We start from the raw sequence: 72089 nt of genomic DNA on the forward strand, positions 1-72089 counted from the left end.
AACACACTGTTTAAAGTAAGTGCACTCAACCTAATTTTAAAAAGTAGACATTTAACAATAGCACCTGGGTGTATCTGCAGAAGTTTAAAGAGGCTTTAGCTCCTTTCTCTAATATTAATGGAATCTAAAAACAAAATTCCTAAATTAAGTTAAACATTTTTATTAAAAAATGAAAAATACTTTGAAATCATTAAATCAATTTATATGAGGCTGACATCTATGTATCAGTGTTTTCACTCACTGTTGCCTGTCATTACTGAATTCCGGCCCTTCTCTGAAGAGGATGTTGCCTTATACCAAAAAAACAACAGGAACCGGATGATGAAGGTGCTGTACAGACTACATACTCTTATTACACCATCCGCTGATCTAAAATCTTCATGAGGGCAAGAAAAAACTCAAATCCTCAACATGAGGACATTAAGAAACCTTGAGGAGAGGTTGCTAATGAGATAACCCCCCTTCCAGGAGGACCAGGCTGCAGTGGATGTTGCAATAACAAATAATACACAGATCTTGTCAACATAAAATAGAAGTTATTCATATACTATAGAACAGACGTGTGTTTTAAGCTTAGAAGTAAACATTTCCACTGTGGTTGCAGATAAAATTTCTGCGGGCAGAGCATTCCACAGCACCGGGGCCCGAATGGAGAACACTCTCGAACCTGCGGATTTCTTCTTGGCTCTTGGGATCACTAGTAGACTAGCATTTTCTGAGAAAAGGCTCCAAGCAGGAACATAGATGGAAATTAAATCTGAAAGATATGAGAGGCCAAGTCCATGCCTAATTTTGTACGATGCCAACAGAACCATAAAATCACATCTTGTGAAGGTCAGCCAAAATTGGGGTAATGTGATCAAAGTTTCTTGTCTTAGTTAAAGGCCTCACTGCAGCATTTTCTACCAGCGGCAAGCTCTTGATTTTGGACTTCGGGAGACCAGAGAGTAGTACACGAAAGTAATCAAGACGGGAGATAATAAACCTATGAATTATAACCTCTGCAACCTCAGACTGGGACAGCATATGGCAAATTTTTGCAATGTTGCGAAGATGCAAAAAAGCTGTTCTAGGAATATTCTTTATTTCTAACTGGAAGGACAGATTAGGGTCAAATGTGACACTGTCATGATTACTGATGTGACTCAGCTGTGCCCGCTCTTTTGGCACCAACTGCTGCGGGTTCTGATTGGCTCCCAGTCAGTATTTGAACCCAGTCCTGTCAGTCCCCTGTTGTCAGTCCGTCGGCGAACCTCAGTATATACTAGGCAAGCCTTTTTTGACCCTGACTCCCACCTGTCATGTGTTTGCTCCCGTCTGTCTTCGGCTTCGACCTGTTTTGATCCTGACCACGTCTGCCTTCCCGTCCTGGCTTACGACCTCTTTTCGTCCCTGACTACGTCTACTCTCCCATTCTGGCTTACGACTCGTTTCCGATCCCAACCACGTTTTTGCTCTCCTGTCTCGGCCATTGACCAGTTTTTCCATCCCTGACACCGCCATCACTCGCTATGGAAGATCCACTTCCGTGTTCGGATCACAATCTGAGTACAAGAGCGACTTGCTTCCCACGCCCAGCGAACACCGGATCGTGGGCGCAGCCCTTCCTCTTCCCTTCAATAAAACTTGTGAGAAACGTAACGCAATTCGGTACTGTTTCCGTTCTGGTCCTGACAGACACATAAATTACCTAATACACAGCTACACACTGCAAACGTTCCAGTTAAAAAATACACAAAAAAAAAAACAACGATAAGAAAACATTGTACAGTGGAACCTCGGTTCTCGACCATAATCCATTCCAGAACCCTGTTCGAAAACCGATTTTTTCGATCACCGAAATAATATTTCCCGATAAAAATAATGTAAATCGTTTTAATACGTTCCAGCACCCTGAATGTTTACCTTAAATATTTAACGTAAACATGAAGCCAACCCAGGCTAATCGTACGTTCGCGTTATCGTAATCTTCAGTACGAAAGATTACTGTAACATGAAAGAGTAAAAATAAAAAAATTAGGTCATTTACAAGTCATTTAACACCCGGGTCTCCGCAACAAGCGGTGAGAGGTTCATTGGAAAGGGGGCTGCGTTCCAACACCCTGAATGTTTAACGTAAACATGAAGCTAACCCAGGCTAATCGTACGTTTGCGTTATTGTAATCTTCCGTACGAAATATTACGCTAACATGAACGTGTAAAAATAAAAAATAAAGGAGAAAGAAAATAATTATGCATAGGATTTCTTACCTTTGTGGTGGTCAGCAGAAAGCGCAGGTGGACAGTGGGATATTCCCTAGCAAGATCAGACACTGGCACACCTTCATATTTTGCTATTATTTCTTTCTTAAATGCAATAGTCGTACGCACTACTTTTCTTTTTCACCTGTAGCAACTTTGCTGCATGGTCAGGAACAGAGCAATCTACACCCGTACGCCGCTCAGCATCGCACCCTAGCGTACGCACTCACGCATTACCGGCGTTCAAACTCCGATTTTTGGACTGAACAGCAAAGCAAGAATTTCTCAAAATTTTTGGTCGGACTCCGATTTGTTTGAACTGAGATGCGTTCGAAAACCGAGGTTCCACTGTACTAGGTGTTTACCACGTTTCTTGTTTTCTGTGGCTTTCCCAGTATCAGTTAAATCAGTGTTTCTCATCGCTTTCGCCAGTTGGTGATTTTATTAGCATCCGGTTTATCTATGCGTGCCCCCAGATGTTCAATGGCGTGTAACATATGCTAGCAAACAAGAATTGAGTACATTTAATGAACAGGCCAGCATGATAAACACGTTCTCAACGTTGTTGTCTAACATGAAAATGTGAAGTGTGCACAATGAATACTAATGTGTTTTTTTTGTCAAGTCGAGTTGTATCCGCGTGTTGACGCTTATGGGAAAAATCCTGGTACCATGGTAATGACTTCTCTTTTGTTTTCATACATTTCCTTTTTACTTTTAATGCAGTTTAAATTATTTTTCTTGTTAGTGTGTTTTAAAGACGGTAAGGCACACTGGGATGAAGGGTGCACCATACAAAACAGTATTTTGCTCGATATTCTTGAAATATAAAGCACATTAGACTATAAAATGCATGAAATTAAAACTATTGCAGGAACTAGGGTTGCATTAAAAAAAATTGAAAATGTATTAATTTATAAAACATAATTTTCTTTAGATCTGGTATCACCACTACAATCAATAGATCCATTTATAAATAAAACATCCAAAGAGTATTCATTCAGAAAGAGGGAAATTATAATTTAAGGGGCTGTAGTAAATTCATAACCCCAAAGGTGAGAACAACCAGGAAAGTATGTGTGTGTCTGTGTGTGGAGTCAAACTTTGGAACAATTTAGACGAGATCAAACAATGTCCAATTATTCACTTGTTCAAATTTAAATACAAAAAAACATTACTGGCGGAATACAGAGATGAAGAAAATGGGGTATGAGTGACAAGAGAGATTGGGAATAGTGCGTCTACAACTATGGTTAACTTTGTTGTTATTGTTGCTGTTGTTATATCATAACTGTTATTATTAATATTATTACTATTGTTGTTATTTAATAGGGAACATTAAAGGGTAGAGAAAATAAGCATCTGCCTCTTACAACCCTTTTTCGAGACATGTTATGTAACATTATTTTGTTGTTGAGTTATTGTTTTGGTTCTGTTTTTATTTTAATGTTCGAAATAAAGTTTTCAAGTTTTCATTCATAAATACATACTGTATGTTGTAGCAATTCATTGTATTCATGCATATTCACTTTTATTTATCATAATTTCCTGTGTATAAGGCGCACTGGATTAGAAGGCTCACTTACGAATTTTTGGAAAATTTTGTGGTTTGGGTGCTCCTTGTAGTCATGAAATACGGTATATGGTCTGAAATAAACGTATTTATGCCAGCTGACCAATGTTAATGGGACAGTGTGTATTATTTACTATATGCCCCCCTTTTAACAACCTAAAACGAGAGCTAAAAACTGCAAGGAAGACTACAACGTACGGAGACTCAGATTGACCAAACTGCACCATTTTTCTTCAAATGTTTTTCGCACCAACTTTAGCAAGGTTTTTGTTTATCTGGGTTACCCGCAGAAGCAAGATGACTGACAATTATGTCAGCTACCAATAGGTGAGGCTTATGTTATGTGAAATGAATACATATTTCTCAACGTACGATTTAACCTAGTGTTTTGAAAAGTGTACATTTATATCATAATTCATGTACTTTTGCTCATATTTTATACATATTGCTTTATTTATTTTTTTTAACAAATGAAGGGTTTTTTTTTACCACTAGGAGGCGCTTGATACCCACGGTCTTTGTAATAACTGATTCTCCTCACTTGTTTTTTCTTTCGTTGTTTCTGGACCCACAAGTATTTTAAAATAAAGTGTTTTCAGAAAAAATCATGTATTTTGCCTATTATGTGAATCAATATTTTTTTTTTCTTTAGCCAATGACGTTTTTTTTTTTTACCACTTAGGCGCTGAATTAAACACACTGTCCCTTTAATGGGTGCTTTTCCTCACTTTGTTCCTTTTTCCTGGTTTCTGGACTTATGAGTATTTTGAATAATGCAAAATAATTCAAGTATTTTTGCTTATTAGGTAGAGCAATTTTTTTTTTTTTTTAATCAATTGAGTTTTTTTTCTAACCACTAGGAGGCGCTAAACGATACACACTGTCCCATTAAGGTTTTGAACGTAAAGTCATTATTTTGTTGTTGTTTTTCATGGTTTTTTACTTGTACTAAACTTAATGTAACCTGAGTAATAATATTTTTGGGGAAATATTTACCTTGCGGTACATATTTTAGTATTTTATTTCAGTTTTGTGTAAGTTTAAACAGAAAATGTGACAGAAAATTTCGAATCAGCAAATCTGAGTATCTTGAAAGTTTGCCTTAGGTCTTAAAACATATTGTTTTAAATGGGATTTGTTGTTAAAATCAATACTGTTCTTTTTTAATGAATGCAGTTTTTTTCTACCACTAGGAGGCAAAACACACTGTCCCTTTAACACGTTTCCCAAATTGCCGTCCTAAAATTGTGTGCTCCTTTTTTCGATCATTAAAAGTTGCCAGATCCGAATTATATTTGCATGTAGGCAAATGTCAAAAGCTGTAATAATTTCTGGCAACTCATTTTTCTCCCTTCTAAATTTTAATGACCGATTTCAAAATGTCCCATAAAATTGTTTCGATGACGACGCCTCAAGCGACAGGTTGTATTTAAGCACTTAAGCCTCGCGTCGGGCTTCCCGTTCGACGTAATTACTCAATCTCGAGCGAACGCCGACAACTCAAACTTTGTTTACTCATTCCTTGCGTCGACCTCGCTCCATAAACCGCGCCGGGATTCGAAACAGGCCGACATTAACGATCCTGCTAGCCGCTAACGTTAGCATTCTGTTTCCTAAAAAGGCGCTAAGACATTTGCTGAAAAACTGGATACCGTGCGGATTCTCGTGATGCGGAGCCGATAAGTGATGAGATGATTCGGGGGCCGCTTTGGCCCTCGTGTTGGCCCTCACGTGCCCCTCACCTAGTCGCTTGACAGTAAATCGTTGGCCCCTCATGAATAATGATCTCCGCTGTGGCAGGGGCCATCGCCATTTACAACAATTTAATCAATGTGCTTTTCAACAGCTTGAATGAACAACTGAGGATTTCTCAATAGTCCTCTGTGTTTTTCATTTTATGGCATTTTTTATGAAGCTGAGGAACTTTGGAATCAGGTATGGATGCATTAAGGCTCAACTGATTTGGTGTAACCAGGGAATAGACAAGTACGTATACAAGATTATTGGCACCAATTTTGGGTGTGTTACTGAAAAACAGTTATTAGTTACAGTCAGGGATAGGTGGTAACAAGTTACATTTACTCCATTACTGTCATGAACCGGAACAGGATCAGGACCTAAATGCGTGACGTTCTCACACAAGCTTTTATTCTACGGGAAATGGGGAGTCATGCACGTTAGGCAGCGGTCTGGCGTGGAAAGACAGGAAGCCAGAGACCGACGAGATCGACACCAATTGCCCGAGCAGATATCGAACAGTTGGGGTCGATACTGGACAGGACGGGACAGACAGGATTGATATCCAAATAGGATATCGAAATTAAACAGGACAAACTAGACGGGAACGAAAACTGTAAAGAATAATAAACAGGACAAAAATTGACGGGAACAAAACTGGAAACCGCTATTAAATAGGACAAAATAAACGGGAACAATTACGGGAAATATGAACAGGAAACAGGACCGAGTCAGAACCCCCGTTTTGCGGGGCAGAGGTTCGTTGACGGACTGACCAAGGAAGACTGAGAGCGCTGGGCTTAAATAGACAGAAAGCCAATCTGTCAACGAGCCGCGGGGCCAATCGGGCGCCATGAAAAACTGTGACAGTTACATTTACTTGAGAAAGATTTGGGACATTTTGTACATCTAAGAGTATTTTAAATCACTATACGTTTTACTTCAGCTTGTCCCAAGTAATACTCAGTAGATTTTTAAAGAAGAAAGTGTACTCTTACTCCACTCTATTAGGCATCATTGAAGCCGTTACTTAAATCCCCGCCGCGTAAATATGTGTCTGTCCATCTTTGCGAGCGCGCATGATGTGTTTGTTTTGTTCCTTTTATTTAGATTACTCCAGTGACCCAAACCACCACCAGGTGGCACTTCTGAGCAGGGTTAGCAACAGAGTCGCTAGTTAAGTACCTTTTCATTTCATCTTATTAATCTCGATAAATAATTCTATATGTATTTTGGATGGCATTTTATTGAACTAGGTATTTAAGGAACTTATGTTAAATTGTATGGAACTTATATTGAATAATATATTCCTTTATTTTTGAGGAATTTGTTTTATCAATTTATCCATCTTTTATTTAATTATGAGAGTACATACATACTTGTAATTCATCGTTTATTGGATATACTTTGATGATATGATAATCTGATTGAATGCTTATAAAAAAAAAATCAATAAATATGACGTTGCTATCAGTCTTTGAAACTGGTGGTAGCTGGAGACAGACGGGGAGATCAGGAACACACAGGTGGAAAAACGGTAGCAAAAACGGGGCAGGCGGTGGTCAGGGTCAAAAACTGAGAATATTCTGACATGGGTGTGTGGACTTTTTATGAGCCTCGTGAATGACATTTTATGCTATTGGGAGAAGTCACCCTATTTCCCACAAGTCCTTCAACACAGCAACAAACTGGAAACCTGGTTGGGAATGCTAATATCTCCTAAGATGATTGACGTTGCCATTGTAGAAGCTTTTATTGTGAAAGCATCCAAGTTGCCCCACTGCATTGTGGGTAATGTACTTCATTTGGCTTTATTGGATTACTTGGGACAAGCTGAGATCAATGCAGCGTTTTTGTACAATTTGATGATCGAGGAGGACTGAGGTCTACTGAAGTTCATTTTGCGGAAATCTCATATGGCTGCTATTTTGGAAGGGCTATGCTTTTGTTTGTTTTCCCCCCGGGGAGGATTTTAGCGCTCCCATTTGTCTCGCTGTTGATGTTTGCATGAACTGCCTTCATGTGGAGGACACCATTGATTCCAATCCTTTGGCATCTTTTGTCTGCCTGTCTGTATTTCTCTTCTCCTTTATTTCCTCCTGTTTGTCTTTTCCTCCTCCTTTATTTCCCCCTGTCTCTCTTTCTCTCCTCCTTTAGTTCCTCCCGTCTGTCTTTCCTCCTTTATTTCCCACTGTCTGTCTTTCTCTCCTCCTTTATTTCCTCCCGTCTGTCTTTCTCTCCTCCTTTATTTCATCCTGTCTGTCTTTTTCGCCTCCCTAATTTCTTCCCATCAGACTTTTTCTCCTCCTTTATTTCCTCCCTTCTGTCTTTCTCTCCTTTTATTTCCTCCCGTCTTTCTTTCTCTCCTCCTTTATTTCCTCCCGTCTTTCTTTCTCTCCTCCTTTATTCCTCCTGTCTGTCTTTCTCTTCTCCTTTATTTTCCCCTGTCGGTCTTTCTCTCCTGCCTTTTTCCCTCCTGTCTGTCTTTTTCTCCTCCTTTATTTCCTTCCATCTGTCTTTTTCTCCTCCTTTATTTCCTCCCGTCTATCTTTCTCTCCTCCTTTATTTCATCCTGTCTGTCTTTTTCTCCTCCTTAATTTCCTCCCATCAAACTTTTTCTCCTCCTTTATTTCCTCCCGTCTGTCTTTCTCTCCTTTTATTTCCTCCCGTCTTTCTTTCTCTCCTCCTTCATTTCCTCCCGTCTTTCTCTCTCTCTTTCTTTATTTCCTCCCGTCTGTCTTTTTCTCCTCCTTTATTTTCTCCCGTCTGTCTTTTTCTTCTCCTTTATATCCTCCCGTCTTTCTTTCTCTCCTCCTTTATTTCCTCCTGTCTGTCTTTCTCTTCCCCTTTATTTTATCCTGTCTGTCTTTCTCTCCTCCCTTTTTCCCTCCCGTCTGACTTTTTCTTCTCCTTTATTTCCTCCCGTCTGTCTTTCTCTCCTCCTTTATTTCCTCCTGTCTGTCTTTCTCTTCTCCTTTATTTTCCCCTGTCTGTCTTTCTCTCCTCCCTTTTTCCCTCCTGTCTGTCTTTTTCTCCTCCTTTATTTCCTTCCATCTGTCTTTTTCTCCTCCTTTATTTCCTCCCGTCTGTCTTTCTCTCCTCTTTATTTCATCCTGTCTGTCTTTTTCTCCTCCTTAATTTCCTCCCATCAGACTTTCTCTCCACCTTTATTTCTTCCCGTCTTTCTTTCTCTCCTCCTTCAATACCTCCAGTCTTTTTTGCTCTTTCCCACCTCCTTAATCACCTCCCGTCTTTCTTGCCCCCTTCCACATCTCCTCCAGTGTTTCTTGCCCTCTTTCTTCTTTTATTTCTTCATTCATTCATTTCTTCTTTATATTGTATTACAGGCCTCTTTTTCTCGCGGTGGATGTTTGCATTGACTGCCTGCTCATGAAGGACAGAGTCAATTCGTATCTTTTGGCACCTCGCTGGCTGTTTTTTGGGGGGGAAAAAAGCACATCCAGGACTACCGCTTGTGACCATTTTGCTATGACAGTGAGGAGATTTTTTCAAGACGCTGCCTACTTCATTCTAAATTGAAAGGCGCAAATAGATTATTTCAGTAGTTTTTTGCCACTGACTGCAAAACAGTTAGGCGAGAACACAGATGATCAATTCCCTGCAAATAATATTGTATGCTATTTTTTTAATGTTGCAGCTGGAATAACAATTTTCTATTTGGCCATTGTGTCGTATCAGTCGATACCTTTTATTTAATCCACTGCCTGGTCAATAAACATGGCCTTTTGTAAGGATTGGATGAAAAATGTCAACACATATTTTCTCTTAGTGTCTGTCCCTATACTAGTAATGTGAAAACCAAGGCCTGAGGGCCACGTTCAGCCCATCAGACAGTTTCACCAGGCCCACTGTGTATGGTATGCCTCCTTCCACCAGGGGGCACCAACCAGGTTTGGAACTGGGCACAGTTGTTTCCAATCACCACACACTTGTCCCTAACTATCCTCAGTTTTTATAATGACATTTAGGACAGCACACATGCATGGGTCATTTAGTTTTCAAGGTCATTGCTACATCTGAAATGGTTTCCCGTTTCTCCTTTAGACAAAATTTAATTTATCATCTATGTGAAAAGTAATTTACACATATTGGTTTTATTGGTAAAAAGGAAAAGTCTGCTTTTAAAAACTTGAAAAGTTGATTAGAAAAAATAATATAAAAAAGATGTATGACTGTTAACTGGATTTTGGGGGAGGGGATGATTGTTTTTAGAATTTGCCCAGTTTGCAAAAACAACGTCCTTCTATTATATATAAATTGTATTATTTTACATTGTATATAATTTGTACTATTTTACAATGTCTGACTTTTTTCCTCCTGCATTGAAGTTAAATGGTACAGAAAATACACATTAAATGGTTAAAAAAAAAGAGAATATATATATATATATATATATATATATATATATATATATATATATATATATATATATATATATATATATATATATATATATATATATATATATATATATATATATATATATATATATATATATATATATATATATATATATATATATATATATATATATATATAGGGCAGCACGGCGGCGCAGTGGTTAGCGCTTGTGCGGCACAGTTCATGTCTCGGGAACCTGTCGTGGGTTCAAATCCAGCTCCGGACTTCCTGTGCGGAGTTTGTATGTTCTCCCCGTGCTTGCGTGGGTTTCCTCCGGGCACTCCGGTTTCCTCCCACATTCCAAAAACATGCATTTCAGGTGAATTGGCCGGTCTAAATTGTCCCTAGGTGTGAATGAGCGAATGAGCTGTCTGTCCCTGTGTGCCCTGTGACTGGCTGGCAACCAGTTCAGGGTGTCCCCTGCCCACTGCCTGGAGATGGCTGGGATGGGCTCCAGCCCCCCCGCGACCCTAATGAGGATAAGCGGTATGGCTAATGAGATGAGATGAGATATATATATATATATATATATATATATATATCACTAATAATAATTTTGTTTTTGTGCCATCCTTGTCCCCAGTATACCTTCCTGGGTTATGAACTCAATGTCAAGTTTAAAACCTGAGATTTTATTAGAATAAAGAAAAGAACACACTCTGAGTTGATGATCAGGTTTTTGGCACGTCCCACCTCAGTTTTCTCCTCGATCCTCTTCCAAGATTGGCTCAGGAAGGAATAATGCATCCCCAATGGCTAGAGACTCATTTATTGAAAACGCAGGCGTAAAACAACACTTCTGATTGGCTTGAGTGAAATCACATGAATACATGAAACATCTGATTAGTTTAGACAGAAATTCCATGTTTAAATGAAGCGATTAATGCTGGTCGCTAGATGGCGTTCGAGCATTCTAAATGAGCAGTAAGGACAGTGAAACTTTGTAACACAAAAGGTACAGGGTGTCACTGTAGAGTCAAAAGAATGTAGAAAAGGGAGGCAAGCTCTTGACCAGACTTCCCGGCACGAAAGTGAAGGCCATCTTGATTAATAGTTTGAGGTTCCTAAGAGGATCAAATTGTTGCAAGAATACAAACAGCACCTGGATATAATCTTTGGCTTTGTTAAGGTACTTTTGAGGATAAAATCATACAAAGGCACATTCGAATTTCAGACGCTCTCCTACTTACGAACATTCGAGTTACGAAAAAACTGTAGATACGAACATTTTTTGTCGGGATGCCGAACAATATCTGGACATTGCTAAAAGTTAGATTTTGTCTTGTGTCCACCTTTTTTTCGAGTAGAGGACAGTGCTGTAGTGCTTCTTTCCGCCGCGTGGCGCTGTGAGAGGTCACCCAGCATCCACCCCGAAGACGAAATCTACTTCCTAGTTCTTGAGTAAACACACTGCACTTCATCTCTAACGTGCTAAGAACTTTGAAATGTATTTGTTTAATATTTCGTTTATCCTTTAGATATAGTTAGTGTAAAGTGTAAAGAAGAGGCTAGCCGTTTCTTTTGAATTGAAAGGGAAATAAGAAAGCTTGATGCGGTTGAGAAAATAGTTGCATCGCTTTTTTTTCGTCCACTTTTAACCACGGAGGAAGAAATCACCAAACTCTTGAAGCCCATCTTCCAAAAGTATGTTAAACTCAACTTTATTCATCTTTATAGTCAAGTTGTGTTTATTAGTGACGCCCTTAATCACAACGAGTCTCAAAGGGCTTCACAGACCACAGAATGTCAACGCCTAATGTGTAGCTTTGTTTTTCAGTAAGCTTTATCGTTCAGCCTGCTTTGTAACGTTATAGAGCGTATTATTACATCAAACGTTTATTTTGTTACTTATATGAACCTTAAACATACAAAATATAGCACTTTAGCAACTTACGGACAAATTCAACTATTTTTATTTTATAGCTTCTCTATAATAGAACAATAACTTCCCTTACACTCAAGCCCAACGTGTAAATACTTAGCTATACATTTTGTACTTGCTATTTCTTATCAAGTATTTCTTTTTTTATAAACATTTGTCAAATTTCATGAAAGAAAAAAAAACATTTGAGTTTTTCCATACATATTTTCCCCTTTTGTTTATAATTGATTTGATTTTCGAAAACAGTTTTATTAAATGGCTTATTAATAAACAACATAAAAAGAAATATAACATGAACACATAGATGCCTGGATGTATATTTATTTTTGAATAAATATATTCATGCAACCAGTTCAGGGTATCTCCTGCCCACTGATATATGGAATGGGCTCCAGCACCCCTGCGACCCTACTGAGGATAAGCTGAGCAGATAATAGATCAATAAAAAAATGAATGAATATAAATATGATGGGCAGCACGGCGGCGCAGTGGTTAGCGCGTGTGCGGCACAGTTCTAAGGTCTTGGGAACCTCCTGTTCAAATCAAGCTGCTGGACTTCCTGTGCGGAGTTTGTATGTTCTCCCCGTGCTTGCGTGGGTTTCCCCGGGCACTCCGGTTTCCTCCCCCATTCCAAAGACATGCATTTCAGATGGATTGGCCGGTCCAAATAGTCCCTAGGTGTGAATGAGCGAGCGAGTTGTCTGTCCCTGTGTGCCCTGCGATTGGCTGGCAATCAGTTCAGGGTGTCCCCTGCCCACTGCCCGATGATTGCTGGGATGGGCTCCAGCACCCCCGCGACCCTACTGAAGATAAGCGGTGCAGCTAATGAGATGAGATGAGATGAATATGATTATGATTTGAAATTAGTGCATTTCTTTCGTCATGCATTGTCAAAATACCGGATCTAGGTTCTGTCTCAGCAGATACAAAAAAATCTAATAAATCACTTATTTTGTGGCCCACCCCTAGTCCCAAATACCACACTTCAATTATTGACCGGCTTGAATGCTCACATCCTGTTAATGGCAGGGAAGAAATAAAGATGTACAGATCGCCATGGTAACCTCTTGAATTGCTTGCCTCGGTGGTTTATATTTTTTGATCTTCTAAACCTCTCTGATGCACTTAAGGGACTAATGGCCCCTTGCAGAGGTTGCACACTGTGGTTTGATCATATTTGAAACCGGTGCAGGAATCAATAGTTGTTTCGCATCTTTTCCTACGGATAAAAGAGTTTTAAAAATAATAAAATCAGAATACATACCTCTCCTCATACTATATTTGGTATGACGCGTGATTATATGTGTAAAGCCTTGATCTGTAGCGCTCCCTTGTGTTTAAAAGGGCAAACGCATACAGCCAAAAAAAGGAAATAATCACTGAACGATAATTGGCTTCTAGCAACTCCGTTATTGTCCCTCTTTGAGTGCATACTTTTTAATGTAGAGCAAAATTTGAGCCTTTTTAACTCTACGAAATAATCAAAAGCAACGAACTTATGGCCAAACCTAAGCATCAAATATATTATATTTATGTAGAAAAAACTGATTAGCATAAAAGTCTACAAGTTTTATATTAATTTTTAAAATAAGTTATGTTACTACTATGTTGTTACCAGGGTTGGGTAGGGTTACTTTACCTGGATTACTTTCAATTATCTTTGGATTACTCCAATATCAAATATGCTAATAAAAGACAAAAGAAACAAAATATGAATAAAATTATGACTCACAACACGTGGTAAGCTTTCTCTCCTGGCTTTGATCTCTTTGATCTCCGGCAACACTAACATAAAATGCGACAGAAACAAAATGAAAATAAATCCAAACAGCTTGCCAACATCATTTTTGCCGTATTCCGTTACTCCCCAAGCCTGCACAAAATGTTGTAATTTTATTCATATTTAGTTCCTTTTGTCTTTTATTAGCATATTTGGTATTGGAGTAATCCAAAAGTAATTGAAAGTAATCCAGTTAAAGTAACCCTACCCAACCCTTGTTGTTACTTTGTTACAATAATATTTTTACCGTCATTATTAGAGGTAGCCTTCAAATAGGCTCATTCCACCAATAAAACATCCCAGTTGGAAATCCAATTTCCCAGAAAATCACTATAACCCATCACTGGTGACCTCTTTTTGTCAAGACCAGAGCAGGGGCAGGACCCACTTGCGTACATTTCTCTTAGTTTTATTGGGAAGAAAGAAAAGGATTGCACACACGATCCGGTGATCGCTGGAGCAGGTAGTTCTGAACGTGGGAGTGGTACTTCCGTGGCGAGCGATGGCGGTGTCGGGAGCAGAAAAAACAGGTCAGTAGCCGGAGAGAGCAAAAAATGTGGTCAAGATCAGAAAATGGGTCGAAACAGACGGGAACCAAAACAGGAGTGAGTAAGGGTAGAAAAGCTTGCCTAGCCTAAACTGAGGTTCCCAGACGGACTGACCACAGGTGACAGAAAGACGGGGGTTTAAATAGTGACAGGGAGCCAATCAGAGTCCGAGGCGGTTGGCGCCAAAGGAGTGGGCACAGGTGCCTCGCATCAGTAATCATGACACTTTTCAGAACTGGTTTGTTATAAACTCGATTTAGTCAAAAATAAATAAATAAATAAACGTCTAAAATTAGGTTGTTTTTATTCAAGCACAGCCCCACGGTGCAGAGGTTTAGGGTTAAGGTCCAGGTATCGCAGCGTCCCCGTGTGGAGTTTGCATGTTCTCCCTGTGCTTGCGTGGGCTTCCTCCGGGCACTCCGGTTTCCTCCCACATTCCAAAAACATAAGTATCAGGTTAATTGGCCGGTCCAAATTGTCCCTAAGTGTGAACAAGCGAGTGAGTTGTCCGTCTCTGTGTGCCCTGGCAACCAGTTCAGGGTGTCCCCTGCCCACTGCTCGAGGATAGCTGGGATGGGTTCCAGCACCCCAGGGACCCTACTGAGGATAAGCGGTGCAGAAAATGGATAGATGGATGGATGGATCATAAATATTAGGTCCCTGAAAAATTTAAGTACCAATACCCTTCCTAAATATATGAGGGAAAGCATTCTGTACATCATTCATTTAGATAGATAGATACTTTATTCATCCCCGTAGGGAAATTCACACTTCCAGCAGTATCCTTGTGTTGAAAAATAAAATATTAAAATGAAAATATAGAATACAAAAATACCCAATATAACGTTTTGCTATAGAGTATTTATATAGTGCTATGGAAATACACACTGTAATACAAATAGGGTAACATGCAAATGTGGGGGTGGGGTTTAATGTGGGCTTTTAACCCCCCTGGGTGGAGTTAAAGAGCCTCACGGCATGAGGAATAAATGATGTAACATTAGATGCGCGGTGCATAGTTTGAGGTGTCCTTAAATGTGTATTATTTGCCCTCATGTAGGTTTTAGATGAGGGGATGGTTTTTAATAGCCCATAGTTTGCAATAGTCTTTGATCCGTGCAGCCCTTTGAGACTCTTTGTGATTAAGGGCTATACAAATAAACATGACTTGACTTAAAAAGTTGTAAATTAAATATAAGTATGTGTTAACAATGTGTTGATGATTGAGTTCAAAGAGCTTTTATCTTATTCTTCAAGCGACTCTCCGCTTTTATCTTACTTTTTTTAATCAGTTTTCCGGCTATAGAGTGTATTAGTCTTGAGGATATATTTTTCATATACGAGGCGCACTGGACTATAAGGCGCATGGAATAAAATTACAGTAAAAGCTACCATATTTATTTGTGTATAATTGTTATGCATTTTATACACTTATCCGAGTGCAATGCCTATCATTTGAAAAATGTTACTGACCAAAATCGAAAAAAAATGAATGTAACAGTGAAAATGCTGAAACCTGACCACTAGTCCACTAGCGAAATGAAATTAAATGAAATGATCTGCATTTATATAGCGCTTTTCTAGTCAAGACTTCCCAAAGCGATTTACAGCGTGCTTCACATTTCCCAATAGCGGCCGTGCAGCCATGTGGGGCGCTAACCTGCTTATTGGGGGTATTAGGGGTTCAGTGTCTTACCCAAGGACACTTGGACATGTAACACGGAGGAGCCGGGATTCGAACTGCGATTTCTTGATCCCAAGACGAGCGCTCTACCTCCTGAGACACTTAGTGATACTCGTTATCACACCATCTCTACCCGCGAACACAAAAAACAACGAGGGAACCAACTCTTGGGTGTATCTCATGATGAAAGATTCTTTGAAGGATATTATATTAACAGGGTTGGGTAGGGTTACTTTAACTTGATTACTTTCAATTACTTTTGGATTACTCCAATGCCAAATATGCTAATAAAAGACAAAAGAAACTAAATATGAATACAATTATGACTCACAACACGTGGTAAGCTTTCTCTCCTGGCTTTGATCTCTTTGATCTTCGGCAAAACTAACATAAAATGCGACAGAAACAAAATGAAAATAAATCCAAACAGCTTGCCAACATCATTTTTGCCGTTCCATATATTCCGTTACTCCCCAAGCCTGCACAAAATTTAGTCATTTTATTCATATTTAGTTGTTTAGTTTGTGAATTTCCCTTCGGGGATGAATAAAGTATCTATCTATCTATCCATCTATCATTTGTAATTTATTTTGTAGATCTTGGGCCTGAGCCCAAAACCAACCCAAACACGAACTTCTGGCCCGGTTTGGGCTTAAAATCTCGGCCAGTCGGGCCTCTCTGTCGCTGTTTATTCATTAATTTATTTTTATTTTTGCCTTCGTGGAGGAGGATCTACCCACAGCATGCACGAACTTTTCCTCAAGTAATTATTTAGAAAATGCTTGCCAAAATATCAGTTTAACTCCAAATCACTAAATCCAAAGAATCTTTCCTCGTTGGTGTTAAAGATGCGCGGCTTCCATACCTGTCAAGTTCCAGGGCTCCATGCCCTTACAAACTGTCGGATTTTCCCTTACAAGTTACAAAATAATCCAACACCATATTTTTTTTTCAAACGTGTTTATTTCTGTAGTTTATTGTACATGTGTTTCGTTATATCATATATATTGTTAATTAACATTTTGTTGTGAGATATAATAATAATAATAATAATTTCCTTGTATTGTCATTCTGTGTAACAATGTACACAGAACGAAATGTCGATTGCACCTGACCCGTTGTAGCGAGCCGATGCAGCCGCAGCCAACATAGGGCGCCGCCGACCACTTTTTAAGTCTTAGGAATGACTCGGCCGGGGCGCGAACCACCGACCTCCCAGTCTCAAAGCGGGCGCCTTACCATCTAGGCTACTGAGCTGGTATACTGAGTTGAGGTTTATTATAAAAAAAGTTCAAAAATTAAGTAGCTTGGATGTTCACTGTAGAAGGAAAAAGTACATGCAAAAATAATTAAGTAGAATTTTCTTATTCAAATTATGAATTAATTTCCTGTATTAGATTATTGTTGGTAATATACTGATTAAAGGGATAACCACAAACCTGTCTTTTTTCATTTTCTCCTTTTATACTTCCTTTGTTTCTTAACTTCTTTATACAACATAATCATTCGTAATATAATGCATCAAAGCAAGTGAGCCATTTAAGAGCCGGCTCTCTTTAATGAGTTGAGCCGAAAAAGCCGGTGATCGGGATGATGCATGATGGGAAATCCCCAGGTGGCAGACGCATGCGCACAGTCGCATCAAACTGCTCGCTTCATTTCAACGAAAAAAAACGATACCGAGATAGAGGCTACCGCGGCGAACTCGTTTGACTTGATTGATTAGCGGTTTCGTGATAGTCGGTGTAAACCGGATGGTACCCATAATTGAGTTTTTCCGCACAGATTTTCTTGTACGTCGTACACGTCTTAAAATGCATGATAAACATACTTTGTACGGCAAAAACGTACAGGTTGAAAGGTATGGGCTTCCTCCTTCTACCTCCCTCACATCAGACGTCATGTCTGCTTCTTGCCAATAGCTTACAAGCTTTACAAACTTTCTTTCTGCTTTTTGGTCAAATATTTCACATTTGCAGCTTGTAATCTTCAGTTTGATTTTCTCTTTGGTGCCATTTTGTTCAGTTTCACTTTTGTTTTCTGCACGTCGCTGAGATGCGCAATACGGCACCAGACCATTCATTTAAGCGCTGCACTTGCAGTGCACACTTGATTCGAGGGACTCGGCCCCAAGTAAACCCCAAGCTGCATAGTTTGGCCCTAAAATACGTACGGTAAATCTTTGCGTTTATTTTGGGCTCGTTTATCAGATCAACTTAATCCATCGGGTTTGGGCGGGTTGGGGTTTGTATATTTGGCCCAATCTTACCTCTAGTCTGTGTTACTAGGGTTTTGGAGCCCATCCCAGCCATCTCCGGGCAGTGGGCAGGGGACACCCTGAACTGGTTGCCAGCCAATCGCAGGGCACACAGGGACAGACAACTCATTCGCTCATTCACACCTAGGGACAATTTGGACCGGCCAATTCACCTGAAATGCATGTTTTTGGAACGTGGGAGGAAACCGGAGTGCCCGGAGGAAACCCACGCAAGCACGGGGAGAACATACAAACTCCGCACAGCAAATGTTATGTAAAATTAGGCACGAAATGTCTTAAAGGAAATGGGAATAGAACAAAAAAGAAAAAAATACTAAAATGAAAAAGTAATGAAAAACTGAGAAAAAAAACAAAAGGAAGAGAAAAAAGAAGGAAAAAATCTGAAAAAAGCCAGAAAAAAGAAAAGAAAGAAACAAAGAAAAAAAATTAAATAGAGAACAAAAAGAAAAAAGTAACAGCTAGGAAAAAAATAAACACAATGAGATTTTTTAAAAAGGGATTTAAAAAAATAAATAGAAAAAAACTGGGAAAAAGAAGAAAAGGTTTGTGTTGCATTCAAATAATTTCCAATTACACCAAGTCAATCTTGTTGCCAACATTGTACTTTCACTAAAAAATGTGATTAAATACTGTTGTGTATCGTGCAACCGACAAAATAAGCCCCCCAAAATGTTAGTATTATGCGACAAAAGATACCAGGAAAAAAAAGAAATGGAAATCTTGTGAAAGAATTGTAAAAACAAATGAGGTTTGTACAACCTTTGCAATAGTACATGAGTCAATTCATTCAAAAGTGAAAAATAATTTTGCTTTGCCGGAAAACTCAGCAACATGTAACTTGATGTCAAGTTTTGGACATGTTTGATAATGACTTAGTTGCCACACTTGGGATTGCTGTTGCTCACTGTTGTTTCAAGCGTTGCTCACCGACTTTGTGTGAACGCTCAGACCCGTGGAAAATTACAGGGAACATTGCCCATTACAACAATTTTTCACTTAAAACCACTATTAAACTGCCATCATTGTATCGTCATTTAGTAGAAAAACCCACACACTTCCCTCTTTACCATTGACCACATTGCTTCATGAACGAGAGACCGCAGATCAATTCTACTTCCCGCTTTTGGAGACGTCTTGCACGGCTTCGATCCATTCCTTTCTCTCCTCGGCGGTTGCGGCCTGCAGGAAGTAGTGAGTCTCGTCAGCGGTGATGATCTCAAAGAGGTTGCCGTCAATGTCGTATCGTTTGGCTGTAATTGCACGAGGATAATGAATGAGATGCAAGGGGACGAGACAAAGGGAAGGGAAAGGGGAGCATTCGATCCTCACCCACCGTCAGGCACGAAATCCACAGCTGTGACCACGCAACCCCGCAGATAGATGGACCCGAGGGGGTCGTCACCCTAAATCGGATATTTTTGTGTTTGTCACGTTTGTTCAAACCCAGCACTTAAAAGTTAGTGACACTTGTTTCCAAAGTAGTAACTGTTTGGGTTAGAAACAAGGAAATACAATTCAGAAACAATTAGTTACCATAAAACTCTTATCATTTATACCACAGCCATATCCCCCTAGTGGGAGGTTGCTAGAGTCATTTCTGACTATTTTTAAGAGATTGATTTAGAGGAGGGGATTCCCAGCCCCCTCGCTCAACCCAACTGAGGTGTTGGGAGTCATTAGGTGACCAAACACCCCAATTCCAACCCGTAATGCTGAACGCCAAGCAGGGTGGCAACGGGTACCAATGTTTAAGTCGTAGGTATGACTCGGCCGAGGCTTGAACCACAACCTCCCAGTCTCGGGGCGGGCGCCATACCCCCAAGGCCACCAAGCTCTTAACTAGGTTCAAATACACAAGACAAATTTAAAGGGTAGGGGACACTCGAGTTGAAAAATCACTGAGTTGTATTGAATTGAACTTCAATTTGGAGGAACTTAGTTTAATCAAACTCATGAATGAGTAAAGAATGACAAGAGGAGAAAAAAAAAATCAGTGTTGAATAAAGTGTGGGTTATAGATACCCCGACTTGGGGAAACGATGACACGCAAAAAGACTAAGTTGGGTTTAATACATGAATAAGTAAAGATTTATTGTGGTGGAGAAACTATGAGTTGGAGAAATTATGATTTGGAGAAATGTTAAGTTGGGTTAAATTTACGAATGAATTCACAGGGGTGGGCGAAGTCAGAGTTGGAGAAACTATGAGTAAGAGCAGGGGGCTCCAACCTTTTTTAATTTCTATTTACCGTAAGTGGTACTCAATTTGATTTGCATTTCTAAAATAACTTATTATGATATAACTATGTTGTTACCATGTTATTACTGTGTTATTACCAGGTAATTATTGAAAGTTAGTGTTAAATGGACTCTCTCAACAACTATGATGTTTTCTTTACTTAAAAATCACAATGACCCACCACTGGTCAGCTATTTTCAGCGCAGATCGGCGGGCACCTTAGCTGTCTGTAGGGGGCACCAGGTTGGAGACGCCTGAGTCAGAAAAACTTTGAGTTGTATTCCATTTATGAATAATAAAAATAAAATAAAGAAGTGTGGTGAAACTCAGTGTTTCTCCAAATCAGGGGTACTCCAAGTCTGAAATGGAGAAGCTATGCTTAAGAAAAACTGACTTGTGTTGAATTCACGAATTAGGCAAAAAAATGAAAGGGTAGAGAAACACAGTGTTGAAGAAACCCCAATTTGAAGAAACTCTCATAAATTGAAGAATAAGTAAAAAAAATCATTGGGGTGGAAAAACTCAGGTTGTGAAAACTCCAAGTTAAATAAACTCTCAGTTGAATTAAATTCGAGAATAAATAAAAAATCCTAGGTGTGGAGAAACATGGATTTGGAGGAACTACAAGTTGGAGAAACTGATTCGGAAAAACTTTGAGTTGGAGAAACTCTTATTAGGAAAACTCTGAGTTGTATTCAATTCAGGAATGCGTACAATTTAATAGGGGTTTAAAAAATGGTTTGGAAAAACTCATCCATATTAAAGGGACAGTGTGTAATTTTTAGTGCCTCCTAGTGATACAAAAACGTTCATTCATTAAAAAAACAAAACATTGATCTGGATACTAGGCAAAAGTACATGAACAGGCGTACCAATGTTAATACTTATTAAAAAAAATCATAGGTCAAGAAATGTGTATTTCTTTTACATAGTAGAATCCTTACTTAAGTTGGCGCCATGTTTGTTCATTTGTTGCTTGCCGTGGCACTGTTTTTTTTTTTTGCATTAGCCAACAGTGACATCTACTGGTCATATTACACACTGGGGCTTTGAATGTTTTGAGAAATTACAGAAGGAGATGCATTATTTACCTTGGTGGGATCATAATAATGCAAATAGGCGGGGTCGTTCCTCAAAATGAATTTCCGGACCTTCCAATTTTTTCTCTTGTGGCCCTGTAAACATTGGAGCAAGTAACGATCAAACCTGTTTCTGTTGGGAAAGCTTTTGAGTGTTTTTTTTGTAAAGTTCAACAAAATTGAATTTTATTATTAAATTTATTTGCAGCGAGAGACTACTATAAAAAAATTATATTTTCATCTTTTTGTCTGTAAGTGTCAGAGCCAGGGTTGGGTAGGGATACTTTAAGTTGATTACCTTCAATTACTTTTGGATTACTCCAATACCAAATATGCTAATAAAAGACAAAAGAAACTAAATATGAATAAAATGACTAAATTGTGTGCAGGCTCGGGGAGTAACGGAACACATGGAACGGAAAAATTGATGTTGGCAAGCTGCTTGGATTTATTTTCATTTTGTTTCTGTCGCATTTTACGTTAGTTTTGCCAGAGATCAAAGAGATCAAAGCCAGGAGAGAAAGCTTACCACGTGTTGTGAGTCATAATTTTATTCATATTTAGTTTATTTTGTCTTTTATTAGCATACAGGATACATGGGTAAATACCAGTCGGGATTGATGGGATCGATACCGGAGCAAGATACCGGACAGGAGGAGACAGACTGGATCCATACCATATACTGGAGGCTGGAGCAAAATACCGGACAGGATAAGACAGGCGGGATCAATATCGCATACTGGAGACCCTAGCGAGATACCGGACAGGATGAGACAGACGTGGTCAATACCGGATACTGGAGACTGGTGCAAGATACCGGACAGGACGAGACAGGCGGGACGGATATCAGATACTGGAGTAAGATACCGTACGGGACGAGACAGACACGATCGATATTGGATACTGGAAACTGGAGCAAGATACCGGACAGAACGAGACAGACCGGGTCAATACCGGACACTGGAGCAAGATACCGGACAGGATGAAACAGGGGGGATCGATACCGGACACTGGATACACGAGCAGGACACTAGACAGAGTCAAAACACAAGTCTTGCAAGTGCAGAGGTTCGTTGACGGACTGAGAAGGAGTGAATGAGAGCACTCAGTTTAAATAGGAGGGAAGCCAATCAGGCAACAAGCCGCAGCTGGCGCCAAACGGGCGGGGCCAAGTGAGGGCAATGGGCAACCGTTACAGTAACAATTTCTGCTTCCGGCTTCAACAGTACAGAAACTACAACATGATGCAATTTAAGAAATGCAGAAATGCTTACACAAGGGTTAATGGCCAAAATATTTTAATCGTCAGCAGAATTTTTATAATTATATGAAAGGAATACCCAAAAATGAATTTTTGAGAGAGGACAGAGGGGCAGTTGCTCAACCACCACCTGATGCCGCTCTGTGCACGTTACTATAAGTATGATGACTTATCATACTGTCACGACCGGAACGGAATCAGGACCCAGATGCGTAATGTTAACCACAAGTTTATTGAAATAAAGAGGAAGGGCAGCGCACGCGATTCTGTGCTCGCTGGACGCGGGAAGCAAGCCGCTCTCAGAACCGGAACATGTTCCGAATGCGGAAGTGGATCTTCCGGAGCGGGAGATCGTGGTGTCGAAGACAGGGAAGCAAGTCAATAGCTGGGACAGGAGAGCAAAATGCGGTCGGGATCAAAAACGAGTCGTAAACCGGGACGGGAGACCAAAACGTGGTCGGGGTCAAGAAACAGGTCATATCCGGAGACAAACGGGGAAATCAAGAATGTGCGGGTGGAAAACGGGTGCAAAAAGCGGGACCGACGGGAGTCAGAGTCAAAGTGCTTCCTTTGTAGAAACAGAGGTTCACTGACGGACTGACAACAGGCGAGTGAAAGGACTTAGCTTAAGTAGGACGGGGAACAAATCAGGATGCCAGCAGCGGCTGACGACAAACGAGCGGGCACAGGTGAAATTAATCAGTCATCATGACACATACCTGTTTGAGCAAACAGCCTTGTTTAATGATATTCCCTCTGAATTCTTCCTTGACAAGTGTGTCTTCATCGCTGGAGTAACCTTCGCAAAAAAAGCCGCTATCTGCCTGTTACAATGAAACACATGCATGAGTTAAAAAAATGAATAAGGAATTGATTTCACAAGAAAATAGTAATTATCATGTTTCTGATTTGCAGAAGTGTGCTCCACCCGGAGTCTTCTTTGATTTGTTAAGACAAATATTTTAATCAATGGACTCCACATAAATCAATCTCTGTGCCCATGGGCCATATGAAGCCTGGGGGACAACATTTTGAGACACTTCCCTTTAAATGAAATGTTCAATGTTACTATTGTCACAGTCACGCGGATCTGGAACACCTGTGCTCAGGATTTGGCGCCAACAGCCAGGACAGCTGATTGGCGCACCCTGTCCATTTTAACCCTCAGCTTCCGGAAACAACATGTCTGATCGTACTATGCTACCTGTTGCCATCTGCTCAGAAAGCCCGTACCTCCGACTCTTTGCCTGCCTCCTGTTTTTCTACTTGATCTCCGTTGCCGACCCGTTTCCGAATTTGCCTACGACCTGCCCTGCCCGCCTGACTCCTGATCTCTCTTCCGAACACGACGACGCCCTTCTTCTCCAGCCCCGACCAACAACACGACGAATACGCCTGTCCACGACCATTCCCGCCAAGCCTTCACCCGCCTGTCAAGCTTCGTCAATCCGTCAAACAACGGATCGAAGAATCACGCCTTGTCATTCCTACAACAACAAACGAGTGCAAGTGATCTCAGTTTTCCTTCTGTCCCGCCTGACAACTATAGCTCGTGCGAGTTTGACATGGATGCTACATTCATGCTAATAAATAGGCAGAGCTCGAATTTCGAAAACTTTTACTAGCAGATGCAGCCGCAATTGCAGTGTGTGTTGGATTTGAAATAAGAAAAGCCTCCAAAATGCAGGTTATGTGCTTTAAACGCAGTATTTTAAAGTCAAATATCTGAGCTGGCCACTTCCTTTGAAGGCATCAGATAGAGAGAAACGGTGGTAAGAGCAAGACAGAGAGACTGAGAGAGAAAGACATGGTGAGAGAAAGGAAATAAGAGAGAGAAGGGAAATGGTGAAAATAATGTGACAGAGTGTACATTTTACACTGCAGAACTTAATGCTCAATTCTGATTTTTTGGGTGAAATTTGATGTTTTAACGATCGTTCACACTTCTAGCTAAATGCGATTTGTATGCGACTTAAGTTTCTTCTGTGAACGTGCCACAACTGTCATGCATGTGCAGAAAAGGACACACAGGCAATGCACTCATGTTTGCGGAAGTACTCATGGATCACACCAGCAGAGTGTTGTCCCCCAAACGTTATTTTAATTCAAAATCTTGCGTTCCCCCATTGAGTGCTGTCTGTGTGGTGGGATTTGAATCTAAATATTTTTAACTATCACTCAAGGATATTATCGCTTTATGAGTGAACTCCGCGATGCATTGTTAACTGTTACAAAATCAACAAGTTCATAAACGTGGAATTAATGACACTTTGTGTTTTCGTCCGCCGTGGTTGTTGAATCGTCCACTTCCTCCTGCCTGGTTGAAGACAGAATAGTGACTGCCGTCTATCGATGATGTGCAGGTCGCATGATTGTGCCCTGACCGTTATATAGAAGTCTTATTCGAAAAGCTCGGAGCGGTATCAGATTTAGGACCACATATCGATTTGGCCTGGGTCTAAAAAAAGCGGATGTTTTCCACCCAGAGTGACTTTAAAGGTGGCAGAAATGTCTGATTCCTGGCAGTGTGAACCTAGCCAGAGAGAGCAACAAACAGACAAAGAGACAGAAACAGTGAGAGACAGAACAAGAGAGAGAGAGTGACAGACAGACAGACAGACAGACAGACAGACAGACAGACAGACAGACAGACAGACAGACAGACAGAGCGATAAAGAGAAAAACACAAGAGTCAGAAGGGATTCGACCATGTTCCTCAGCATGTTTGGGTAGGGTTACTTTAACTTGATTACTTTCAATTACTTTTGGATTACTCCAATACCAAATATGCTAATAAAAGACAAAAGAAACTAAATATGAATAAAATTACTAAATTTTGTGCAGGCTTGGGGAGTAACGGAATACATGGAACGGGAAAAATGATGTTGGCAAGCTGTTTGGATTTATTTTCATTTTGTTTCTGTCGCATTTTATGTTAGTTTTGCCGGAGATCAAAGAGATCAAAGCCAGGAGAGAAAGCTTACCACGTGTTGTGAGTCATAATTTTATTTAGTAATAGAAAGTAATCCAGTTAAAGTAACCCTACCCAACCCTGTTCCTCAGGCAGCCCTATGGAGGCTGTTTCGGGACTATGGATAGAAAACCCAATGTGGCCTCAATTTACCGGGACCCTAAATAAATTTTAAATGAGTTTGAGACCCCCCGTCATAAAGGATTGAGCAGGGTCCACTTACAAAGTAGTAAAAAGCATCTGTCTTATCCAAGAAGACGGACTTGTCCCCGCTGACGGCCCCTTCCTTTGAAAGATCGCCGGCGGGCTGTAGGAAGCCTTCGTTCAGGAGTCCCGTGGCTAACATGAGCGCCTCTGGCCTGTTCCGAGCTTTTTCCTTGGAAATTAGCCACTCCAGCACCGTGGTGCCTGGTAATCGGGAGCAAAAACCTTCAAAATGGAAACACGGTCCAAATTAAATATTCAACGCTACCAGTGAAGCAGTGGTTGAAGATTCGGTTCTCGCGCTCCAGTTTCAACTCCTTCACCCCGTCGTCTTGGTCTCTCAGCTCAGTGTACAGCTCCCTGCGGGGACAAAAAAGACTTATTTTAACGAGACTGAAAAAAAAACACCTAACAGATTTTGAAATTTATATTTAGGAATGGTAAGAGAGTTTGCAGAAAAAAATCCCGGTAGGATCAAAGAGGTTGAAAGCAGTTCTTAGACAATGTTATTATTTAAAAACACTACAAAAAAACAAAGTTACAGCCATTGATAACATTATTGTGCAAATTTGGTATAACAAAACTGTTTAATGGGACACTGTGTAATATTTGACCACTACATGTCACTGATTTATGTAATGCAACAGAAAACAAAAGCTACAAAGCAAAGTAAAGAATACAAACCACGGAGACTCAAAGTGATCAAATTGCAGTATTTTTCCTTTCACGAGGTTTTTGTTTTTTTGGGGGTATGCTTTGTAGCAAGATGGAGGACACAAATGTTTTCTCCTTCTAGGTGAATGAGCATTTTATTGTGTTTTTGATAGAGATTGCATAGAATGCCAGTTTTCCAATGTTGACATCATACCTAGCCACTCATTTGCACATCTGTTCTCCTCTGCACTATCGTACTCCAGTGTTATTGTTATTGTATAGTGACTTGTTTACCTGACTGCCCATTTTGCACATCTGGTTAACTGCTCCTCTTGCACTCTTTGCACTACTGTCTAATACTCATAGCTATAATTATTTAGTATATTATTAGTATTTAAATACTCCAACTCAATACAACATTTTATTTATATCTGTACATTCAAGGAAACTATGTGGGTCAGATGTATCGACATTTTGTTCTGTATACACGTGTACAAGAATGACGATAAAGTATATCTGAATCTGAATCTGAATTGTAACTATCAGCCAATAGGGTCAAATCTGCTTTTGTAACCTAAGAAATTTGATACAATAAAGGTTAGATTTGTTTTCTTAGGTTTGGGCCTTCCCCTGTTAACCTTGCAAGTTCAAAATCAATTGATGTCTTCTCTCCTTATTTTGAGTGTCTTCATGTTATGTAAAAATAAATACAATTTTCTCTGATAGTTCATATATTTCTGCTTATTAATCAAATCAATATTTTTTTTCCAATGAATGAAGTATTTTTCATTTAGTTTCAACATCTATGAAGTGCTAGACTACTGGTTTTATAGATAAGCAATATTGATTGACTCTTTGGATGCTGCTGTATTGAACACACCTCTATATTTAAATCCAAAGCAACACCTAGAGGAGAAAAATGAACACTGGTCAATATTTTTTTTAAACCTTTGTAGTTTTTATAGAAAGGAATACAATTTATTATCACTGTAACATGATAAATGGACCATGAAACTATAAGGTGCCACCTTGATAGTGCAAGGGCATTTAGACGATAAAATACCGGTTCAATATAATATTTTAAGGGTAATAGTATACCAATACGTAATACTAAATACAAAAATAATAAAATAATGAAGAACCGAATCATCCTATTTCATTATTGCACATTCACATCGAAGCCCTTTGCAGGCACTTAGGGCCCACTTGAAAAAAATAGAACAGAACAGAGTAGAATAGAACAGAATGTAAAATAAATTTCATATTTTTGTTATTTCCTATGAACTGGCGAAGTAAACTACAAAATATGAGTATTTTCTGGTAGTTTTGAAAGACCCTACGTCAGGTTGACGGTGTCAGGAAGGCGAATGGAGCGTCTGGTGGACTTCCTGGCGAATTTCTTTCCTCCTTGCAGGCACCGAAGGGCCCCCTTGATATCTTTAACCCACAATTCTCGCTCCTCCACGTGCGAGGCTTGGAAGAAATGCTCCGCTTTCTTGTGAGTGGTGATCTTGAACACCAACTGAAGGGAAAAACATACACATATTTTTGTTGTAGACACACGGTGTGAATTGGAACAAGGGCTATTGGGGGGCCCCTTAGCGGTTGCAGGGCTCTAAAAGGTCGCTTATGGCTTGGGCTGGCTCTGTTTCTGAGGGCCCACTGTAATTGTTAAAAATAAAGGTTTCTATTTCACGGATTTCGCTTAAAAAGGTTTGTTTTTGAAATGTAACCCCCGCAATAAACGAGGGTTCGTGGCAATGTTCCCTATAATTTTCCGCGGGTTAAGCGTTCACACAAAGTCTGTGAGCAACGCTTGAAACAACAGTGAGCAACAGCAATCCCAAGTGTGGCAACTAATCCATTATCAAACATATCCAAAACTTGATATCAAGTTACTTTTTGCTGAGTTTCCGGCAATGCAAAATTATTTTTCTCTTTTGAATGAATTGACTCATGTACTATCGCAAAGGTTGTACGGGCTACAAACGTTGTTTGTTCTTACAATTCTTTCACAAGATATCCATTTCTTTTTATTTCCTGATATATTTTGTCGCATAATATTAACATTTTTGGGGGCTTATTTAGTGGGTTGTAAGATACAGAACTGTACTTAATCACATTTTTTAGTGGAAGAACAATGTTGGCAACAAGATTCAGTTGATATAATTGGAAATTATTTGAATGAAACACAAACTTTTTCTTTTTTTTTCCGTGGTTTTTTTCTACTTTTTTTTAAATTCCTTTAAAAAAATCTCATTGTGTTTATTCTTTCCGAGCTGTTACCTTTTCTTCTTTTCTGTTCTCTATTTACTTTTTTTCCTACATTTCTTTCTTTTCTTTTGTCCTGGCTTTTTTTCTAAATTTTTCCTTCATTTTTTTTCTTCGTTTTCACTACTTTTTCATTTTGGTATTTTTTTTCTTTTTTTTTCTATTCCCCCCTTTCTTTGAGTCATTTTGTGCATAATTTTACATAACATTTGGTCATGTTGGGATTAAAGAAGCAAAAACAACCTGACGAGCCGTTTAGGACCCGGAAGAGCTGGTTCCTTTTGGTGAGCCGAGCAGAAGAAGCCCGTTCTTGACAAACTCTACTAACTTTACTCAACTTCGTTCTACTTCGACTCGACTTTAAAATACCGTATTTAGGACACAACGTCAGGGGAACCCGTGTATTTTTACTTTCATGCACTGTAACTTTGACTTAAGTCGCTTCTTAATAAGTAATTTTAAACCCTCCTTTTTGTGCGCTGGCTAGATTTTCTTGTGCGCTGAGAATGTGCAAGCAGTGCGCAATTGCGCACGCGCGCAGCTTAGAGGGAACACTGGTTTGCGGCATACTATGCAGACGTACCGTTCTGTTGCCACAGTCCTGACAGGGACTGACAAGTGAAGCCCCCTTAAGAGGGATCATTCCTTTCGGGGACCGGTCGGTTTTCTTCTTGTAGAATTCCAGCCCGTCGTCCGATAGCACCGCCCACACAGCAGTCCAGTAGTTCAACAGTGAGCTCTTCGGGTCGCCGAAAAAAATGAAATTATTATTAGATCGTAACGCTGAAGTGAATGGATTTGCTTGCTCATCGTTTGGCATACACAGGGTTGGGAGGGTTACTTTAAAAATGTTACTAGTTTACCTGTTGAAAAATGTAATCAGTAATGTAATCTGAATACTATAATATTGAAGTAATGTACCTGGATTACTTTCAATCACTTTTGGATTACTCCAATACCAAATATGCTAATAAGAGACAAAAAAAAAAAAGAAATGAAATTACTAAATTGTGTTAAACTGGAAAAATATTTGGAGGAAACCAATGTTAGGTATTTGCATGTAGTCATACAAAAAATATTTTTACCACGTAGTATAGTTTTTTAAGCAAAAATAAAATGTTCTTTCACACACAGCACACAAGATATGCTATGTTTTAGTTTAAATTGAGAGGACATTAACAACCCAATATTGTCAGAACCCAGAGCAGATTCTTTGATGATGATGGCGGCGCGCATGGACGCAGCGGTTCACAGCTCTTAAGCTAATTTTCTTTTTGTTACCATTCTCTTGTCTTTTTTGCTTTCTTTTCTGGACACATGCGTGGCCAATAATACCTGTAGTCGGGAGGAACTTATACATTTGGGTCTGTGTCCAAATTCCGATTTTTTGGGGCACTTTTTATACCACCTTTGATATCCTGCAAGAAATAAAAAGAAATAAGGTAGACCCAAACATGTAACGTTTTCCCGCTAGCTTTATTTACGGAAGCGGAGCAGTCATGCCCAGGAACACAAACGCCAGCGATTTGGCGATCGCTGGGCAGGAGAAGCTGGGCAGAAAAGTCAGGCGCGGGAAAACAGGAAGCCAGGGGCAGACCAGCAGGATGCCGGACAAGACCGATAAGTGAGGACGGGGGATGCCGGTACAGGTAAGGATGGGACAGACGGGATAAATACCGGAGCGAGATACTGGAAACAGGATACACGAGCAGGATACAGGTGAGGATGGGACCGATACCGGATGCAGGATACACGAGCAGGATACAGGTGAGGACGGGACAGGCGGGATCGATACAGGATACAGGATACAGGATACACGAGCAGGATACCGGACAAATTGCAACAGCTAATGCTCGTGCATGGCTTGTGTAAACCTAATCTCTCTCTCTGTCCCTCTCATGTCAGTGATTGAAATTATGACACAATCAATCTATTGGCACATTGTGTATAAGAAATATAGTTTTAAATAAAATCCATACTTTAAACTAAATGTGCCTGTAATTTGATCACGTCTTGTTTTCCTGTAACCGAAACGGAATACGGTTAGATTAATTTTGTATCCTGATGACGTAACAACATGCTATTGTACGTCTGAGCTAATGCTCTTTGGTCTCTTGACTGCTTCCCAAATTTCAACATCTTGTGTGTCAGGTCGGTTTCCTTCTTTTTGTCTGCCGCTTACTCAACCTCCCTTCTGCTAATCGCCTTTTGTTTTCTGTTTGCTCAAGAAAACCATCTTCAAATTTTGAGAAACTGCCACTGGTCAGTTGTTAAAACTTTGGCTTAAGTTTTAAAGTTACGAAAAGCATTTTTTTTGTTACCTGTATATAAGATTAAAAGTTTGTCATTTCTTTGTGCTAGCTGATGAGCTAGCATAATAGTGGTAAATCTGGTAAAATTATACGATCTACTGTTTCGCAAACTATTGTCCTAGTAAATGAACACAACAACTACCTGAAAAGTGTGTGTAACATTACATAATCTACTATAGTTAGCAATTTAGCAAATTAGCTACCTGGACTTTTTTGTTTCAAGACAAGCATGATAAGTTACAAGAAGCAGTGTTTCCATTATTTCCCTTCCACAGGTTCTTCTTTGTGCTAGCTTATTAGCTAGCATTACGATGTAAAATATCATAACATGTTATATTAACAATTTTCTCTTTGGCTAACTAGCATGCTAGTACAGTAATACAATGGCTACCTAAAATATGTATGTAATATCCCATAATCTACTATAGATAGCCATTTAGCAAGTGAGCTAGCAAGATGACATATTATGCTTATAGGATTTTATTCCTGATATGTGTGATCTGTTTTCAAGTTACACGAAGCAGTTTTTCCATTATATGAGAAGAAAGTTTTCCTTTTAAATGTCTTTCTTTGTGCTAGCTAAGGAGTTAGCACAAAATGTTTATCCTTACATGTAATATTAGAAGTTCTACTATTTAGCTAACTAGCATGCGAGTTTATAAATACAATGGCTTCTTGAAAATGTGTGTAATATTACGTAATCTACTATAGTTACCTATTTAGCAAATGATCTACCTAGCAAGCCAGCATATTTGCGGCTTGAAAACAAAAATATTCATTTGTACTGTAATTTACATAGGTTGTAGGCTACAATTGATTCCCACTTTGGGAAACCTACATACATTTACTGGCACACAAATACACTTTTAAATAGCAGTGTTGGGCGCGCCAAACTGAAAGACAGTAGTTAAAATAATAGTTACATAGGGGCGGCAGTTGCTCAGGAGGTAGAGCGCTCGTCCCAGTTCGAATCCCGGCTCGTCCGTGTTACATGTCAAAGTGTCCTTGGGTAAGACACTGAACCCCTAATACCCCCAATAAGCAGGTTAGCTGCATGGCTGCTATTGGGAAATGTGGAGCACATTGTAAAGCGCTTTGGGAAGTCATTGACTTGTAAAATGTAACTGAGTTACCCACCAGGTTAATGTAAACAAAAATTAGCTATTAAATAGCCCCGTTATAAAAAGAATAGAAGAAAACATGTACAAAAAACCAAAAGAAGCATCAAACCTCTCATATTTTTTGGGCTTTTGCAATTTTGAGTGCTTAGAAACAAACACTTAGCTGAGACACTCCATATCCAGTTTGCCTCTGAGCTACAAACCATTTGAAAATCTTCCAATATAATTTCTTTTTTTCTCCAGGTACATTGTAGTGCAAAGATAATTTTACAAATAAAAATACAAAATTCAGCATGCTTTTGCTGTGAATTCTGTGCTTACTTTACCACGTTAATTCAGTTAGTTTGCTGTTCCTTTGTAACGTGTTAATCCCAAAACTGCTTTGTATTTTAGCTAAGCAAACCTGGGTAACTTAAGCTGAACTATAAACTTTGTGTTGTGTGAGGAAGAAGGTGGATATCGCCTATACACACAAAATAGTACATAAGGTCCCTCAACGAAATGTTAATGCGATCCATCACTAAACACGAGCTGCCACATGATAATGCGTGCCTAATTTTTCACTTACTTAAAAGCCAAAGTACAGCAATGACCTCGGGGAACGAGTTACAGTCTGCTTCACTAATACTTCTCACGTGGCTTCTTACTTTTGGTTTGTTCTTTTACGCTTGTTGGAAATCGATTCAATGAAAAAAAGGACATTTGTTTCCCCATCAATGAGAGGTCTTACCTTTTTCACCAAGTAACCTTCTCGGATCTGTTGAGGCTCCATCACTAGTTTGTTCCTTCTTTGCAAAGCAATTTTTTTCTGTCACTTATTTTTATTCGTCTGCTTATCATCAAAAACCACAGGGAAGTGAGCAGGAAGTGGCTGAGCGGGTGTGTTATGTGTGATAAATTATCTATTTCCTCTTTTTTTGCAGCTGACATTTTGTAATTTACTCATCTTTGAGCACTATTTTGGTACATGACTCATTTTAATAGTGCTGGTTATCTATATTGTAGTTTCCCTGTTTTGCAAGATTCGTTTAGGACTTACTTTAGATCCCTAAAGGGTCATAGGGGCACCAATTCCTGTGATTTGTATTGGGCAAGTGCAGCCTAATGGTGCCCATCTCTGTATAAAATGTTTAACCTTTTGTATCCTTATCTTTTATGATAAAGTATCTTTTGTCTTAAACTGTGGTAATCATAATGACTAATCCTGTTTAAAAGTATAGAAAAGGCTATTTGAAACCAAAGGAAGAATTTCTGGATACATACTGCTGATTTAGTTTTTTTGTTACAAGTTCCTGTTTAAACTAGCACAAAAGTCACATTAAATTATTTAATCGGTACTAAAAGTTAGAAAAACAATGTTATATTGTGCTACAAGTTGAATATTTCAAGATTTTTTTTTTAGGGCCATCACCACCCTAAACAAGTGCACAAAACGGCAATTTATTATTATTCGTACTAAAAACTAAAAATCACAACAAAAGCAACAGGTTAAAATAGTAAAAAAGTGGTATTGAATGGTGTATTTTGTACTACAAGTTATAGTATTAAATACATCATGGCAATACAGGCCATTTATTCATAATTGGTACTTCAGGTTGACTACTTCAAGAACAAAAATTATTAATCAGGTTACATTAAGGCTGAAACAATTAAAGTACGTATACAAAACACAAAAACAACATAAAAAAGACTGGACATTCACAACCTTAAAGGGACAGTGTGTACTATCGAACACCTCCTAGTGGTAAAAACAACTTCATTTCCAAAAAAACCCAATAATGTTTTAAATAATTATCCATAATACACCAACTATCATATAAACTTGTCTTTCAAATACTTGTAGGTCGATAAATTAGAATTTGTTTTAGATAAGATGAACCTCAGGGAGCTGACATAATTGTTTGCCATCTTGCTACTTCAGGTACCCCTAAACCTCATTAAGGCTGGGCAAAATAACAAAATGCTGTGTTTTGGTCACTTTCAGTCTTTGTAGTTTGCTTTCTTCCTTGTGCTTTCTAGCAAGTCAAGTGAAGTCGGCAGTGGCTGAGGAGGTAGAGCGCTCGTCTGGGGATCAAGAAATCGCAGTTCGAATACCGGCTCCTCCGTGTTACATGTCGAAGTGTCCTTGGGTAAGACACTGAACCCCTAATACCCCCAATAAGCAGGTTGGCTGCACGGCCGCTATTGGGAAATGTGAAGCACACTGTAAAGCGCTTTGGGAAGTCTTGACTTGAAATGCGTTATATAAATGCAGATCATTTCATTTTCATTTTTTTCATTTCATTTCATTTCATCATTGTATAGCCCTTATTCACAAAGAGTCTCAAAGGGCTGCACAGACCACAGATTATTGCAAAACACAGACTATTATTCCACCATCCCGTGATCTAAAACCTACATGAGGGCAAGGAAAAACTAAAAAACCTCAACATGAGTAAAATGAAGAAACTTTGAGAAGGGACCGCACGTGAGGTAATCCCCCTTCCAGGATGACCAGGCTGCAACAGATCTTTCAATAACAAATAATACTCAGATATTGTCAACATGAAATATAGGTCATTCATATGCTATTGCATGGAAGTGTGTTTTAAGCCTAGCTTAGACAGTTCCACTGAGGTTGCAGATCAAATCTCCGTGAGAAGAGTATTCCACAGCATTTGGGCCCGAATCGCGAACGCTCTTGAACCTGCGGATCTCTTCTTGGCTCTTGGCATCACTAGTAGACCAGCATTTTCAGAGTGAAGGCTCCGGACCGGAACATAGGGGGGAATACACACTGTCCCTGTAAGGTGCGTTGTGTATTTTTTAAAGTTTTTATTTTATTTTATATTTTTTATTCACTGCTGCTGAGTCTGGTTTTAAATCCAATGCCGGCCAGAGTATCAAATTCTGAATTTTGGGCAAATTATTTTGCTCATTTAATTTATTTTTGCACCACTTTTGAAATAAAATGAAATGATCTGCATTTATATAGCGCTTTTCAAGTCAAGACTTCCTAAAGCGCTTTACAGTGTTCTTCACATTTCCCAATAGCGGCCGTGTAGCCATGTAAGGCACTAACCTGGTTATTGGGGGCATTAGGGGGTTCAGTGTCTTACCCAAGGACACTTCGACATGTAACACGGAGGAGCCGGGATTCGAACTGCGATCTCTTGATCCCAAGACGAGCGCTCTACCTCGTGAGCTTTTTCAGTTAGTTACTTGTAATCTGACTATATTCATTAATTTATTATTCTAAAACAAAAACATTGACTTTTTTTTAAAACGTTTTTTTTCTCGTAAAATAAAAGTTGTCACTATACTATTTGTAATTAAAGGTTGCATGCCAAATATAAAAAGGTCCCAAAATCACCTTTGAAACAATTTGTATCAAGAGCACTAATAATTTGTTCTGTTCCCATAATCACACTTCAAAATATTTGCTTGTGATTCAAATGAGTAAAAGTCTTCAAAGTATTTATAAAAAAGAATAAAACATGTAATATCTCTTTTCCCTAGGCTGTAACATGGAACATTATTCCCTCCCTTTTTCTGATTATACAATCCAAGCCCCTCCCTGCAATTAGTAATACTTGTGTAAGTAGAGTTGATTTTATGTTATTTTTTTTTCTTTACTTATCATATTTTTAATGACATGTTACTAAAACACAGCATAAATACTCTCCCTTTGAAGTGATCTTCCTTTTCAAGCTCATAATCGCTAATCTTGACTAAAAACTAGCTCGCAAATGCCACAAACAGATAATTTATAATATAATGCATTTTATATATTATCTTACCGTAAAGTAGCAAGAGCACGCAGAACTAGTCCTTTTGTTAGAAAAACAAATTACAGTATTGAAAATAAATCTCAGTCCATTTGCATTGGTATATATATAATTAACTGACATGAAATCCATCCATCCATTATCAGCACCGTTTATCCCCAGTAGGGTAGCGGGAAGCTGGAGCCCATCCCAGTTGGCTTTGGGCAGTGGGCAGGGGACACCCTGAACTGGTTACCGGTCAGTCGCAGGGCACACAGGGACAGACAACTCACTCACTCATTCACACCGAGGGACAATTTGGATTCTGCCAATTAATCCGCCATGGCTGTTTTGGAAAACATGGGAGGAAACCGAAGTGGCCGGAGGACACTCACGCAAGCACGGGGAGAACATGCTAACTCAGAAGAAGAAGGCCGGTGGCTGGATTTGATGCTATGACCTCAGAACTGCGCTAATCACTCATCCGCCGTGCCGCCCCTGATATTAAGTCATTGTTCTTTAAAGCTGCATTGTGGAAGTTGTTTTTTTATTTCTACTCGCTGCTGTAGACACATTGCATTGTTTTTCTATTAAAGTGAATACGTTAAAATACAGTTTACAGGTCCCCCAAAATTAAAGCGTTGACATTTAAAGGCCAATAAACTGTTTTTTTCCATTTCATTTTATTTTGAAGGGAGATGGGTGAACTCTAGCCTTACCTTTGTATAAACAATGTTTTGAAAACATTCTTGGAATGTGAAAATGAAGCTGAAGGGCAAAGAGTTAATCTGCAATAGAGAAAAAAGTCTCATGGCTTTTTAAAGTCAAAGTGTGTGTTTGTTTGAATGGGACCGTTCACAAATCCCTTAACCGCCTGAGTCTGCGGTGCACCAATGAGGACAGAACTTTGGACAGCTTTATTCACTGATTGCTGGGATGATTCCTCTCCTCTTGCCCCCTTGGACTGTTTCCTGTAGATAGATAGATAGATAGATAGATAGATAGATAGATAGATAGATAGATAGATAGATAGATAGATAGATAGATAGATAGATAGATAGATAGATAGATAGATAGATAGATAGATAGATAGATAGATAGATAGATAGATAGATAGATAGATAGATAGATAGATAGATAGATAGGTAGGTAGATAGATAGATAGATAGATAGATAGATAGATAGATAGATAGATAGATAGATAGATAGATAGATGTCTAGATAGATAGATAGATAGATGTCTAGATAGATAGATGTCTAGATGTCTAGATAGATAGATAGATAGATAGATAGATAGATAGATAGATAGATAGATAGATAGATAGATAGATAGATAGATAGATAGATAGATAGATAGATAGATAGATAGATAGATAGATAGATAGATAGATAGATTGATAGATACTTTATTCATCCCCGAAGGGAAATTCACATTTCCAGCAGCATCCCTGAGCTGAGAGCAATACAATAATAAAGAAAAAAGAATACATTATACAAATACCCAGTGTGACGTGCAAATGCCCACTGTAGCGTGTTATATAAAATATCTAAATAGTGCTACACAAAATACATATTGCAATAAAATTCGGTAATATACAATGTAGGGGGTGTGGTTTAATGTTGGCTTAACTCTGCCGGGTAGAGTTAAAGAGCCTCATGGCATGAGGAAGAAAAGATCACTTCAGTCTGTCCGTAGTACAAGACAGTGACAGCAGTCTGTCGCTGAAACTGCTCTTCTGTCTGGAGATAATGCTGTGTAGTGGATGAGATGGATTGTCCATGATTGACCGCAGCTTTTCTAGTGCCCGTCTCTCAGCTACTGTTGTCAGGCTGTCCAGCTCTGTGCCCACAACAGAGCTCGCTTTCCTAGCCAGTTTATTGAGACGAGAGGCATCCTTCTTCTTGACGCTGCCTCCCCAACACGCTGCCGCATAGAAGAGGGCGCTTGCCACAACTGTCTCATAGAATATTTTCAGGAGCTTTTTGCAGATTTTGAAGGAGGCCAGCCTTCTGAGGAAGTAAAGTCGGCTATGCCCTTTCCTACATACAGCTTCTGTGTTGGCAGTCCAGTCCAGTTTGTTGTCCAGCTGCACACCCAGGTATTTGTAGGAATGATCTCAACTAGTCCTGATGATCTTGTGATGAAATCATAACCACTTGCGTGCATAGTTGACAACAGTTCTTCGTGCACTCTGATGGTTACAGGCACTGATTCGTTTGTCAGATGGGCTATGTAGCTTATGGCAGTGTCTGAAACTCATGACGAAAAGTTAGCGGACACCAGGGCAGACAACTCTAAAAGGTTGCCTGCCCAGCCATAAAGTTGCCTGCCCCATTTTTCACAACTTGAAACACAATAAGATGACAGATCGCAAAAAAATCCATTGTTGCAAAGTATTAAGGGTTGATAATTAGAATATATAACAGAACAACACTTTAAAACAAAGTTTATTATAAATCTACTTATGACATTCATTGCATGTATATGAGATCGCTGTTTTCCATCTGCCATCAGTATGTACCTATATTTACTCATCTTCATTCGTTCATTCTTCATTGTTTGCGTTGCCTTGTCTGCTACAAGCCACGTGAACTCCTCTTTCCACGATGCTTTTTATATCCTATTACGTTTTGTAGCGTCATCAATTTTACTATCTTCTTTTGAATCTTTCTTCTGGGGCTGAGGTTTTGGCTTGATTCCCAACCACTTATCCATTTTTCTTGTGTTCTCTGTGCGTCTACTTTGGAAAATTATATGCAAATGCGCGACTTTATAACGCTCGGGAGAGTCCGGAAGCACGGAGATTGGCTGCCGAGTATGCAAATTGCCCCCAAAAAACGAAGTTTCCAAACCGAACAAAGATTTCGAAATCGGAACAAAGCAAACGTTTGATTTGAAAAAAAATCTTTTTTTTTTTTCTTTCTTGAAAAAGTTGTTGGCCACCCGTGCGGAGACGTTTTGTTAGTTGTACGCCCGACATAAAAGACGGGGGGACGTTATTTCAGACACTGCTATGAGTTGTTCTGGTTCTGACCCCTTTTCTAATATGACAGCTCCAAGATATTTAATTTGATGATAAGTTCAAGGCAGCACGGCGGCGCAGTGGTTAGCACAGTTCTAAGGTCTTGGGAACCTTCTGTGTGGGTTCAAATCCAGCTACCGGACTTCCTGTGCGGAGTTTGTATGTTCTCCCCGTGCTTGCGTGGGTTTCCTTTGGGCACTCCGGTTTCCTCCCACATTCCAAAGACATGCATTTCAATTGGCCGGTCCAAATTGTCCCTAGGTGTGAAAGAGCGAGTTGTCTGTCCCTGTGTGCCCTGCGATTGGCTGGCAACCAGTTCAGGGTGTCCCCTGCCCACTGCCCGATAATTGCTGGGATGGGCTCTAGCACCCCCGCCACCCTAGTGAGGATAAGCGGTGCAGCTAATGAGATGAGATGGGATAAGTTCAAGCTCTTGGTGATTGATGGTAATGTTTGTGTTGATACCTTTTGAGGTGTTGGTCATGTGATGTCAAATTTTCGAGTATTAAAAAATGCATGTTTGTATCATTGTTCATGTACATTTGCTTATTGGTCAACTCGATCATGTTTTTGATTTTAAATGATAGGTATTTTTTATCATTGGGCGGTGCTTAAAATACTGTACACCATGTCCCTTTAAAAATGCCAGAGACGATCACAAACACCAAAAAACATGACGTTGGTGACGTCATTGCTTTCGTCACAATCGTGAGGTATCAAGTTGCCATTGAGGGATAACGTTCAAACCCTCAGCAAAAATCTCAAAAGAATAAACATAAGACGCGCTTACACATAGAGTGGCGCACAGAAAGGAGGTTAAACGTCACTCCGTGCGCGTAGGATGCTCATCCCGTGCACGTTCGTCCAACCACTCGTGCCACTCTTCACCATTGACGTCAATAGACTAGACAGGAGTGACGTTGGGTCATAGAAGGCGGGACTAATCGTATAGTCCGTCTCCTCCGCCTCTCAATTGGTCCCTGGTAACATACCCCCGCCTACTAGCTCAGAAACTCTCCTGTGATTGGCTCTTGCTGCCACAATGATGACCGGTGTTGTGCCCTTTTCCGACTCCTCTGCAGATTCCTCCCCCCCTCGCGTGAACGCGCATTCTGCTATTCTGCTGCGCTTCCAACAAAAGCGATCCTATTCTATATAAAACGCTTATTAAAACAATAAAGCGAGCTAATTATAACAATTGGGAGATCCTAGTCTATATAACGCGTTTATTTAAACAATAAAGCGCGATATAACGCGTTTATTTAAACAATAAAGCGCGAAGCGCGATCGTATTCTACAAATTGCGTTTGTTAACGCGGATGCAAAAGTCACCAATGTCAATGTACGCTTCCGACAAAAGCGATCGTATTCTGTATAATACGCTTTTTAAAAAAATAAAGTGAGCTAATTATAACAATTGGGAGATCCTAGTCTATATAATGCGTTTATTTAAACAATAAAGTACGATCGTATTCTACAAAATGCGTTTGTTAACGCGGATAAAAAAATCACCAACGTCAATGTACGCTATGATTTCCGCAATCACAACTAATCGTACACAAATAATATTTATTTGATTTACTATAATATCCGTATGTAATGTCTTTTTCATTGTGAATGAAACCCTGGTTGCATTGGATCCCGCGGTGTAAACAAATTGTTGTTGTTTTATTTTTCATTTAAAATCGGACTTCCCTGTCTATACTGTTTGGAAAATAAGACACGCTTTAAACCTTATTATGCTCTTTGGTTTTGGGATCCAACTACAGAGGAATACCTCCACTTTGTGATGTGTTACTGATTAGGTGTTCGACAAATCTAGTTTGTTTTTTATTACTACTATTAATAATAATAATAATAGAAATATTATGAAAAACGTCTGAAAGTTTTCAAATTCACTGTGCTGACATATTGATGCCACAGAAGGTTACTCTAGAAGTTACAAGTCTGTATCTCCAACAGAGTCTGTTTTAGCAGGGGGGGGAGGATTTGGGCAGGCAAAATGCTCCTCCCCCCCCCCTGCTAACTCCTGAATAAAAACTCCAAACGACCCCAAATTCACTGTGCTGACTTATTAATGCCACAGAAGGTTACTCTAGAAGTTATAAGTCTATATCTCCAACAGATTCTGTTTTATTAGGGGGAAGGAGATTTTTTTTCCTGCCCAAATCCTCCCCCCCACTGTTAACTCCTGAATAAAAACTCCAAATGACCCCAAATTCACTGTGCAGACTTATTAATGCCAAAGAAGGTTACTCTAGAAGTTAAAAGTCTGTATCTCCAACAGAGTCTGTTTTAGCAGGGGGGGGAGGATTTGGGCAGGCAAAATGCTCCTCCCCCCCCTGCTAACTCCTGAATAAAAACTCCAAATGACCCCAAATTCACTGTGCTGACTTATTAATGCCACAGAAGGTTACTCTAGAAGTTATAAGTCTATATCTCCAACAGATTCTGTTTTATTAGGGGGAAGGAGATTTTTTTTCCTGCCCAAATCCTCCCCCCCACTGTTAACTCCTGAATAAAAACTCCAAATGACCCCAAATTCACTGTGCTGACTTATTAATGCCAAAGAAGGTTACTCTAGAAGTTACAAGTCTGTAACTCCAACAGAGTCTGTTTTAGCAGGGGGGGGGGAGGATTTGGGCAGGCAAAATCCTCCCCCCCTGCTAACTCCTGAATAAAAACTCAAAATGACCTCAAATTCACTGTGCAGACTTATTAATGCCACAGAAGGTTACTCTAGAAGTTATAAGTCTATATCTCCAACAGATTCTGTTTTATTAGGGGGAAGGAGATTTTTTTTCCTGCCCAAATCCTCCCCCCCACTGTTAACTCCTGAATAAAAACTCCAAATGACCTCAAATTCACTGTGCAGACTTATTAATGCCAAAGAAGGTTACTCTAGAAGTTAAAAGTCTGTATCTCCAACAGAGTCTGTTTTAGCAGGGGGGGGAGGATTTGGGCAGGCAAAATGCTCCTCCCCCCCCCCTGCTAACTCCTGAATAAAAACTCCAAACGACCCCAAATTCACTGTGCTGACTTATTAATGCCACAGAAGGTTACTCTAGAAGTTATAAGTCTATATCTCCAACAGATTCTGTTTTATTAGGGGGAAGGAGATTTTTTTTCCTGCCCAAATCCTCCCCCCCACTGTTAACTCCTGAATAAAAACTCCAAATGACCCCAAATTCACTGTGCAGACTTATTAATGCCAAAGAAGGTTACTCTAGAAGTTAAAAGTCTGTATCTCCAACAGAGTCTGTTTTAGCAGGGGGGGGAGGATTTGGGCAGGCAAAATGCTCCTCCCCCCCCTGCTAACTCCTGAATAAAAACTCCAAATGACCCCAAATTCACTGTGCTGACTTATTAATGCCACAGAAGGTTACTCTAGAAGTTATAAGTCTATATCTCCAACAGATTCTGTTTTATTAGGGGGAAGGAGATTTTTTTTCCTGCCCAAATCCTCCCCCCCACTGTTAACTCCTGAATAAAAACTCCAAATGACCCCAAATTCACTGTGCTGACTTATTAATGCCAAAGAAGGTTACTCTAGAAGTTACAAGTCTGTAACTCCAACAGAGTCTGTTTTAGCAGGGGGGGGGGAGGATTTGGGCAGGCAAAATCCTCCCCCCCTGCTAACTCCTGAATAAAAACTCAAAATGACCTCAAATTCACTGTGCAGACTTATTAATGCCACAGAAGGTTACTCTAGAAGTTATAAGTCTATATCTCCAACAGATTCTGTTTTATTAGGGGGAAGGAGATTTTTTTTCCTGCCCAAATCCTCCCCCCCACTGTTAACTCCTGAATAAAAACTCCAAATGACCTCAAATTCACTGTGCAGACTTATTAATGCCAAAGAAGGTTACTCTAGAAGTTACAAGTCTGTAACTCCAACAGAGTCTGTTTTAGCAGGGGGGGGGGAGGATTTGGGCAGGCAAAATCCTCCCCCCCTGCTAACTCCTGAATAAAAACTCAAAATGACCTCAAATTCACTGTGCAGACTTATTAATGCCAAAGAAGGTTACTCTAGAAGTTACAAGTCTGTAACTCCAACAGAGTCTGTTTTAGCAGGGGGGGAGGATTTGGGCTGGCAAAATCCCCCCCCCCCCCCCTGTTATCTCCTGAATAAAAACTCTAAATGACCCCAAATTCACTGTGCAGATTTATTAATGCCACAGAAGGTTACTCTAGAAGTTACAAGTCTGTAACTCCAACAGAGTCTGTTTTAGCAGGGGGGGAGGATTTTGCCAGCCCAAATCCTCCCCCCCCTGCTAAAACAGACTCTGTTGGGGATACAGACTTGTAACTTGTAGAGTAACCTTCTGTGGCATTAATAAGTCAGCACAGTGAATTTGGGGTCGTTTGGAGTTTTTATTCAGGAGTTAGCAGGGGGGGGGAGGAGCATTTTGCCTGCCCAAATCCTCCCCCCCCCTGCTAAAACAGACTCTGTTGGAGATACAGACTTGTAACTTGTAGAGTAACCTTCTGTGGCAATAATAAGTCAGCACAGTGAATTTGGGGTCGTTTGGAGTTTTTATTCAGGGGATAGCAGGGAGGGGGGAGGATTTTGCCAGCCCAAATCCTCCCCCCCCTGCTAAAACAGACTCTGTTGGAGATACAGACTTGTAACTTCTAGAGTAACCTTCTTTGGCATTAATAAGTCAGCACAGTGGATTTGGGGTCGTTTGGAGTTTTTATTCAGGAGATAACAGGGGGGGGGAGGATTTTGCCAGCCCAAATCCTCCCCCCTGCTAAAACAGACTCTGTTGGGGATACAGACTTGTAACTTGTAGAGTAACCTTCTGTGGCATTAATAAGTCAGCACAGTGAATTTGGGGTCATTTGGAGTTTTTATTCAGGAGTTAACAGTGGGGGGGAGGATTTGGGCAGGAAAAAAAATCTCCTTCCCCCTAATAAAACAGAATCTGTTGGAGATATAGACTTATAACTTCTAGAGTAACCTTCTGTGGCATTAATAAGTCAGCACAGTGAATTTGGGGTCATTTGGAGTTTTTATTCAGGAGTTAGCAGGGGGGGGAGGAGCATTTTGCCTGCCCAAATCCTCCCCCCCCTGCTAAAACAGACTCTGTTGGAGATACAGACTTTTAACTTCTAGAGTAACCTTCTTTGGCATTAATAAGTCTGCACAGTGAATTTGGGGTCATTTGGAGTTTTTATTCAGGAGTTAACAGTGGGGGGGAGGATTTGGGCAGGAAAAAAAATCTCCTTCCCCCTAATAAAACAGAATCTGTTGGAGATATAGACTTATAACTTCTAGAGTAACCTTCTGTGGCATTAATAAGTCTGCACAGTGAATTTGAGGTCATTTTGAGTTTTTATTCAGGAGTTAGCAGGGGGGGAGGATTTTGCCTGCCCAAATCCTCCCCCCCCCCTGCTAAAACAGACTCTGTTGGAGTTACAGACTTGTAACTTCTAGAGTAACCTTCTTTGGCATTAATAAGTCTGCACAGTGAATTTGGGGTCATTTGGAGTTTTTATTCAGGAGTTAACAGTGGGGGGGAGGATTTGGGCAGGAAAAAAAATCTCCTTCCCCCTAATAAAACAGAATCTGTTGGAGATATAGACTTATAACTTCTAGAGTAACCTTCTGTGGCATTAATAAGTCAGCACAGTGAATTTGGGGTCGTTTGGAGTTTTTATTCAGGAGTTAGCAGGGGGGGGGGAGGAGCATTTTGCCTGCCCAAATCCTCCCCCCCCTGCTAAAACAGACTCTGTTGGAGATACAGACTTGTAACTTCTAGAGTAACCTTCTGTGGCATCAATATGTCAGCACAGTGAATTTGAAAACTTTCAGACGTTTTTCATAATATTTCTATTATTATTATTATTAATAGTAGTAATAAAAAACAAACTAGATTTGTCGAACACCTAATCAGTAACACATCACAAAGTGGAGGTATTCCTCTGTAGTTGGATCCCAAAACCAAAGAGCATAATAAGGTTTAAAGCGTGTCTTATTTTCCAAACAGTATAGACAGGGAAGTCCGATTTTAAATGAAAAATAAAACAACAACAATTTGTTTACACCGCGGGATCCAATGCAACCAGGGTTTCATTCACAATGAAAAAGACATTACATACGGATATTATAGTAAATCAAATAAATATTATTTGTGTACGATTAGTTGTGATTGCGGAAATCATAGCGTACATTGACGTTGGTGATTTTTTTATCCGCGTTAACAAACGCATTTTGTAGAATACGATCGTACTTTATTGTTTAAATAAACGCATTATATAGACTAGGATCTCCCAATTGTTATAATTAGCTCACTTTATTTTTTTAAAAAGCGTATTATACAGAATACGATCGCTTTTGTCGGAAGCGTACATTGACATTGGTGACTTTTGCATCCGCGTTAACAAACGCAATTTGTAGAATACGATCGCGCTTCGCGCTTTATTGTTTAAATAAACGCGTTATATCGCGCTTTATTGTTTAAATAAACGCGTTATATAGACTAGGATCTCCCAATTGTTATAATTAGCTCGCTTTATTGTTTTAATAAGCGTTTTATATAGAATAGGATCGCTTTTGTTGGAAGCGCAGCAGAATAGCAGAATGCGCGTTCACGCGAGGGGGGGAGGAATCTGCAGAGGAGTCGGAAAAGGGCACAACACCGGCTCAAGGGCACAAACAATCACTAGGGGAACAGAAAGACATTCTGCACGTCACAAGCAGAGAAGCTTTTGTTCAAAAACAACTTAGCACCAAGCAAGATCTTTAATGGAAATGCCACTCAAGCGTCTACAGGCGTGAAACTACTTTTATTTGGGTAAGTAAGAGCAATGTTTACGTTTTGCTTTGTGAGCATAGTTGGTTATATTCAGGTCATTGTTATTTTAGTGATTGCATTTGTGAAAAGGGGTATTCATTTTTTTAATGTTTTTTTTAAAGTTAAACCTTCTGGTAATGCACGTTTTAACAAACCAATTCAGGTCAGTCTTGTGTCACTGTGTTGTTGATCAGCTTGTGTCCCATTTAGAAGCTGCAACGGAGCGTGATTTTAAAGTGGGGCAAATAAGTGTGGCTTAAGATACACAGCAGCTGACCTGAGGCCAAATACAGACTGTTGACACCAAATAACCCACTTACAAGGGGAACGTGATTTAGATATCTGTTTTTTTTTAATATTTAACTTCCTGTATTTTTCTGGTCAAAATGACGTGCTACTGTTATGTAAAAAAACAGAAAACCCCCTAAATTATACTGTATCTAACTTAAAATATCATGTCTTATCCTGGATCCCTATAGTGGAAACAAATACAATGTTTTCTACACATTTCCATGTAAGATGTATTTAAAAGGACAAAGATTGCACATGGAATAAGGCCAACAGAAGGGTTAACCTTAATCAACCTAGTGGAAAAACCCCACTTCTTTTTTTTCCCCCGAGATTAGATAACACTTTTCATGTTTTTAGTTTGAACAATTTTATTGACACTTTTAACAGCAAATAAACAATATGAGATTTGAACATGTTTTCTCGACACTTTTAACAGCAATTAAACATCCACAATTTCATTATATCATTTTCTAACAATATGAGGTTTGAACAATTTTTATCGACACTTTTAACAGCAATTAAATACATTCACACGTTTAACAGCAGTTAACCAATGTGTAAAGAGCAATACTATTGTGCAGGGGCATTTTTTGGTTTGAACAAATTTATTGACACTAATAACAGCAAACAAACAATGTGAGGTTTCATGTACCCAAACTCAAAAGAGACAAAACAAGAAATTATTGAGTATAATAAATACAAATTTGACATGTTACCCCAATATTAACATCAAAGCCTATTTTTGAATGATATCGAATCTGTAATACTTGATTTACTTTTGATCCACAGTCTTTTATTTATAAAAGACTCAGTGTGTATTATATAGCGACCCTTAGTGGTGTCATATACTCTATTATAAAACACTACACATTTACTATGTGATGAACGTTATTTTTTAAAAGTCTCATAGGTTTCTAAATGTTTAATTATATATTACAACTTGAGACATACTTTGAATAAGCTGACATGCTTGGCTGCCATCTTATTACTATGGAAACCCAAATGACCATTTCTCAAAAGTATCTGTAATGTGGTGCTTTTGGCGCTGAACACACACGCCCGTTTTTAAGCTGAACCGTACACGTGATGGTTGCAGAGTATCGTGGCCTCTTCCTCCTTTTTCCACGGTTTCCATTTTTAGCCACTCTTGTTAGCCATGCGGCTGCAGCCTGTAGCTAGCCGCTTATCATTGTTTGCTCCTCCGTGTAAATAAAGCCTGCCCTCCACAACGAATGTTGCTGAGTGTTAGGATTCAGGGTCTAAAATGCATGGGAAATTGTGTTTTTCTCTTGCACTCCTTTACTGGTCTTTTTAGTAGCTTTACAGGCTAGCTACTATATTTAGCCACTTACACTAGGTCTGATCAACATCAGCTAGTAACTCTTTTCAGTCGCGCCACGTTATCCAGATCACTGTCTGAAATTCTTCCTTGTTTATGTAAGAAAATATGGAAATCGGCTTTTACATTTTGCCAAGTGATATCCTTCAGGTTGCATCTTCTTTTAAATGCACATCGTTCAGCTCCATTCTAAGCTACTCCACTTGTGCTGAATTATTACACACTGTCACTTTATATTATATTTCTTTGTTTTATTTCTAATGGATTGACTTCCAAGTTAGTATCTATTTAGGACCTTTATAAAAAAATTCTATTCACGGATTTCTTTTTAAACTATTGTGCAACACCCATGTTGTTTCTGTGTCACACGAAATTGGAATTCCCAGTTTTCAGGCACGTTCTCGAGACCGCTCCGAGCGCTTGGTGACTGTTGGGACAATAGGACTATTGTTCAAATATGCCGTCTGATTACTTGGGGCACCTCCAAAGTAGGAGTGCTGGATCTTAGTGTGTCAGGCTGTTCAGTTGTACCATATACTTAAACCCCCATTACCTTTTAATTTTATATTGCTTAACGCCAAAATAATCATTTGTTATTGTGCCTTCTTGTCTTGTAAATAGTAGAAAATAAGTTGTAGGCAAATTTAAGGTTCGGCCTGAACTTCTCCACGGTACTTTTAATTTAAATGCTCATCATACAAGATATGAAAAACATTTTTCTCAATTACCTAATATACTAGATTTCTAGAAAAATTGAATATACAACTGTGAAGCCCTTTTCAACGTAAAACGGAGGAAATCTGGCTTATCTAAAGTAGTCCCTAGTCTTATACTTTCTTGGCCGGCCACCCACGCAGGGGGGTGCGACTCACTAATGTGTTACTCAGTGGTATTACCTGGTTCAAATACTTTCTTGGCCGCCCACCCACGCAGGGGGGTGCGACTCACTAATGTGTGACCCAGTGGTATTACCTGGTTCCAACTGGATAATGTGTGCAAGAATGCTTTTAGATAGGAAGGTGCCTAGCAAGGACAATTCGACAGCAACCTAGCAGTTCGGCTTAAGTCTTAGATCTAATACTAAAAGGCCTAATCTAAAACTAAACTAGTAATACATGCTACATTGTTGGCATGATGACTAGTCCTACTTTCTTTTAGCGGTTGGGAAAATAAGTGTTACTACCTCAATTTTTTTAACTGGTGCTCCATGTTTGGATTCTCTGGTCAGTTTTTGTCATCTTTATTCTTCCAACAGAGCTCTTGTATGCCACCTTCCCTCTCCCCTACCCCAGGATGGATAGCGGGTCCGGGGCCACGCCCCCATCAGCGGTGGCCGGCCCGTCTTCGCTTTGGCGCCTGGCTGAAAGGCGTGCACGAAAAGCCGGCTCCGGCAACATCTTCAGCAACGTGAACCTTTGGCAGCTCCAAAGACTTTTCAGGGCGGCCGGCGACCAGGACGCCGAGCAGCGGGCCCAGCTGGTTTGGGCCCACAGGGATGAGACAGAGCTGGCCCAGGCCTTGGTGGGACTCAGGACCCGGAACCACCGCCGAGGCTTGAGGGCTAGCGGAAGGGATGGATTGGGGACTCACTGGATGAGGGCCTTTAACCATCTCAGGTACCATAGACAGTGAGTGGTATGACATGAATCTGTTCTGAGGCAGGGGATATCAATGTGAACATGAATAGCGGGGGATGAAAACCTGTGGTAATGAGCTAATGTGTGGAGTGTTTTTACTTTGTGTTTAGCAGGAAATAGAGTTTCGAGTTCACTTACCTCAGATTGCCAAAACAGGAGGCCAAATGTCCACTCTATCAAACAACGATGATGATTATTTATCAATTCGCAGTTCATTAATTTGACGATAAGTTACTAATTCCATCAAACACACACACTTAAGTGTTTGATGAATATTAATTTCCATTTATCAAAACTAAATGAGGGCAGCACGGCGGCACAGTTCTGAGGTCGTGAGATCAAACCTCCTGTGTGGAGTTTGCATGTTCTCCCCGTGCTTGCGTGGGTTTCCCCCAGGCACTCCGGTTTCCTCCCACATTCCAAAAACATGCATGTCAGGTTGATTGGCTGGTCGAAATTGTCCCTAGGCGTGAATGAGCGAGCAAATTGTCTGTCCCTGTGTGCCCTGCAACTGGCTGGCAACCAGTTCAGGGTGTCCTCTGCCCACTGCCCGAAGATAGCTGGGATGGGCTCCAGCACCCCCCGCGACCCTACTGAGGATAAGCGGTGCAGATAATGGATGAAAACTAAATGCAATAAACAAACATTTCAAAACATGGACATTGGAGTGCGATGGATTCTTTGGAAGGTGAGAGAAAATGATGGGGTGAATTGTGTAAAATGAAAATAGCTAATGAAAGAAATAAGCAGGCATACATTTGTTATGGCTTGTTCGAAGCATTTGACACGCAGCACCAAATCAGGTTCATGTTTTTCTCGATTGGTGTAGTTCTGTCCATTGAGACTTGGAAAGACGTGGCATAGTTCTGTCTATCAGGTGGTAATTTTAGGCCGGAGTCCTTTTTTTTAATATCCCGTCTGTAGCTGGAAGTGGGGGAGGATTTTCTTGGTATTTCTTGATAATCGCAAGTTTTGATCCATGGTCATCATTGTTTTGCTTCTCTCTTGAGCATAAATGCAAATCTTGGGACCCATAGTGAATTGTTACCCTATGAAACTATAGTAATGTCTTTACAGAGCACATGGGATGATAAACTGAATTAAGAGACAGAAGAGCAAAGTGGGAGGTAGTTCAGACAACAGCATATTTGTATTATTATGATGCCGTGACATAAACCAAGAGTAGACAAGCAGTTCATACGTCGTCGACTAGTATCTTAGGGACATAACGCGTCATACTCACGAATACCACAAAGATATGATTTTATACGTTTTTGGACAAGCAAAATAATTTGTATTTGATGTCGTTAAATGGGGAAAATGCTATGTAAAGGGACAGAAAACACATTTTTCCACACCGGAAAGTACAAATGTTGTAAGTTAAGTAAAATATATCCTGTATGATTTGTTGTTGTGAAAGGATAGTGGGATTGTGGACGCGTTCTTAAGGGTGGGCTGGGCACCCGTATGATGCGGCAGGGGTAAACCAGTGAAAGCTGTCGGGCCCTGCTGTTGAAGAGAAGAGTGTGTTGTGTCACCCTGAGCCGAGTGACATGGCCGCTTTCTGGTGTCCCATTTCATCTGGAGGGACGAAAGCATGACCAACTTAGGTGGCGAGGTGCCTAACTTGTTTGGGTGTTTGGCAATTGGGTTGGCCATCGTCCCAAAATTTTTGTGAGTGTTTTTTTGCTGTTTTTTTCCCTTTTATTTTCTTTGTTATTGTATGTGTTTGTTTTGCTGTCGGTCACCCCTCTTGAGGGTTATGACCAAGGTAGATAGATAGATAGATGATTAAAAAAACAAAACAAAAAAAAACTTTTTTTTATCAACGTCCTTTATCATAGGATATTCCGTAGTGCAGTGGTTAACACATTTGTCCAATACACAAATGGTCCCTGATTCGAGACTGGCTGGAAACATGGTTGGCCTGGAGAGGAATGGGGGCCACCACGCTGTATTTCCCCAAGACGCACAACAGGAAATGGTGCCCCTACGAATCCAGTTGTTTAGGGATCATAACCAAACCTTTATCCTGTTTTTTTCTTTTTTCTTTTTTTTTATTTCATTTAGGATCGGAGAAGGCTTCCCAGGCAGTCCGGACAAGGACTCTGGTGACGATACCGATATCGAAACTGCGACTCCAAGCGACGATAGTCTGAATCAACACACTGCAAACGAACTACAAGGAAGAACCGGCGCTTCCGGGGCACCAGATGAAATCCAAGGGTTCCGAAGGTCATCTGAGAGACCCCCCCGAGCATCTTCGGGCTCCAGGAGAACCGGCGAAAGTGACCCTGAAAGATACCTCCACAGAATACAACACTAGTAATGAAAGTCAAAGAAACTTGAAAGTGGCAGCACTACCTTTTGTCCAAATATTAGTAATTCTATGACATTGATACTTCTGAGCGGAGTTTCATAGCGCACATAAGACAAGCACAATAACTTCCAAATATGATGTATATTTTTTGTTTATGGACTGTAATTGATTTTATACACTTTGCTGTAAATGACTTGACTACTGCTTTAGATGGATCTCTACTGTATCTCAAATAATTTGTTGTTGGAACTTGAATAAAAAAAAAATACCACCTTGATTGAATACGTAAAAGTGTAATGTTTTAGAATAGTGGGTTTTATTAACCATCCTTTAGTTTTTTTTTTTTTTTTTTTTAATAAACTACCGTATATTGGTGTATAATGCCCACTTGTGTATAACGTACCACCACATTTTCGATTAAAAATAATCATAATGATTTTTTACTTAGTTCAAACTTTTTGGTAGTATCACGCCAGCTGCGGTCATTGACAGATTGGCTTTCCGTCTATTTAAGCTCAGTGCTCTCATTTTTCCTTTGTCAGTCCGTCAACGAACCTCTGCCCGGAAGACGTGGGTTCTGACTCGGTCCTGTTTTCTTGTTGGTATTTCCTGTCCGGGATTGTTCTCGTTTATTTTGCCCTGTCTAATATCGGTTTCCATTTTCGTTCCCGTCTATTTTTGTTCTGTTTATTATTCTCTCTAGTTTTCGGTCTGTCTAGTTTGTCCTGTTTAATTTTGATATCCTGTTTCATTATCAATCCTGTCTGTCCAGTCCTGTTCGGTATCAACCCCATCTGTCCGATATCTGCTCGGCTAATTGGAATCGATCTCGTTGGTCTCTGGATTCCTGACTTTCTACGCCAGACTGCTGCCTAACCTACATGACTCCCCTTTTTCCGTAAAATCAAAGGCTTGTGTGAGAACGTCACGCTTTTGGGTTCTGATCTTGGTCTGGTTCTTGACAGGTAGGAGGTAATGGGAGTTGAACATAAGTCGCGGCAGTGAGCGTTCTGAATCCTAACCACTGGACGACTAATGACGTACATGATATGAAAAGGCATCAGATTTCATCTCATCATCACACTATTATTATGCTACCTAAGACAAATGCGGAAAATTGTGTTAAATTGAGATAGTCGAATGTCTTTTCACATGTCATCTGTACCCCGGGTGGTCTAGGGGTTATTAGTTGGTGCCCTCAACCCGGGTTCGATTCAACTTCCAACTATTGTTTTGCGATTTCGATCAGTTACATCTTCGACTGATTAATCGTTCCACAAGCCACCTCATGTATAGCGTACATAAACTGTTATTTTTGGGCAAATTAACGATGCCTGTTATACACGAATACATATGGTAATTGTGCTTAAGCATTTCCTTAAAATCCATCATTAGGACTTGTATGAATTTTGTTCCAGGATATCTAACATGTTTTTTAAAGGAATCATGATTTTTGTATAGCAAAATCCAATTTTTATGTGGTACAGTGAAATAAGGTGACAATATGCGTATAGCAGTGTTTCTCTAAAACCAGACAAACTCACATCAAAATGTTCAAACCCGGGGTCAGTTCTGTAGTGCCCATTTGCACATACTTATTTTACATCATTAATATATTTTTCAACGTTTTTATCTCTACATTTTTTATCTTAATTTATTTTACTAGCACTGACAAGAGAAGCTTTTTAATTGTTGTATAATGACAATAAAGGCCATTAATTCGTTTAGGTAGCCCCCTAACAACACGCAAGTAAACTGCAGACCCATTATGAAAAAAGCTCACTAGTGATGGGTTATTGTAATTTTCTAGGACATATCACCTATAATTAGCATGAGAAGTCATTGAGGTGACTAGTGTCTTTAAATACGAGAATTTTCCCAATAAAATAATTGAAAAAAGCCACTAATTAAAAAAATGTGAATCTTTCAGTCCCCTTGTTTTTGACTGATGTTTAGTGAACGGCTGAGCCTATTTGAACCCTATTTCTAATCAAAACGATCTGGTAACTACATATTAAAAACATAATTTGAGATTTTTAGAAATGCATGTAAAACTGGTAGCATTTTGCACCAAACAGAAAAAAATATCTTTAAAAGGTTTGGAGAACCTATCTAGAAATCGAATGGGTTGGCTTAAACATGTATCACTCTTAAAACTCGCTAGATAGCGCTACCGTTTTGTCTGTAAAATCTCTTACGAGCTGGAGTCCAATGTGGCTTTTACTGCAAAAGCACGTTATTTAACAATATGTAAGATGGAACTTTTCACCACCAATGTATCTCAGGAAAAAACGAATACGGTCTGTTTCAAAGAGAAAGAAAACAGATAAAAACAAAAAATTTTCAGGATCCAAAGCACATATTGCCACTTAAAAAAGCACATTCACAAAATTTAAAACACAAAAAGTAATGATCAGTGTATTAGAAAAATATCCGAAGAAGATGGTCAAAACAGCTCACAATGCAGCTGTAATATTAAAACACAAAACACATTTACCCAGGTTTTATTAATCGATAGCTTAATAAGGTTTTTAATACGCGGTAATACATCAAATGACCTTGTCGAGCTTGGTTTATTAGTTTTGCATTTCATGGCGAGTAATTCAACGCTCATGGTGCCAAGACACGACGATGAAAAAGCAGAGATTTTGCAATCTACTAGCACTTACCTGGCTTGTTTAGTGTTTGTACTAGATTGAGGTTCCAAACACAAAACTCAGTTGGACTAGTTTGCCATCAGGGGACTATTAAGTAAAGATATTGCTAGAATAGCTTTCTACCACCTCCGTAATATTGCGAAGATTCGTTCGATGCTGTCCCAATCAGATGCAGTGGTTTTAATTCATGCGTTTATTACTTCTCGGCTTGAATACTGTAATATATTGCTTTTTGGTCTCCCGATGTCTAGCATTAAAAGTTTGCTGCTGGTTCTGAATGCGGCAGCTAGACTTTTGACTAAGACCAAAAAGTTTGAGCATATTACTCCTGTATTGGCCAACTTGCACTGGCTCCCAGTCCACTTAAGATGTGACTTTAAGGTTCTCTTATTACCATATAAATGTTTGCATGGGCTTGCAGCCTCTTATCTCTCTGATTTGATTCCCCCCTATGTTCCTGCACGGAGTCTGCGCTCGGAAAATGCCGGTCTACTTGTGACTCAGAGAGCCAAGAAGTCTGCAGGCTCGAGAGCGTTCTCCATCCGGGCCCCGGTGTTATGGAACGCCCTGCCTCCGGGGATAAAATCTGCAACCTCAACGGAAGTTTTTAAATCGAGGCTTAAGACACACTTCTATTCCAAAGCTTATGATTGATGCCCACCTCATATTCTGTATTGTCCTGTCTTTTTCCGATTGCCTGCCTAGCTGATACGAGGGAGAAGGACGATTTGAGATGAGTCAGTGGACCAGCGTCTGACCTGAAGCATGTCAACCCCTGCATTTACCAGCTGACAGAGATGGGAAGCAGCGTCGTGGCCGTCATAGACTTTCTGGACTAGTTTACAGGCTGGGGGCGTCGTTGCTGTCCTGCACTTTCTGGACATCTTCAACATCTTACCTAGTGTTTACTATTCTGTGTACAGTAATGCTAATTGTGATTCACCCTGGTCAATCCTGGAAGGGGGATTACCATCCTGTGCAGTCCTTTGAGACATTTTTGTGATTAAGGGCTGTATAAATACATTTGACTTGACTTGACTATTGAAAATGGGCTCCATGACCGCTTAAAATACATGTCGGAGGGCCAGAATAAATCTGCTGCAGGACACTTAAATCCCTGCATGTATTGTCTGGTAATTTAGCATTATTTGGACCAGGGGTGTCAAACTCATTTCACATCGCGGGCCACATATGGCCTCGGTAGATGTCAAGTGGGCCGATCTATTAAAATTATAAAGAATTCCACCATACATTTATGTAGTGAAGTTGCTGACTAACGATAAATGTACTGTACATGTAAGAGAAAAATACAATTGCATTTACCTTTGGTGAAGTTGAGTTAGTGGGTGGAATAAGAGAGAGGAAACTTGCTTTAATCCCCTTCTATTTTTTGATAATAGTCCTGATCGTCGATTGGTTTTGACCATGCACCTTAGCCAGGGTAGCTAGCAATTGGTGTCCTTTCCTTGTATTTCTTTATAATTTGCTTACTTCTCCCTTTAGCATCACCCATAGTTAATGAACACAGTACAAAAAATATTGTATCACCAACTAGTTATGAAGCAAATAACATTCTGAACTGGAAGAAAATAGAAAGGCATTGTGGGAAGGGGTTCACCCAAAAGCATATCAACATTTTTATGCTGCCATGACACAATCCAATATTTTTTAATATGTCGACCAATAGATGACCCACATCTTATAAACATTACGCGTCATACGCATGTGAAATAATTTGTTGTTGTGTACAAGTTGCAGAAAATACAATAAAGAAAAAAAAATTGTATTCCCCTTAGTAAAGTGAAATCATCCCAAGGCGGGGTAGCTGTATCCCTGGGATCTACTAAATGAGACTTTTGTTTTGTTCCCACAACGTGGTAGCTAAGACGGTAGCTACATATTTTTAGGCCTTGACATTTGGAACCTCTAAACACCAAAAAAGTGAAACTTCTAAGTTTGACTTCTGTAAAAATACTACTTTCTCAAGGATTAAAGGTGACATCAGGCTGGATCGGAATGACGGGTGCAAGGAAGCAAAGGAAACGAATCAAAGAGAGCCAGTAACACCTTTGATTTGATTCTGTGTGAGTATAAGAGAGTGTGTGAGAGAGTTTGAGATTGGCAATGCATACATTGCGAAGATTATACATGGGCGAGTATCACGGTCTGTCTGTGTCCCCGTTGCATTGTAATTAATGCGGCAAGTGTTAATTAGTAAAATGATATATACAGTATTCATGCTTTGATACTACCAGACCGATGAAGCACACACACACACACACACACACACACACACACACACACACACACACACACACACACACACACACACACACACACACACACACACACACACACACACACACACACACACACAAAATCTTACATACAAAACAAGGTTTCTATTCATGGAACCACGCAAAGGCACAACGCACCACTCATTGTTATTCCTTCTTCTGTGTGCGCCTTTGTTTGTCTTTCTAGCTCAGTTGCTAGGTCTTTTGAAGTTGCAAGACGACAAAAAAAAAATCAAATAAAATAAATCAAAAGACACACTTACCTAAGAAACTAAGATGCATTTTTTTCGTAGTCAGGAGTTAACAGGAGAGGGGTTTTTAAGGGGTATTGATCTATCTTCGTTATTCATTATCCATTATCTGTTATCGGTCAGTTCATAATACGCTACAAAGCCTAGGAGCCGGGACACTTACTCTCAGCCAAAAGGCCAAGCTAAGGTCCTAGCCCTAAAGCCTTGCTGCGATTATTGCGAATGCACCGTTCCCGGAGGTACTGCAATACCGGGCCGATGCGTGGAGTGGACAGAGCAAGCTCATATTCAGAGCATCTTGCTGAGCTTGATGCCGTTTTAAGGGCGCTCACACAAAAGGGCTCTTAAGTTGATCCTCTTCAACCCTAACACACTCTATTTTGTTTAGGGTGCTTAAAAAAAGGCTTGTAAATAAAGTAGGAGTTAAAATAGCACAAGAAGTCGCATTTTGAGGAGAGTATTCCCAAAAAGTTGTATTCCATGCTTTGGCAGTTGAGTTTGATAGAGTGTGTAAGAGAAGGAAGCTAATGCAGACATGAGTAAGGTAAGGTGCTGAGATCAAAGTCATATTCTGCAAACAAAAAATATTGTAATTATTCTGCTGGTGAGGTGAGGTAAGGTAGTTTGATTAGAGATTTTGTTGAATGGTGTAAAGTTGCAGGAGGTAGATGGTTATAAGTGTTTGGGTTCGTAGGTCACAACAGGTGGTGGTTTGAAGGAGGGTATAAGGAAGATGGTGGGTGAAGGATGCAAGGCAATGGGTGTGCTGAACGGATTGTTCAAATGTAGAGATCAGTGAGTGGATGCAAAGTGAGGGTTGTACAAAGGTGTGGTGGTACCAAGAGTGATGTATGCAGTGTTCATTTTACCTCTGAAAAGTGATGGGTCCTGGGGACTCGCATGCTCAAAAATTTATGGGTCCCAACAGAGATCTTTGGGTCCCCAAAATTTTGTGTTATCGAGGTTGAAATTGTAAATCGGCGACAAATATGTAATATAAATCTATATATTCATTCAGTTTTAATCATCACAGTTTATTGGTAATACAAATCAGTTATCTCAAGATTTTTCAGTTCACAACAATATTGTAAATCATACAAAATAATATTGCTGAAATAATTATGTAAATCTATATTTTCATGCATTTTTAACCATCACAGTTAATTGGTAATACAAAGCAGTTATCGCTTCAGATTTTTCAGTTCACAATGTTGTACATTATACAAAATACTGAAAATATTGCCATCCACTTAACTATCTTTAGCAGTGAAAGCATGGCCAAGTCTTCTTTTTGATGTCATATCCGTTCAGACTTGCCTCTCTCTTCCTGCAGCAACAGAATTTCCATAGCTAATTTGTGGTTTTCATCGTCGTTGTGCCGATCCAATGTGATTTTCTGAAAGTTCGTATTGCAAAATGATTCATGCAATCCAGTTTTTTTGTCACGCTGGGTACACGCATCACAGAACACGTAGCCTCCATTATCATCCTCCTCATAGCGTAACCATGAATATAATTTAGTCCATTTTGGCAGAAAAGTCCTTTTCTTGCTAGAAGTATTCTTTTACTTTCTTTCGTCAAATCGTTCGCTTCAACGCACGTGTTTTCCTTGCCTTTGCGATCTTCTGAAGAATTTCCCCCCCGTTTTTTCGTGCCGGAATTATTGCCGTTGTTATCACTTTCGGCATTGTTTCGACTTATTACTGACACTGAAAGAATTACCAATTTTGTGTTGATTTTCACCTTAACTCAACAACAAGCACCACAACAATGACGTAATCTTGAAGCAACAAGATCTCGTTGGCCGAGATCGGCGAGCAGACAAAAACTCGAACAGCGAGACCAAAACAACAATGGCGGATCTGCCTGACGAAAAGTTTGGAGTGCTGTAAATCTTTGTCAAAAAAAAATAATCGGGTAATAATGACAATTTTGTGTCAAAAAAGTTGCGTCCCGGGGACGCACGTTGATTTGACACTATGCGTCCCCGGCAAAAATGATGCCTATAGGACGCAGGGACGCGGGCAAACGGGAACACTGTGTATGAAGTGGAATGACACGCCTAGATATGTAAAGGATTGGGGAAGTAGGGAGAAGAACTGGTGTGGTAAGATAGTTTCCTGAAAGGGTTGATGAAAATGTTCTGGGATGGTTTGGACGTATGGAAAACAATGGATAAAGTCTGTTTGACTAAGAGAGTATGCAATGCGGAATCAGTGGGTAATTGAATAAAAGGAAGGCCTAAATATGGTTGGATGGATGGGGTGAAACGTGCTCTGGGTTTGTGGTCAGTTAATTAAATGAATGTGAGGGTATGTGCTGAGGAAAGATGTGAATGGCGAAGGATAATTAAGAATGACTGATACTTTCACAGTTCAAATTGGCAAACCTGGGGTTCCAGGTGTCTTGTTTGGCCAGCGGGGGGCCAAAATAGGATCCAACCATTTGATGAGGCGAGGTAAACCAGTGTATGCTGTCGGGCCTCTCGGCTGATGAAGGGTTGCATGGCACAGCAACTCACCCCTTTTTGTACTGTGGATCAGGTTGGGAAGAGCAAAATTGAATGAATGTTTGGTGAATGTAAGTGAGTTTTTGACTACAGTGGAACCTCGGTTTTCGAACGCCTCTCAGTTCGAACAAATCGGAGTCCGACCAAAAATTTCGAGAAATTATTGCTCCGCTGTTCGGTCAAAAAATCGGAGTTCGAATGCCGGTAATGCGTGAGTGCGTACACTAGAATGCGATGCTGAGCGGCGTACGGGTGTAGATCGCTCTTTTCGTGAACAAATGTTATCGCTTGCGGACGTGCTTCGTTCTGCTTTCGCTTTTAATATAGGTGTACGAAGTGTTTTAGCCCCTAATAGTGCCCCTGAAGCGAATCAGTGCAAGCAGCAAAGTTGCTACAGGTGAAAAAAGAGAAGTAGTGCGTACAACTATTGCATTTAAGAAAGAAATAATAGCAAAATATGAAGGAGGTGTGCGAGTGTCTGATCTTGCTAGGGAATACAGCATGGCTTCTGCTGACCACCACAAAGGTAAGAAATCCTATTCATAATTCTTTTTCCTTTTTCTTTATTTTTACACGTTCATGTTAGCGTAATCTTTCGTACAGAAGATTACGATAACGGGAACGTACGATTAGCCTGGGTTAGCTATAGTCTACGTTAAACATTCAAGGTAAACATTCAGGGTGTTGGAACGGATTAAAACGATTGACATTATTTTAATGGGAAAAATGATTTCGGTGATCGAACAAATTGGTTTTCGAACAGGGTTCTGGAACGGATTATGGTCGACAACCGAGGTTCCACTGTATATCCATGAAGGGGGTATATGGGTACGGTAGACAGACAGACAGACAGACAGACAGGTGTATTATTGCATGTTTATTTTGCTGAAAGTAATACAATTGTAAAATGAGAAAAATATTTAAAACAAGCAAGTCATATTCTGATTCAGGACATTCTGCAAACAAAAAAGACTATTTTAGTTATTTTATTTTTTTAATGGACACTTCATTGGAAGAAGATGGTATAAATGCTTGTGTGACTAAATGAGAGTCATAAATCCTGAATTTTAAGACCTGACCCAAAAATAACCGTGACAGAAATACTAAAACCGCATTGCAATAACAACTTTTGGCAACTTTACCGAACTCTCCCACCCTCATTTTCCCAAAGCCTTCAATAAAACCCTGCACGATGAAATAAGAACCCGATCATAAATTTGGTAAACCTGATGAAGCCGTTCTGGCGCTGAAGGTCAAACACTTCTGCACATGTGAAACTTTCGTTTACGAGTCCGCCTTCACGCTCTGTTGCCCCTCGTCCGTTCCAGGCATAAAAAAGACATGTTCGGCCAACTTCACATTGCATCATATTATGTTGCTCACGAGGCGTTCAGGTGAGTCCTGGACAAGCGGCAGGCCGATTTTACAGCGGATGCGTAAAGTAGATCACAGGACCTGACTGTCTCGTTTTTTTTATGTTTTTTTTCTCCATAAATGTGTGTTGTTTAAAGATATGATCTGGAATCTTTTGAATCGGATTTGAGTTGAGAATTGGTTAACGAGCTCCCTGGACTTGTTGCTAGCTGATCACAAGACACATAAACGTAGCCGTACATTAGAGTTAAGAACTTCAGTATCCATTCTCCAAAGAAGCATTTAAGCCTTGTCCACACTATGAAAACTGTATGTTCATTTTGAATTTTGATTTAAAAAAAATGATACTGCAGTATCAACGGCATAACAGGATTTTTAAAAAAATGAATAAATAAATAGATAAATGAATTAATTTTTCATAAATTGTATTAAGAACTTTAGTTTCCATTCTCATCTCATCTCATCTGATCTCATCTCATCAGCTGCACCGCTTATCCTCAGTAGGGTCGCGGGGGTGCTGGAGCCCATCCCAGCAATCATCGGGCAGTGGGTAGGGGACACCCTGAACTGGTTGCCAGCCAATCGCAGAGTTTCCATTCTATAAAGACACATTTACGCCTTGCCCACACTTTGTACAACATATGTAGTGCCTATTGTGTTATGGATGTGCAATTTCATTTTTCATTTTTTACCCTTTAGTATCAGAACGGCAACAGGTTTTTTATCTTTTAGGTAATAACATTCTCTGAAGGTGCAATCAAGCATTGTTCACAGTATCTGTACTACCCCCTACTGTTATGGATGTGCAAAAACATTTACGTTAAAATCCTAAAAAAATGAACAGAAATATATTGATTAAAATATAATTATTCCCACTGATAACGCAGGCCTTCCATAACCCCTTCTCACTCATTTTCCTCTGCCCCTTCCCTTGATTAAAACATGATTTTACATTATTGGGGCGGCAGTAGCTCAGGAGGTAAAGCGCTCGTCCTGGGATCCAGAAGTCGCAGCTTTGATTTCCGGCTCCTCCGTGTTATATGTCATAGTGTCCTTGGGCAAGACACTGAATCCCTAATGCCTCCGATAAGCAGGTAGTTGCCTTGCATGCCTGACAGTGCTATCAATGCGTGTGTGAATGGGTACGTGTGAAGCACATTGTAAAGCGGTTTCGAAGGTCTTCAGTGACTTGAAAAGCGCTATATAAATGCAGACAATTTACATTTAATTTAGTTATTGTGGAGATGATTCCAGATAACAAAAATATCCTAACCCTAACTTCTCCTCACCTCACCTTGCTTAACCTAACCTAATGTAACCTGACTCTTGTAAGGAAGGAAACACATACTGTATCTATCATTAAATCATTAAAAAACGTAAATAATTTTTGTGTCATTTTTGTCCTCCCAAAGAAACCATATATTTTTCCACTATCAAACATTTTTGATAAAGCGCCAGAAAGCCACTACAGAGCCCAAAAGAGCCGCAGGTGACTCCAGAGCCGCTGGTTGCCGACCCCAGCTCTAACCCCTCCTGTCCTGTCTCATTTTTTGATATATCCCATTTACATAACATTGTCGAGCAAACAAATTTGCTAATTGGGTTATTTTAGAGCGGAAATATACAATAATTGGTGTCTTTTTTGGATTCGACATGAGAATAAAGGTCATGTTGAGCCCTGGCAAAAACAGAAACCCCTACTGTCCTTGTTTAGATGTAATTGAACCTAAGAAATAATGAGTCGGCCCTTGTTAAATATCAATGTCGACGGCAGCGGAAGCCATTGATTGCTTTCCGTCTAAATGTCAACTCCATCACAGCTCGTTTTGTCGCCAACTCAACATCGGTAAATATTTAAATAACTTCCCCGCCGGAGGCCAGCTCGCTGCTGTGCTTAGAATCGCTGGCGAGAAAAAAAATAAAACAACAAACCTCGCCAAGAGTAAATTTATTACAACGTCCCACTGACTCAAACAATTTGACATCATTTATTCAGGATTGCGGTCGCATTCGGTGCGGTTTTATCGCGGCGAGCGATAACAGCGTGCATGGCATAAAGATCAGCAGGCTAAAGTGGGACAAATTCACATTAACATGTTCCCACTGAGTCGGAACTAAAGAGGAAAAGCACATCTTAATAATTCAGTTCAAAAGAGACCTCTGAGCCAAGTGACACAATATGCGGAGCGTAACCTTGAGCTAATGAGCTTCATTTGCACGCAAACGCGCATGCACGCACGTACACATCTGCGCTTGCAGACTTTGGACTCTCACGCTATAGCATGCCAGATCGCAGAACAAAGCAAGAATGGTGTCAAACATTGATGTTTGCGATCCGTTTTTTACATGGGGGTGTCCTCGTTGCAAGGTCCTGGGAGGAGCGTGGATGAAAAATACGATGCAATCCTCAAACATGCGATCATCATCCTACATGTCAGTGTTTTGCAAGCCTTTTTGAGCAAAGTTGTACTTTTTTCATGAAAAATCTCTGCCATTAGCAGCCTTAAGTTGGTAAAACGAATCACACATTTTGACTACCGTATTTTCCGCATTATAAAGCGCACTTAAAAGCCTTCATTTTTTTTCAAATACTGACCATGCGCCTTATAATACAGTGCGCCTTATATATGGATCAATATTAAGTCGCAAAGTCTTGCAACTCAGGCAAGCAGCCGCCGACTAGATTTTCCCCCGAAGGCGAAGTCGTCCGCGGTGTATGCTGGGATACATATGCCGGCGTTTCATTTCCCAGCCAATGTGTCAATCATCATTTGAATCGATCACTATTGGCTAAAGTTATTCGAAGGTAAAGGAGGCGGATCCTTTTTATCATTTACAGGCTCGCATAGGCTAAAGGGGCAAAACAAAACCTGCAATTGGCCGAAAAAGATGAATGTGAATAGCAAGTTTGGTTGTCTACGGCATAGAAAAAACATGTTTTACTATTCTGTATTTGTAAATATTTTACTCTCCTGGATTAAATACACTCACGGATATATGAGGACCATGGTTGCACATTATTATTGAACGCAACGACTTCGGTGAGCTACTCCGGCTATATATTTTCCCAGTATCTTGTTTCAGAGTGATCTCGATGTTTCTGTGATGGGTCTTTTTTTAAATTAAACTCAATTCCAAGTGTTTATTATCATATGCACAGTAAAGTTGCGAGCGAAAAAGAAAATAGAAACTAAGGAACGGTTGGCATTTCTTGAATCCCAAGACTTTAACCTTCCGAATGATATTTGCAACGATGCATTTGAGTGACATCGTACGGACACCGCATCCGCACGTGTCTACGGCACGTATTTGCTTCTTTGCAAGCTTTCGGAATGTTAAGGGGGTAATAAGTTTGACTGAACTATCTGACTGTTTTGTCGACATTCCCATTGTAGCACCTTATAATCTGGTGCGCCTTATGGATGGAAGATATAGGACCAAAAACTATTTTTTGGGGGTGCGCCCTATAACCCGGTGCGCCCTATAGTGCGGAAAATACGGTACTTTAAATGGATATGTGTTTATTTGTTTATTTCTTGTTTTACGGCATAAGGTGCTTATTTTTTTGCCAACAGCTAACATATTGTCATAATTACTGATGCGAGGCACCTGTGCCCGCTCCTTTGGCGCCAACTGCCTCGGACTCTGATTGGCTCCCTGTCACTATCCAAACCCCCTTCTTTCTCTCACCTGTTGTCAGTCCGTCTGTGAACCTCAGCTTACACTAGACAAGCTTTTCGACCCTTACTCTCTCCTGTTTTGGCTCCCGTCTGTTTTCCGTCTTCTACCCATTTTCTGATCTCGACCACGTTTGTTTGCTCCCCTGTCCCTTCTACTGACCTGTTTTTTTCCTCTCCTGACACCGCCATCACTCGTCATGGAAATACCACTTCCGCGTTCAGAGCAACCTGTTCCCTGTGATTACCGGATCGTGTGTACAATCCATTCCCTTCTTTCCAATAAAACTAAGAGAAACTTACGCAAGTGGGTCCTGTCTGCGTTCTGGTCCTGACACATATTCCTGATGTACCCTTAACATTAGCGTGTTTGATTCCCCCCGTCCCCAACCTCACATTCCAGCAGTATCAGTCAGATAACATAACAGATTGACTTAAGACACAGTATTCACTTCACATGTTTTGACATTGTTTCATTATTTTCTGACATTGCAAAACGGAATTCTGACCAAACATTGAATACTGTCAAAAAATATCCGGACATTGCGGTAAGTCAGATTTTGTACTGTGTGCACATTTTCTGAGTAGAGGACATTACCATAGTGCTTCTTTTCTCCGCTACTGGTGTGTGGCGCTGTGGGAGGTCACCCAGCATCTACCCCGCAGAGGAAATGAAGCATCCTCTTCCTAGTTCTGTTCTGAAGCATGTGAACGCCTGCATGGACCAGCTGGCAGAGATGGGCACCTGCGTCGTGGCCGTTATAGACTTTCTGGACTAGTTTACAGGCTGGGGGCGTCGCTGCTGTCATGCACTTTCCGGACAAATTTTTAACATGTTACCTAGTGTTTGCAATGTTTGTGTACTGTAATGCAAAATGTAATTCACCCTGGTCATCCTGAAGGGGGGTGCCACTTGTGGGGTCCTTTCTCTGGGTTTCTCTTTTTTCTCACGCTGAGGTTTTTGTGTTGTTCCTTGCCAGCATGTTGGTTTAAGATCAGGTAATTGTGTCATTGTAATCCTGTGCAGTCCTTTGAGACATTTTTTGTGATTAAGGGCTATAAAAATGAATTTGACTTGACTTGACTTGACTAGTTCGTGTGTAAACATACTACGTATACTGTATTTCTAGCGCGCCAAGAACTTTGACGTTTTTATTGTTTGATATCTCGTGCATCCATTCATGATGGTTGGTATAAAGTGTAATGAAGAGGTGAGCCGTTTATTTTGAAATGCAAGTGGAAGAAGAAAACTTGATGCGGTTGAGCAAATGGTTGGATCGCTTTTTTTCGGCCACTTTCCACCATGGAGGAGAAGGTAGCCTAATTCTTGAAGCCCATTTTCCAAAAGTAAGTTGAACTTGTGTGTGTTTTTTGCTACTTTTTCACATTTTTTTTTTCATTATCTTGTATTTTCTTCATTTTTGTATGTGTTGTCTTGCTGTCGGTCAACCCTCTCGAAGGATATGACCAGGGTAGAGAGATAGATAGCAATTGAACTTAGCTTTGTTTTATAGAGCATTATTTTATGAAATGTTTATTTTTTTATTACAAAACAATACAGGTTACTTATACTAGCCTTAAGCATACTTATATAAACTTTAAAGATACAAAAAACAGCACTGAAGCAAATTGCGAACAAATTCAACTTACGAACGATCATTCATAAGTAGGGCAGCGTCTGTATAACATGCACTTTTCACATATGATCAAAAAAAAAAAAAAAAAAAAAAAAATATATATATATATATATATATATATATATATATATATATATATATATATATATATATATATATATATATATATATATATATATATATATATATATATATATATATATATATATATATATATATATATATATATATATATATATATATATATATATATATATATATATATATATATATATATATATATATATATATATATATACATTCTGTTCCACCTTTTCACCCCAGTTGCTAGCTACTGTACTACAAGTCACTGTACCAGAGACAAATGTTAATTTTGTTGTGCTATTCACATATTACACTGACAATTCTATTCCATAATAGAGTAGAATAGAATTGCCATTGTCACATGTGAATTGTACAACAAAATCAACTTTCAACTTTGGCACCGTGACTACAAATAGTGTCATAATAACATTAGACCTGATGCCTTTTCATCCGTCATTTTTTATCACTGGTGTTCCAGTAGTAAGGATCTAGTCCTCTTACCATCATGAGCCGATTTTTTATTTTTTTTTGGTTTGAACAACTTTATTGACACTAATAACAGCAAACAATGTGAGGTTTGAACAACGACTCTCGACAATCTCAACAGCAATCAAGCACATTCACAATTTCGTTATATCTGACAATATGACGTTTTAACAATCTTTTTTTACATTTTTAACATCAATTAAACAATTTCGTTTTTTGTTTTTTTTTAGTTTTAAGAAAACCAAGCATATTCACAATTTCGTTATATCTGACAATATGACATTTTAACAATTTTTCCGACATTTTTAACATCAACGGTGTCCAGTGTTTGGTTAACGTGGTCAACGATATGTTTGTTTTGATCAATCAATAAAACCTAGTATACAGTATAAAACACACCCACACTTTGAGTTCCTCTTAATGAAAAAATAAATAGTGTGTTGCATATGCATAGTTGGCCTTTGTACCATTAATAATCTAAAGCAATTTGTAGATCAGAAAATACAGTAATATCTTCTGTGTTATCTCAACCTCAACATGTCTTGTTTTTGCCCTTATGGACAACCTATCTAAAATAGCTGCAACAACCCAAAACGTTTAACTCCACTATCAATTTATAGTACACATTTATCGTCTAAATAAACAAGCTTACAATTGTACGTTTATCCACGTGAGCCATTTTCCACAGAAATGCAAAGGCAGCACTGGGAACGCTTCAAGGTCGAGTGGAGAACATTTTCAGCAAATCCTTTGAAGTCGGCCTGCACTTCCATACGGACGTGACAGGGCGCTGAAATGAATAAAAACCTTAATGAAAAAAAAGGCCCCCCTGGAGCCTTCTGAAGCACCACACTTTTGCTCCTCTTACTTTACTACATAGAATGCAAGGATGCTATGTTTCATAATATGAAATAAATAAATGAAATGAACTTTCACCGCAGACATTTCTCCTCCTCATCACTTTGCACTCCAAAGTCTTTCTTCAAAGGGGATGATTGGAAGGCTACACATGCTAATGTGGTATAACACATCTCCCTGCGGGCCTTGTCACTTCATCTCATCTCTCATCTCATTAGCCGTACCGCTTATTCTCATTAGGGTCGCAGGGGGCTGGAGCCCATGCCAGCCATCTCCGGGCAGTGGGCAGGGGACACCCCGAACTGGTTGCCAGCCAATCGCAGGGCACACAGGGACAGACAACTCATTCGGTCATTCACACTTAGGGACAATTTGGACCGGCCAATTCACCTGAAATGCATGTTTTTGGAACGTGGGAGGAAACCGGAGTGCCCGGAGGAAACCCACGCAAGCACGGGGAGAACATACAAACTCCGCACAGGAAGTCTGGAACTGGATTTGAACCCAGGACAGGTTCCCATCACATGAACTGTGCCGCACAAGCGCTAACCACTGCGCTGCCGTGCTGCCGCCTTGTCACTTTCGAACCCTAATTTTTTGGGGGCGCTTTATTCAAGACAAGTACCGCCCCCAAATACTTTACAGACACATGCTTAAAGAGAGACTGTATAATATTTGACCCTTAGATGTCGCTGTAATGGAACCGAGAGCGACGGCTACAAAGCGCAAGGATACAAACTACGGATAATCGAAGTTGTCAAAGATAGTCATTATTAAGACTCTTTGGTGGCTGTATTTACACAGATAAAATACATATATTGTTAAAAACTACACCGTGATAGCAGCTGCAAAGTACTTAGGAGGCTCTCATGTTGGTTTAAAAAAAAAAGACCCGCCCAAACGGTGGGCGTGGTTTATTATACGTCAGTGAAAACAAGACACACATGAGCACGACTTCACAATAAAAGAATATAAGATTGATAAACGCACAAAAGATGTAATTACACTCATTATTGAAACGTTACTTTATGTGTGTGTGTGTGTGAGAAAGATTGTTTTTATATTTAGGAATATAAAAACAAGTTATTTTCATTAGACTGAATTCTGAGAGATTTACATCCAAAACGGCCACCTTGACAAAGTGAACAAACCGCATTTTTTTTTGGTTTTGTCCCAGCTTTTTACAAGATTTTTGGTTGTTTAGAGACTCTCAAACGTGTGAAATTGCTGAACAAAGCAAGAATAGTGTTAACCATTGATGTTTTCAGTCGGATTTTCACATCGGGTGACCTCGTTGCGAGGTGCCAGTATTATTATTGTTAGGACCAGAACGGAAACAGGACCCAACTGCGTTACATTTCTCACAAGTTTTATTGAAGGAAAGAGGAAGGGCTGCGCCCACGATCCGGTGCTCGCTTGACGCGGGAAGCAAGTCGCTCTCGTACTCTGATTGTGATCCGAACACGTTAGTGGATCTTCCGTAGCGAGCGATGTCGGTGTCAGGGATGGAAAAACGGGTCGGTAACCGGGACTGGGAGAGCAAGGCATGGCCGGGGTCGAAAACGAGTCATAAGCCAGAAAGGGAGAGTAGACGTAGTCGGGAAGAAAAAGAGGTCGTAAGCCGAGACAGAAGAGCAGACGTGTTCAGGATCAAAACCGGAGACAGACGGGAGCAAAAACGGGACAGGTGAGAGTCCGAGTCGAAAAAGGCTTGCCTAGTATACACTGAGGTTCGCAGATGGCCTGACAACAGGGACTGACAGGACAGGATTCAAATAGTGACAGGGAGCCAATCAGAACTCGCGACGATTGGTGTCATGGTTAGCAATCTAAATGGTTAAAAGAGGTAATTAGTTACTGTTACTAGTTACTTCGTATAAAAAGTAACTTGGTTATCCCCCATATTACTGACACCAAAAAGTATCGCGTGGCCCCGAAAGTAACTAGTTACTAATTACCATGTATGTTCACATAGAAACGGATCTCCTAAAGCTCATTTAAATGGCGAAATAATAAAATAAATCAAAGAAAACATTTAGACCAACCTCTGGAAGCAGTGGAGCCTTTATATTTCTTGGCAAATGCAATTTTAAGAGCTTGCAAACAAACACTTAACAGATACACTCTATATCCATTTTGCCTTCAAACAACTCGAATATTTGGTTCCCTATTTTTGGATATTATCCATGACGCTTTATTTTATCTCTATACATTAAGTATTGCCAAACTAATTTTACAATAAAAGACCAAAATCCAGCACACGTTTACCCTCAATTCTGTGCTCACCTTTGCCCAATTGATTTCCCCTTGGTTTGTTGTTCTTCTATAGCAGGGGTCGGGAACCTTTTTGACTGAAAGAGCCATAAAAGCAAAATATATTAATTTTATTTTGGGAAAGAGCCACACCATACAGTATATTATGAGAGAAATTTACTAAATTGCTAAACCCGCGCCCCAGACAAAAGCTTAGTCTTCAGCACATTTATTTTTGATGATTTGATAAAAAATATGAAAAGAGAATAATGCCAGAGCCCGTGTCCCAAAATCAACAAACATACCACTATGAACTTGTCTCTTTCTTGCAATTACTCAAGATCAGTTAAACTCATTTTGACCCTTTTTTTCATACATATTGGTTTCAAAACCAGATGCAAGCAGTTCTTTTCTAAAAACGTCACAACATTCTGCAAACAGGGAGCTTGATGTGCTTACCTTTGGCGCAGACGGCGTAGGGCGAGAGATGGGAGGGAGTGCTTGCACTTTTTGCATAGCTCCACCCATCCCTCCAACTCACCCAATCAAATAACTTTAAATTCTCTTTCGGTGTTTGGGCATATTTACAGTTTGTTCTGTGGATTTCATCATAAGGTATCTGAACACTGAACACAGATTATAAAGTGAGCTTTTATATAAAGGATTCTTTGGTGTAGTGAGAAACGTGCCCTATATATTCTGCGAAGTACTATATTATGATTCAGCTTTGGTTTGGCTTTGCGTGTATCTGAACAGGATTATTTGTTCAAGTTTTGAACGAGATGTGGAAAATTTGCATGCAATCAAATTTGTCTCTGAGCCACAGGTACTCATAGAAAGAGCCATATATGGCTTGTGAGCCATTGTTTTCCGACTCTTGCCCTAAAGCCTATGCCTCTCTCCACTACGTGCGGTCTATATTTTGCTACCTGGTGACACACAACCAAATTTGCATATATGAGCTGACCCCAACTGATTTCAGTCTTTTGTTTACATAATCGGTTTATAGGCGAGTATACACGAATTCTTCTCCATCAGAAGAAGGTTTTAGAAAATGTCAATCAAAAAACACACATACATAAAACTACCATAAAATGGGAACTAGATAACAGATGATAACAGGAAGAGACCTCACAGATGTGTCACGGTTGCCATGACGCCCAATTAGCCCCGCCCGTGTGGCGCCAGCTGCGGCCCGTTGACAGATTGGCTTCCCTTCTATTTAAGCTCAGTGCTCTCATTCACCTTTTGTCAGTCCGTCAACGAACCTCTGCACCCATAAGAGGAGGGTTTTGACTCTGTCCGGTTTCCTGCCTGTGTTTCCTGTCCGGTATCGTTACGTTTTTTGTTTTTTTTGTCCTGTTTAATATCAATTTCCAGTTTTGTTTCCGGCTATTTTGTTCTGTTTGTTATCGATCTCCAGTGTCTGGTAGCGTTCCCGGCTAGTTTGTCCTGTTTAATTTTGATCTCCAGTTTCTGGTAACATTTCCGTCTATCTCGTCCTGCTTGTTATCGGACTCCTGTCTCCAGTGCCTGATATCAATCCTGTCTGTCCGGTATTGCCCCTATCTGTCCGATATCTGCTCGTTCAATTGGTATCGATCTCATCGGCTTCTGGCTTCCTGTCATTCCACGCCAGTGTCATGAACCAGGACGGAATCTCGGACCCAATCGTGTTTGTTTCAAAGGAATATTTATTAGAAAGAGTTATCGGAACTGGCTTTGGACGCCGGCGTCTGTCGGTCATCAGCCGCTTCGAACGGAATGGCAGTTCCGTGACAGGTAGGTGGAATCGATACAGCTTAGCGGGCAGGTCGATGGCCAGGGCGGAAGAACAGGTCGAAAACCTGGAACGGAAACTGGTCAAAATCAGAAGGCAGGCAGGAATCAAGCAAGAGTAGTCTTTGGTAATTGGTAATCTGGCGAAACACACAGGAATACAGAAGTACGGTCTGACGTCCTTCTCTGGACGCTGACCACTTAAGAGGAGAACGTCAGCCAATCAGAGAGCGCGCTCCGGCGCGCCAAACGATTACCCCCAGGTGACTTCACTTAGGCAATCATGACAACCAGACTGCTGCCTTATGTCTCCCGCCCAACTATCGCCGAATCACTGGCGTTTGGGGTTAACGTGCATGACTGCCCCATTTCCTGTAAAATCAAGCTTGTGTGAGAAACGTCACGCATCTAGTTCCTTCTCCTGTTCCGGTTCTTGACAAGATGACCTTTGATCACACGATAGATGGAGTCCGTCTCTGCCCCTAATGGCGTTTTTCATCAATTATGACTGACTTGATTAGCATGTAGCTTTTAGTGACATGCATCAATATTAAGACATGAGCTAGGGTTGCATTAACGGAGTGTATGTGAGAAACCCATTTCATCGGGTATGCACTTTGCAGACATTATTTATGGTAATATACACATTAAAATTTAGAAAGTCCTGGGAGCATGTTTGGTTTATGTTGGCTATAAACTTGTTTATTTGGAAAAAAGTACTGCATTATGGCCAGATTCAAAATCTTAGATTTTCAACTATTACTGAGACCCCCTCGATATGTTTCTCAGAAGCAGAACAGTGACCCACACTGGCA

The 72089-nt window shown here is 39.9% G+C and overlaps 2 protein-coding genes across 2 annotated transcripts; one reads left to right on the forward strand and one right to left on the reverse strand.

Moving 5' to 3' along the window:
- Positions 1-17138: 17138 nt before the first annotated feature.
- On the reverse strand, positions 17139-33104 carry plek (pleckstrin). Its single transcript, XM_088351207.1, has 9 exons — positions 32987-33104; positions 29407-29562; positions 27893-28074; positions 26167-26258; positions 25918-26102; positions 23443-23547; positions 21475-21558; positions 19479-19548; positions 17139-19395 (listed from the first exon to the last, which is right to left on the reverse strand). The coding sequence occupies exons 1-9, from the start codon at positions 33026-33028 to the stop codon at positions 19256-19258; spliced, it is 1056 nt and encodes a 351-aa protein (XP_088207333.1). The 5' UTR covers positions 33029-33104; the 3' UTR covers positions 17139-19255.
- Positions 33105-45674: 12570 nt separating this feature from the next.
- avpi1 (arginine vasopressin induced 1) lies at positions 45675-51689 on the forward strand. Its single transcript, XM_088351668.1, has 3 exons — positions 45675-45825; positions 48711-49071; positions 51163-51689. Exons 2-3 carry the CDS (start codon positions 48749-48751, stop codon positions 51416-51418), a joined length of 579 nt encoding a protein of 192 aa, XP_088207794.1. The 5' UTR covers positions 45675-45825; positions 48711-48748; the 3' UTR covers positions 51419-51689.
- Positions 51690-72089: the final 20400 nt, after the last annotated feature.

Source organism: Urocampus carinirostris, chromosome 13 (assembly GCF_059441175.1).
Source record: "Urocampus carinirostris isolate Australia breed hairy pipefish chromosome 13, RoL_Ucar_1.0, whole genome shotgun sequence".
Taxonomy (NCBI): Eukaryota; Metazoa; Chordata; class Actinopteri; order Syngnathiformes; family Syngnathidae; genus Urocampus; species Urocampus carinirostris.

What these genes read in the sequence shown, in the direction of transcription:
- plek (XM_088351207.1), bottom strand. Translation starts at nt 33,028, where the DNA reads ATGGAGCCTCAACAGATCCGAGAAGGTTACTTGGTGAAAAAG. An exon ending in AAGGCTGTTTGCTCAAACAG is followed by an intron (nt 21,559 to 23,442) that starts GTATGTGTCATG and finishes CAATGTTTACAG; the next exon opens with GGCCACAAGAGAAAAAATTG. An exon ending in ATTATTATGATCCCACCAAG is followed by an intron (nt 19,549 to 21,474) that starts GTAAATAATGCA and finishes TATCCGATTTAG; the next exon opens with GGTGACGACCCCCTCGGGTC.
- avpi1 (XM_088351668.1), top strand. Translation starts at nt 48,749, where the DNA reads ATGGATAGCGGGTCCGGGGCCACGCCCCCATCAGCGGTGGCCGGCCCG. An exon ending in AGGGCCTTTAACCATCTCAG is followed by an intron (nt 49,072 to 51,162) that starts GTACCATAGACA and finishes TATTTCATTTAG; the next exon opens with GATCGGAGAAGGCTTCCCAG.